The sequence below is a fragment of the Triticum aestivum genome, chromosome 2D (genome assembly GCF_018294505.1).
Source record: "Triticum aestivum cultivar Chinese Spring chromosome 2D, IWGSC CS RefSeq v2.1, whole genome shotgun sequence".
Taxonomy (NCBI): Eukaryota; Viridiplantae; Streptophyta; class Magnoliopsida; order Poales; family Poaceae; genus Triticum; species Triticum aestivum.
Genome location: NC_057799.1, coordinates 312,364,440 through 312,436,528, shown reverse-complemented (window position 1 = coordinate 312,436,528; position 72,089 = coordinate 312,364,440). Strand labels below are relative to the sequence as shown.

Below are 72,089 nucleotides of genomic sequence, written 5' to 3'. Positions count from 1 at the left end.
GCGATCTCGAGCTCCAAGTTGGCTGTTTCATCGAAGATCACCAGCTCGAGGATGCGACGGCCATGTTCCTCTACTGCGCCCAGGTGGACACCTAGGCAAAGGAAGCGGTCGAGCCTACCAACCAGCGCGTTGGCATCGAGCGGGCCGCGGACAAGGCGAACGGCGCGACGGGCGTCCGGTGCAAGTATGGCGCAGTCGGCCTCTGGTGCAAGTACGGCGCAGAGGGCCTCTGCCCACTCCTGGCGAGGAATGGGGGTACTGACGGGACGCGTAACCAGCTGTGACGCCATGTCGACAGCAGGCAAGCGCTGATGGATCTGCTCTTGCTGTGCGGTGCGCCGCGCCTCTTGCTCTGCGGCGCTCCAACAGTCTCGCCGTGCGGCGAGCCGCAGCCTATCGGCGCGGACGCGCCTAGCTTGCTCTGCGGCGTGGCATCGATCATGTTGTGCGGCGAGCTGCAGCCTGTCGGCGCTGGCATACCTATCTTGATCCGCGGTGCTCAAGCGCCATGAGACAAAGGTCTGCTCAACCCTGGCGATGACGCGCATCATGGCATCGTCCATCGCATTGCCGGGGAGCGCCTCGGCCTCGACCGGCCGTGGTGCCTGCTCGTTTTCCTCGTCGATGAGGTTGATGGCAGAGGCGACGCTTTGGTGGGTTGGCATGCTTGGAAAAGGTAGATGTGCTACAGGATGCGCTTGTCACCTCCGTGCGTCGCGCACTGCCTAGGTTTATGCGCACTATCGCTGGGTGGCGGCAAACAGGTGAGGAAATGGCGGGAAACGGTGGCGTGTCCATAAAACGCCATCAATTAATGGAAACTTAGCATAGAAGGAACATCGAGCTAGCACAAGTAGTAGATGATGATCAGATGAACACGGACCACAATAGGGAACCCGTCGGTGATGAATTCATCAATCGCAAACGGTTGAATACTAGCAAGCGTTTGGCCACAACACACACGGCTTATTCCATCACAAATAGGTCAGATGGATCAATTGAATGCCACGTATCGCACATTGTCAAAAAGTAATGCGGTAGACATTCTTTAACATGTGTTAAAAAATAAAAAACAAGGACCTCAAGGTTAAATTAACTCATGGGATGGGTCATATCAGTCATTTAATTTGCCAGATATGACCCATCCTATCAGTTAATTTAACATCAGCACAACTTCCCATCCAGTCACCCATCTGATGGCTGCTCCAGCCTAAGCACACTTAACTTGAGAGTTCTCTTACATGAGCTACTGGTGGAACAGCTAGTCCTTGTTGATATAGGATGCCTCTTCGCATCCTTATGGCGTATCCGGATGACCGCCTGTCCCCCAATGGCCAATAGATGTTGTGTAGACAGAGCATATCACATACGTCTTATTAGAAGCAATTGTCTGTGTTATTATCGGTCTTCACACACATTTCTGATTACATACCTGTTTGCCGCGTATCACACACATCTTGATATATCGAACCGTTTCTATTCTCTTGTCTCAACGCAAACTGTTCATCCGAGTGAATCGCATGACGTATATCGCACACACCTTGATCTGGCTGACTGTTTCTTTTGTGTTTCCTAATCACAAATAGTTCATCTGAGTGAACCGTATGCTGTATATCGCACACACCTTCATGTGGCTGCCTGTTTCTTTTGTTCCTCCTCATCGCAAGCAGTTAATTGAACTGAACCGTATGCCCTGCATCGCACATGGAACAAAAATCTGAACCATGTTTGATGCATCCTCCATCGCAAATGTTTTGCACCTTTTTGACGGTTTTTTACACCACCATTTGCGATTATTGCATCACACACAGTTTCGTCCAAGGGTCTCTGATCGTAGTGTCGCGTTAGCAGCATCCTGCAGTAGTGATAGCAGTTCATCATATAGCAGCAGCAGGGGTAGCTCATAGCACTTCATCATATAGCAGCAGCAGGAGCAGCTCATAGCAATTCATCATATAGCAGCAGCAGGAGCAGCTTATAGCAACTCATCATATAGCAGCAGCAGCTCATAGCAATTCATCATATAGCAGCAGCAGGTCATAGCAATTTATCATATAGCAGCAGCAGGAGCAGCTCATAGCAATGCATCATAGCATCAGCAGAAGCAGCTCATAGCAATTCATCGTATAGCGGATCAAAATGAAAATTTGGCAAAAAATCAGAGGAGATCCTCACCTTGTTGGATGAGCTCATCCTTCAACAGCACCTCAAGGCCACGGCCTGGGAGGAGGGCAGGGGCAATAAGGTGCCTTCTGCCGCAGTGTGGCATCGACCGTAGTTGGGCGACACCCGCCGGAGTAGTGCGTTGGATGGACCATAGTGGAGCAGCTGCTGGAGACCATGAGAATGAGGCGCAGTGCCAGTGGGAGGAGCAGCTGGGGAGATTTGGCCCTACCGGCCATGTAGCCTAGCTGGACAGAGCATCGTCGAGGACCAGGCCAGATGGGACCAGTGGCGACGGCTCGCTGGAGGAACCATAGCACTGCAGGCAGGGGATCGAGGTAGAAGGAAAGGGGAGAGGAGATGCAAGCGGGTAGGGCAATGAACTCTTGCGTTTTTGTTTTTACTTGAGGGTCAGGTGTGATGCGGGCATGAGCTGTGGCATTTTGAGTGTAATATAGGCAGACAACAAAGTCATTTCACTATTCCCCTTCCCTTCATTTTTAGTGAGATTCTACCCGAAACACCCCCTCCAAAGCGAAATAAGTTAAGCTCAAGCCCATAACTCAAAAATGACTTCTTTACATCTTTATGGCTGTTTTGACAATAAGCTCTGAAAAGGCGGAATAGAACTGGCCCGCAACCTGCAATTCAATTGTGCATGCAATGATGAATCACTCCTGCCTGCTATAGTGTACATTTAGGCATCATCATACATGGCATAACCTAATACATGTGCATTCCATTGTAGAATCTGGAATATGCAATGTTTATGTTAGTTCATACGTCGCACATGATGTTTAAATGCCCCTTAAATTTGGTCGGTCAAGTGATGGTCTTTAAGCCTCCTTCTTTGCTCCTTTTCTTGATATGTACGATTTGCTCACACATCTGTTCAATTGCTTGTTTATATCAGCCAGCCATACTAGGAGTGTTTGCTTTGATTACTTGTTGTTCTTTACCTAACACCTTAACAGAGCTTGTCAACAATTTAAACACTAAGGGTTGTTGTAGTGGGGGCTTGTCTAACTCATAGGTGACATAAAGATTTGGCTATATACTAAAGTAGGCTCTCCAAGAGTACCTGGAGATCCAGTTCGAAGGTACGCCCAGTTTTTACATAGTGCACACATAGTAAATGCTCATTTCATTGTGTGCAAGTGCGAGAGATGTGGCATGTTTCATTATGTGGTGTTGTTTTGTTATAATCTCATCCTTTTGTGTTGTTCACAGACTGGAAAGTATGCATATTTATCTTCCAAGGTGTCGGTGTACAAAAGTAGGGGTCCTTTTTATACCCCTTTACTTGCGCGCGGGCAGTCGCAGCCACACGCCCGCGGCCACGCTTGGCGGGGCAGAGGAAGCGAAGACACAAGACTACCAGAGCTACGCCAAGCCAAAGGCGCGAGGAGCAGAGGGACAAGGTGGTCTCTCCCCGGCAAGAGCCTTGCCGGGGGAACTTGCCCACCACCAGCAAGGCCGCCACCCTTGAGCCTAAGAGTTCCGACACCGTCGACAACATTGGAACCAAGGCTCGGGAGGCGCCTGCATGGTGGCATGCAGATCTTTTTGAAGACCAAGAACATACAAGACTAGATGAGAACCGGAAGACAGAAACCCCCGGCAAGATCCTTGCCGGGGACGCTCGCAAGGCACCTGGCAAGACCCTTGCCGGGGACATCTACGGGGCCGCAGCCAGGCCCAGACCTACCAAGGCTCCACCGCTGTTCCAACACAGCAGTCAACCCGCCAACAAGGCAGGCACCTGCGTGGCGACGTGCAGCTTCCAGGCCAACTCAGCAAGCACCTGCGTGGTGGCATGCAGATCTTCGTGAAGACTCTGCCACCATACCAACTTGGCAGCCAGCCAGCCAGCATGGCGCTGCTCGCCTAGTCATCTTGGACGCGCGTCAAAGCGAGGCGAGGCGGCGAATAACGGGACGAGCTTCCTTGCCGTTCCCGATAAAGTGAGAGGGCACGTCGGCAGCGCATTAAATGTGTTTGTCCTACGGTGCCAGGGGATAGACTTGTATACAGTACAAACTTTCCACCTCCTGTGTGCCACTGTGGCGACCCCTTTGGCTATAAAAGGAGGCCCGAGGCATGCTCGAGAAGGATTCGGAGTATTTGGACCCTGCACGCTTTTAGCTGGTCCAAGAACACCAGATAAACACAAACCAGCAGGAGTAGGGTATTACGCATCACTTGCAGCCCGAACCTGGATAAATTCCCCCGTGTTGATCTTCTAAACCCGCTCTTTCCACAGCCCCGCGCCCGCCAACCGTAGAAGGGATTCCCTATGATCCCATAGGTGTGACGTGGAGGTCGCTCGGTTAGAACGGAGCTGCTCAAGGGCATCAAGGATGCCCTCGAAGAACATAGTTAGCCTGGCGTTGGGGCTCACGTTCGGCTCCTGGGAGTACCTGACATTCGGCATCCCCATGGTAGCCAGCTTCGTGGTGATCCTGTCGGCGACGTCGACGAGGCGGCTGATCCAGAGGTTTACGCTCTTCGCGTACTCCTTGTGCTCGGCAGCGTCATCCCTCCGCAGCCGCTTCTCGTCCTCCAGGGCCTTGTTCAGGGTCTCCTCACGAGCCCCGGCCTCCGAAAGCTTCCCCTCCAAGCCGTCCAGCTTCAACTTCAAATCGTTGATGGAGTCGTTGGCCTCGGAGAGCAGCTTGGCCTTGTCGGATTTGGTGACCCGCGCATCCGCCAGAGTGCGGTTGGCCGCGTCCCTCTCCTCCGTCAGCGTCAAGACTCTGTTCTTCAGCTCCTCCCACTCCAGCTCCAGCTCCTTCACCTTGCCGGCATGGACTAGGGCCTGAGCATCGAGTGCCTCCTTGTGCCTCTGCTCCAGCTCCTGAGTCCGCTGCGCGACGATCTGCGCGATCTCTTCATCCTTGCCGCGGAGTGTGGCGGCGAGCGCCTCCTAACGGGAGGCAAGGTCCTCCTCCTGGGAGTTCAGCAGAGCCTGGTGCTGTTGCCGAGCGGCCTCGTCCTTGGCAGCCTGCTCCTTCACAACCTCTTGGGCCTTCTTGATGTCAGCCTACTTCAGGATGAGCTCCCGTTTGCGCTCAGTCAGCTCGTCCTGGGCAGTCTTCAGTTCTTCCCGAGCCTCGCGGAACCAGGCCTGCGTCTGAGCGACGCGCTCCTCAAGATCCGCCTCCGCCTTGTCCGCTGCCGCCATCCTGGATTTCGCCTTGTCTAGGCGGGCACGGTGGAGCGCCTGGAGCTTCTGGAAGTTGACGCTCATGGCCCGGAGAAGCTGCTCCTCTTGGGAACCGCCACCGCCAGCGCTCGGTTCATCAACAACCTGGAGCCCAGCGGTGGCGAGTGCCTCGTCGTCGAACACCTCCCCCTCAACTGGCGACCTGGTGCTTGCCGGCCCTGGGAGGTGGACGAACAGGTCGTCGCCCACCTTCAAGTACTTGCCCGGGACAGGGGTTGTAGGGGAGGAAGGTTGGTCATTAGCCATCTCCTCCCCGGCAGCCCCTTGCCGGCCTCCTCGGCAGCAGCCTTGCCGGCCTCTTCGTCAGCGGCATTGCTGGCCTCCTCAGCGGCGGTCTTGGCGGCCTCCTCGGGAGCAATCTTGTCGGCCTCGGCCTCGGCATCCTTAGAAACCTCCTCGATGATTGTATCAAGATCCTCCTGGTCTGCCGAGGGAGGGTCTGGATACCAAGAAGGAGAATGAGACGAGGCCAAAATCAAGGTTCAAAAAAAGAAGAAGAAAAGACAGGGACAGGAGGCAGGCCACGTACCTGTGCCAAGCTGGGAAGAAGTGGTTCCCTCCCCGCCAATGTTCATTGCCGGGATGGAGCCACTGCCACCCAAGTTCACCTCCTACTCCTCTGTGCGTGTGGGCTCGGTGCTTGGTGCCCTTGTCGGGGACGCCCCTCTGGGCGGTGTGGTCGACGGGGGCGGCTTGTTGGGGGTGGCCCTCAGCGGCTCCTCCTGCTGCCGCTCTCCTCCTGCGAACCCGGCATGGTCGGCACCAAGGGATCGTGCCCCAACACACACCGACGGGAAGTGAGTAGTGAACTCACACTGAGGGCTGAAGCGGGGGCTGCGTCGGAGGTTGTCGTCCGGGCTGATCACCCCAACTCCGGCGTGCGTGGAGTGCTCGCCGGGGGCTTGTCGCCCGTCGAGGCCCTGGCCCTCTTCGCCATCCTCTAGGCCAACGTCTCTGTGTCCCTGTGAGGATAACATCAAGTTAAAGGAGGATAGCACAGGCATGGGGTCAGGAGATGATGGAGGGCAAAGTGCTTACTCGTCCTCCGCCTCCTCTTCCACTAGCCTCCTCTTCTTCTTTGGGCTGAAGGACCCGAGGTCAAAATTAACCTCCAAGGTGCCATCCGAAGGAGTAGGAGAAGAGGATGGGGTCCAGCGCCGCTTGGAAGAGGAGGAAGCGGCCGTCGTTTTCTTCGCTACCGCGGCCTTCACCGCCTTCTTCGCTGCCGTAGCCTTCGTCGCCGCGGCCCCCGTCTGGCGCACGGACTGCTCATAGACCTGTTGCCGCTGCGCGGTCGTGCCGGGCCGGACCGGCTCGCTGGAGCTAGCCCGCCGCAGGACGCGTCTCTTCCCTATGGTCGAGGGGTCGTCAGCCCCGGCCTCTTCTTCGGCCGACTCCTCGACCACGTCTTCAACGAGGGGGGCCCCGGCGCCGACGCTGCTGGCCTCCCCAGCAGACTCCGCCCATCCAGCGAGCTCTTTCTCCTCCGCAGCCGTGTCGGCCTCGTCCTCAACGGTGCTGATGCTGCCAGCCTCCTTGGCGAGCGCCGCCTCCGCCGCCCTGGCGGCGATGTAGTCCAGCTCCTCCTTGGTGGTGTCGCGGATGAGCAGCGGCTCGTCGCAGACATAATTCTCCGACAAGTTGTCGAAGAACGTCTACACCACCTCCACTTCCGGCTCGACCCAGAGCGGATCGAGGCCGTGCGCGTTGAAGTCCGGCATCATGGCAATGATGGCGGTCTGGCAAGAGTTGTTGCTCAACGGGACCACTCCCGTCGGCAACCCAAATAGAGACGCCTTGACGGTCTTGCCGGCGTTCTCGGCTCTGCCGGTTCTCTCAGCCCTGCCGTCGTCACTCACCTTGAGCTGGAAGAGCCTCTGGTAAAAATGGGCATGCCCCAACACCGTGAAATTGTGCTTCAAGCCAGGGCGGAGCCTCATGATGCCAGTCGTGTTCCTGAAGTCCCAGGCCGGCCTCCCCTTGTTGTGCAGCGGGGCGATCCAGCGGCGGATGAAGTCCGCCCCAATCATCTCTAGAGTGAGCCCAGCCGAGGTGAGGCGATTGATCCCGGTGGTAGAGACCGAGAGCTTCTTGTCGTTGGCATTGAGCTCGCTCCAGTCCTTACGATGGAACGGCAGACTCCGGCGAACCCGGCAGAACTCCCGTGGATCCTCCTCCTCGATCCAGCACCACCGGCTCCGCCACTCCTCCCACCTCTCTTCTAGGCGCCCTCTGGGTACGTGCCCTTCTCCTGAGACCTCGGGATCCAGGTGATGCACCTGGAGATGGCACCCCCTGGCTGGATGCGAGGGTAGAAGTAGTGGCGGAAGAGCGCCGTGCTAGGGAGCACTCTGGCGAAGCCCTCGCAGAGATGGGCGAAGAAGGCCATGCACGCCACAACATTCGGCGTAAGATCCAGAAGATGGAAGTCGTAGGTGTGCATGATGTCGTTGAAGAAATAAAAGAAAGGGGGGCAGAGCCCGCAAGAGAAGTAGTCAACATAGAAGGGGTACCGATTTGGGCCATCGTTGGCAAAATCGGCAGGGACGATGCGCGTGGCAGGGTGCTACCTCTTGAGCATGTGTTGGTCTTCCCATGAAGAGGAAATGGTGATGCAGCAAAGTAGCGTATGTATTTCCCTCAGTTTTTGATAATCAAGGTATCAATCCAGTAGGAGACTACACGCAAATCGCCTAGTACCTGGACAAACAATCAAGAACCTTGCAACCAACACGATAAAGGGGTTGTCAATCCCTTCACGGCCACTTGCAAAAGTGAGATCTGATAAAGATAATAAGATAAATATTTTTGGTATTTTTGTTGTATAGATTGGAAAATAAAGATTGCAAAGTAAATAGTAAACTATAATTGTAGATTGGAAACTTATATGATGTAAAGTAGACCCGGGGGCCATAGGTTTCACTAGTAGCTTCTCTCAAGATAGCATATATTACGATGGGTGAACAAATTACTGCCGAGCAATTGATAGAAAAGCGCATAGTTATGATGATATCTAAGGCAATGATCATGAACATAGGCATCACGTCCATGTCAAGTAGACTGAAACGATTCTGCATCTACTACTACTACTCCACACATCGACCGCTATCCAACATGCATCTAGAGTATTAAGTTCATAAGAATGGAGTAATGCATTAGGCAAGATGACATGATGTAGAGGGATAAACTCAAACAATATGATATAAACCCCATCTTTTTATCCTCGATGGCAACAATACAATACGTGTCGTTTCCCTTTCTGTCACTGGTTTCGAGCACCGCAAGATTGAACCCAAAGCTAAGCACTTCTCCCATTGCAAGAAAGATCAATCTAGTATGCCAAACTAAACCGATAATTCGAAGAGACTTGCAAAGATATCAAAGCATGCATATAAGAATTCAGAGAAGAATCAAATATTATTCATAGATAATCAAGTTCATAAACCCACAATCCATCGGATCTCGGCAAACACACCGCAAAAAGTATTACACCGAATAGATCTCCAAGAAGATCGAGGAGAACTTTGTATTGAGATCCAAAGAGAGAGAAGAAGCCATCTAGCTAATAACTATGGACCCAAAGGTCTGCGGTAAACTACTCACACATCATCGGAGAGGCTATGGTGTTGATGTAGAAGCCCTCCGTGATCGAATCCCCCTCCGGCAGATCATCGGAAAAGGCCCCAAGATGGGATGTAGGCGTGCTGCGTACGAAGCACCGCCAACTCGCTCTTCAGCGCCTCCTTCTCCCCCCCATCCTTGGCCGCCCCTTGCCTTTGCCTGTATTGGGCGCCATAGTGACTGAGAGGGGATGGAGGATTAAGGGCAATGAGGGCGCGGCGGCGGCGAGCAAAGGCAAGAGCTTGAGGAAGAAGAAGGGAGTGACGGTTCCGAGATTGGGAAAGGCACAGGGGGTAAATGAGAAGCGCAGCTGCAGTTTTCCCGTTTTATGGGGAAGGCACGGGCCGCCTCTTTACCATTTACCATGATGTGACGCAAGCAGGCAGCAACCGCCCTACGCACGATCCCCGCGTCACACATTCAACGCGGGTCGTGGGGAAGCGCAACTGGCGAGGGAGTTACTGCGGTAAAACTTTGCCACGCGTACCCGCACACCATTCTGGGCCTGGCCCAATAACGCTCCGCGCTTATATGTGGCCTAGGCTCGGGGCCTCCTGTCGGTGTACAAAAGTAGGGGTCCTTTTTATACCCCTTTACTTGTGCGCGGGCAGTCGCAGCCACACGCCCGCGGCCACGCTTGGCGGGGCAGAGGAAGTGAAGACACAAGACTACCAGAGCAGCGCCAAGCCAAAGGAGCGAGGAGCAGAGGGGCAAGGTGGGCTCTCCCCGGCAAGAGCCTTGCTGGGGCAGCTTACGTAGCCCCGGCAAGAGCCTTGCCGGGGGAACTTGCCCAACACCAGCAAGGCCACCACCCTTGAGCCTAAGAGTTCCGACACCGTCGACAACATTGGAACCAAGGCTCGGGAGGTGCCTGCATGGTGGCATGCAGATCTTTGTGAAGACCAAGAACATACAAGACTAGATGAGAACCAGAAGACGGAAACCCATGGCAAGATCCTTGCCGGGGACGCTCACAAGGCCCCGGGCAAGACCCTTGCCGGGGACACCTTTGAGACCCCGGCAAGGCTCTTGCCGAGGCCCCGGCAAGACCCTTGCCGGGGACATCTGCGGGGCCGCAGCCAGGCCCACACCTGCCAAGGCTCCATCGCCGTTCCAACACAGCAGTCAACCCGCCAACAAGGCAGGCACCTGTGTGGCGACATGCAGCTTCCAGGCCAACTCAGCAAGCACCTGCGTGGTGGCATGCAGATCTTCGTGAAGACTCTGCCATCGCACCAACTCAACAGCCAGCCAGTCAGCATGGCGCTGCTGGCCTAGTCAGCTTGGACGCGCGTCAGAGCGAGGCGAGGCGGCGATGAACGGGACGAGCTTCCTTGCCGTCCCCGATAAAGTGAGAGGGCACGTCGGCAGCGCATTAAATGCGTTTGTCCTACGGTGCCAGGGGATAGACTTGTATACAGTACAAACTTTCCACCTCATGTGTGCCACTGTGGCGACCCCTTTGGCTATAAAAGGAGGCCCGAGGCATACTGGAGAAGGATTCTAACTTTTTGGACCCTGCATGCTTTGTAGCTAGTCCAAGAACACCAGATAAACATAAACAAGCCGGAGTAGGGTATTACGCATCACTTGCGGCCCGAACCTGGATAAATTCCCCCGTGTTGATCTTCTAAACCTGCTCTTTCCACAGCCCCGCGCCCGCCAAGCGTAGAAGGGATTCCCTGTGATCCCATAGGTGTCGTTTCCACCGACACAAGGAGATGAGTAACTATTCTGTGTCACCTTGCAGAGGGGGTGCAATGAAGATAAGATTGAGGATTTCCATGTAAAAGATGTGAGGAAGGAGCCTTGCAAAAGAAGGAGGAGCAGCGCTGAGCCTGTTCAACCAGTTGAGGTAAGTCACTGTATCCAACTCAACAGTTCAATTGGTTGTTTGTTTCAGGCATAGATAATTTGATCTTTTCAATTGCTTTATTTGTCCTCAATTAATTAGATGCCCAAACAATGATGCCTGATGTTGGGTACTTGTATAACTATTAGTTGACATAATTAAAGGCCTTACCATTTAATTACTATGGCGAAGTGTGCCTGAAGCTTTGAAGTCTATTAACCAACTATTACTACATGAGGCTCACAATCTAGTTTATACTAGGCTAATGATTGCATAGTTTTGCTTGCTCTAGTAGGTTTTTATGAATCCCTCTGTTGTTCATTATGCTCCCTAAGACTTTAATTGAGCTACAAAATGGCCAACTGCTTGCTTACTTATACGCAACGTGCTGTCTAAATTTGTAACTTGTCCGTGTTTTGGATTTGGCCCCAACATCTTGCTCCTCTGGTGAGCTAAGAGAGATTTCTGTATGCGGGCTGCACAGACTACCATTTTTATAATTTTTAAAATATCACCGGCTTATGCTTCATGACATGTAACATTATTGTTAGTCCTGTTTTTCCATGTAGAAAATAGTTTGTCTTCCTCGCTTCACTGTTGTAACTATATTTTTGCCCTAGTCATGTGTACTTACAGATACATTTTTCAGGATGAAGTGACATCAACATAAAGATTTGCGAGCAGTGCGGCATGGCCATTACCAAATGAATATTGATTGGAATTGGAATGTGCTGATGTTCTCGAGCATCAACAAGAGGTGGCAATACAAGTGTACATGATTCTCAACGTACAATCAACAAGTGGAGACTGGACTTGCAGGTATTAGATGCAGGAGTCAAAAAAAACGAGGCACTGAGGTAACCACGAAGGAATTGGAGATTTTGCAGACTGAAATTTGTGCTATCTGAATCCGGCCAATCCTATTTTCTAAAGAGATTATAGTTCAAATGGTAAGTTCTCTTGATGCGTGTCCATGATGTATGAGATTTATTGGTCCAGTGTATGTAATTTGCTGTTGCACTTTATTATCACTGGTGCCGAACTATAATGCCCAGTGGGTATATTCGGCTATAATTTATTTATTGTATAGTGTAGGATTATTCTACGTTTCTATGCCTTACTCTTTTTATTGTATAGTGTATGTTTTTAAGAGGCAATAGTATAGAGTAGGATAATTCATGAATATGCTATATCGTTGAAACGGGGGCCAACACGCCCAAACAATTCCTGGACGCCATACAAACGAACAAACATGTGTAGTCAAAGCGGGCCTTAATTGGGCTGGTCAAAATAATATTTAGTGGATCCCAAATGATGTGGCTCACCGTAACAACGGCTCTTAGCAGGCCGTTAACAGCCCAAAAGATCGATAGGGCCGTATTAATGGAAATGGCCCGCGGGCCTCTAGCAGGCCGAATAAATGTCAAATTTGTCTCGGCCCTTTTACTTTACGGGCTAGTAAGAGGCCGAAAGTGTTATGGGCCAGAGGAGGCCGAATTTGCAAACTAGGCTTTTAACAGGCCGAAAGTCACATCGGGCTGAAATTTTGCCCTACGGAACATGGGCCCCTAATGGACCCAAAGTCAAAGGCCCAACTATTGTGCGGGCCGTTAACAGGCCAAAAGACAAAATGGGCTAGGAATTGGCCCATTTACCAAATGGGCCGAGGACATGCCTAAAGTCACAACGGGCTAGAATTGGCCGAACTGCAGAATTGGCCGAGAAAAGGCTGAAAGACGTTCCGGGCCGTCAACGGGCTGGAACTGACGATGGGCTGCTAACAGGTTGAAAGAAGCTCGGGCCGTAATTGGGCCCAAAGACGTAGCGGGCCGTTAACGGACTGAAACTAACGATGGGCTGGAAATTGTCAAATTTAGAATGGTCCTTTGATGGGTCAATTCTCTGTAACTTGTATGGGCTGTGCTTGTGAATGGGCCTGACTCAAGTAGGCCGCTAATGGGCTGGCCCGCTTATTTTGATACGCCCGGCCTTTAACCTGAATGGGCCATTGTTGGGCCGAGACACATGTCGACGTATCATAGGCGCTTTCCGTCCATTCGCTGGATGAAAACTGTCCGAACACCGGGCCGACACGTGGATCTGCCAGCGAATGAGAATTTTACACATGGAAAATCCCCATTGGTCTGTCCTGTTAACGGGTAATCGGATCCAAACCGGAACCCGATAGCTTAACGGCGACCCGTTACGGTGGATGCCACGTGTCAGTTACCCTTGACGAAAGCACTTCTATGATGCGCGATTTATCGTCATGGAAGTGGACACTTCTGTGATGATAATTTTTGTAATGTGATGGAACACTTCTACGACAGCACAGGTATGACTATCTTGATTCTGTCATAAAATCGTCATGGATGTACATGCATGATAGAAAATGTGGCCTACTTTGACAAACATGTATCATCACGGAAGTGTATTTTTTTGTAGTGTAATGGACATGCCACTACGCATGAGGAAGTTTCAACATCTTCTACCTCTGTCCTGCACACCAATAGGAAGAGAAAAGAAAAGGGCCCATTGGTTGAAACAGGGGTAAGGAGAAGCTGTAGACTGCAACAAGTTAATAAAGGCTTTAAAAAGAAAACTTGTCTAGGCAAGGAATGTTTAGCCTGCCAAGCAACACCACCCCCTTTGACTGAAAAAGATGTTAAAAATCTTAGAACTACTTTTTGCAAGGTTAATGCTCAAGATACTACTGAAGACAAGTTGAACAACACGAGCAAGAAGCAGAGGGGCATCAATGCAGTCAAGGAAAAGCCCAAGGTCACTAAGCGACCAAGTAAGAGTCAGAACTAAAATATTTTTTATTCCCAACACTAGCTTTGGATGATTGTAATTCTGTCTGTATGTTGAAGCTATGTTGGAACTATATGTATCTGCTTTTGTCAAGACAAGCAATACCTGAGATGTGGACCCTTATGTATGATATGAAAGATTCTGGAACTTTTAGGTGGAATTTGTGGTTATTGTTGCTTTCATAGATGTTGTTTCAGTCGGTGTCCCAGTATGTCTTTCACTCTTTTGATCATGGATAGAACATGGAACATATTAAACTGGATCATTCGAGGTATAAATGATTCCAAAAATGGACTACTATAGCCAACAAAACTGAAGAATCTGCTTGCTCTATCATTTGTATCCAGGAAACTAAAAGAGAATTTTTTTGATAGATTGTATCTAAAGAATTTTTTTCCAAGGAGAATCTTTAAGTTTGAATATCTTCCATCTCATGGGGCTTCTGATGGGCTTTTAATAGCATGGAATGATCAAGTTTTTTTGGGTCAACTATTCCACTACAATGATTTCTCCATAACCATTCATTTCACTTCCACCCACTTAGGGGAACAATGGTTTCTCACCAATTTATATGGTCCTTCCTAGCTTCAAGCTAGGGGAATTTATTAATTGGATCCAGACTTTTCACATGGATGATGATGCAAACTGGATGGTTCTTGGTGATTTTAATTATGTGACATACCCACATAACATAAATAGACACAGAGGTAATGTGACTGGTACGCTTCTTTTCAATTAGGCCACTAGCAGACAATCACTAGTTGAAATTCCACTTAAAGGAAGAGATTTTACTTGGAGGAATATGAAAGAAGCACCTCTACTTGAGAAGCTTGATGGGTGCTTCACATATGAGGCTTGGACTCTCACTTACCCTGCTACCTTTTCCTATCCACTTGCCAAAACAACCTCTGATCATGTCTGTCGTGGTTTTTTCACAGCAGATATCCTCGAAAGAGGACTTAGTCGTGAGGCCATCACAGCTAGGTAGTAGCTCGAATGGGGTTGATCAGAATCGAGAGACACGAGTTTACCCAGGTTCGGCCCCTCATGGCGGAGGTAAAATCCTACTTCCTGCTTGATTGATTATTGCTTGAGCTATCGATTACAAGGATGTGACTCTGGCTAACCTAGTACTCGAGAGCTTGTAACTTAGTCATTTCTGTCCTAGGGGCTCCCCTTTATATAACAGGTGAGTCCCCGGTTTAGAATTGATTCTGGTTCATACTATGAATCGTGTCTTAGTCTATTTCCTACTTACCTTGGTACTCAAGTAAGGGAGATTCCTTACAACTTCCTCCTTGAGTCGGTACTTCAAATATTGGGCTGTAAGCCTGCCTTCACCTCAAGCCGCCTCCTGGGCCTTGGTTCTTATGACTCGCCACGACCCAGATACTCAGGTTGTCTATGAGCCGCCAGATGGCAGCGGGGTCATACCATGGGGTACATCCCCAACATGAGCCCCCAATTTAACTTTGATTTATCCATGTTAAACTTCGCCTTGAAAAAACAAAGAAGAAATATGAAGAGATCCAAAAATTAACTCCGTGTCATCTTCAGTGAACCAGAACTCCCTTACATCATTTCAACTCATTTCCTGGTCGGGTCACTGGATATTGCCGGCACATGATATATCCACACTTACCATCTCTTGCTCTTTTGCTTGATATCCTGACATCACCTTCCCGAATTGCCGGACTTTGTGTGTGACGTCACAAGGAATCTTGAATGAATCTGACAGGCCCAAAAATTGAGGCATATTTCCGTCCATTATTTAGTACGCCACGCCGGTTCTCGCACCTACCGTTCCACATTATTATCGCCTTATAAATACACACGAGGGGGCCGAGATTCATTTTTTACTCTTCTTCCCTATCGTCTTCTTCCTTCGTCCTCTTGTTTTCGCCGCACCCGAGCTCTCCGCCTCCAGCGACGCCTCTGAGGACGAGCACCTTCATTGTCGGATATTCGTCAAGAAATGCCCGGGCGACACCCGCAGTGCTCCGGTGCCCTGAAGTTCTTCTCTTCAGATTAGTAAGTTCCATACTGCTTCTCTCGTAGTTCATCAATAATTCGTCGGTGCTCATCACCATTTGTTTTTCGCGGATTTGAATCCAATCAAATGACTAGGGTAGCCCTTTTTAATTACTGTGGCGATGCTTTTATCCCATCTAGGGTCCTTCTTGCCATTTTAATGGACCCCCATTGGTAGTTTAAACTTTGCATCTGTTCCTCCTTTAGGTTTTCATTTTTGCCTCTCAGAGCATTTTCTTGATCCGCAGGCGCAGTCACTTTGTAAGATTTCTGTTTATAGTGAAAGCAGCGCATCGGGCCGCCCAACACTTGGTAGAATTTTAGAATTCTACTGCATAGCTAGTGCGGCTTATTGATATGCCGGCTCATAGATACCTCAGTATAGTTACCATGACTTACTTAAATCCAATAGTCATAAACCGGACAACCATAACTGGCTTACTGTATTCCAGCTTATTTGCTTCATGACTCGAATAACTTGTTTGTTTTCCACTCACGAACATAATACGACGACTCATTTGTGTAACCTTCATTTCTCAGTTGAACTTTTAGTGAAGTCTTGATAGCCCCTAAAACCAACTAGGCCGTTGACTGGGTTAAATCCCAGGTTTCAACCCTCATGTTGGATGACCTTGTGAGCCAAGGTCTTTTGCCGGCTCAAACAGAGATCGGCTGGAGCACGCCTGAAGAAGAAAATCCCCCAACCTCAACAGGGGCAGGTTGTCATATTTGCAGATCGTTTGCATAGGGGTTTCCGACCGCCCGGGTCAAAAAAATCCGAGATGTGTTCAACTTCTTTTATCTCAGGCCACAGGATCTCAACCCCAACTCAATCACAAATTTTATGCCAATTCCAAGTCTTCTGTGAAGTATACCTTCAGACAGAGCCAATTGTTAATCTCTTCGGGAGTTCTTCTATATCAACCATCAGACTGAGTACAAAGATGGACCCAGCATAGAGCTGATACGTCCATTTTGCATCATGTTTTTATGTTGATATTTACTGCATTATGGACTTATATTTCACTTTATAATACAATTCCTATGCCTTTCTCTCTGATTTTGCAAGTTTCACATAAAGAGGGAGATTGCTGGCACGTGGAATTCTGGACCGGAAAGGGCTACATCGGAGGCACTTTTTCTGAACATCTCCAATTGAGCTGAAAATCGGCAGAGAATTATTTTGGAATATATTAAAATTATTGGTGGAAGAAATACCAGTGGGGGACCCACCAGGCAGCCACCAGCCTGGGGGCGTGCCCCACCCCCCTGGGCGCACCCCACGAGCTTGTGGTGCCCCTGGCAGGCCTTCAGGGCCCACCTTCTCCTATATGATGCCATTTTCCCTAGAAAAATTTAGAAGGATGGTTTCTCAATGAAACACCGCCGTCTCGAGGCAGAACCTGGGCAGGAGCATTTTGGCTCTCCGGCGGAGAGATTCCGCCGACCAAACTTCCCTCGGGGAGGGCGAATTGAAGCCATCATCATCACCAACGATCCTCGCATCGTGGGAGGACCAATCTTCATCAACATCTTCACCAGCACCATCTCATCTCAAACCCTAGTTCATCTCTTGTATTCAATCTTTGTCTCAAAACCTCAGATTGGTACTTGTAGGTTGCTAGTAGTGTTGATTACATCTCGTAGTTGATGCTTGTTGGTTTATTTGGTGGAAGGTCATATTTTCAAATCCTTGATGCTATTCAATACCCCTCTGGTCTTGAGCATGAATATGTTTTGTGAGTAGTTACGTTTGTTCTTGAGGACATGGGAGAAATCTTGTCATAAGTAATCATGTGAATTTGCTATTCGTTTGATTTTTGATGATATGTATGTTGTTGTTTGCCTTAGTGGTTGTAATACCCGAATAATCATGCTATAGTAATTCCAACCTAATATGCCATGTCATCATGATTTTCATAACTATTAAACAACAAGAATTAATCCAACACTCAAATTCAAATCTTAAATACAAGCTCAGAAATTATCTCACCAAACACTAAAGAAAACTTGTTCATATTATTGCTAATAATCCACTGAGCAAAAGTCATGTTGAACCCAACTCCAAAAGTGCCCCTAGCTATTTTTTGAAATTACCCAATCGCACCTATTTAAACCATTTAAATTCAAATCAATAGTTAGGCATTCCAAAGTGCACTGAAAATTGGAGTGTTGTTTGGAAATAATGTCTTTGATTTTTGTGCAAATTTTTTTCACTAGCAAAAATCATTTAGTCACTCATCTAAATACAAAACAATAGCTAAACTATAAGCCAGAAAAAGAAAAAAGAAAAATACTAAAGAACAACTGTGCACTTCGGCCTGTTGGAACAGTACGAGGCCAAGCCCGCAACAGGCCTTCTCCATCCTCTGTATAGAGGAGGAGATAGGAGCACGCCATGGCGCACATCCGCGGCCACCACGGCTCGATGCTCGCCACCGAGGCGCACCAGGAGCATCTGGAGATGGATAAGAAGACCCCCGACCATGTACACAAACCCTAACGCTCATCTATCCCCTCGCTCGTCCTTTCCCTCTCGGTTTTGCTTGCTCCCGAGCCGCCGTTGCCACGCCATCATTGCCGCCGTGGCCACCAGCCTTCCTTCATCACGCCATGATGTCGAGGAGCTCCGCCATCATTGTCTCCTTCGCCCTCGCCTATCGGTTGGAGCTTGGACGGCCTGCTTCCTCGCCATCGCGCGGTCTTCTCTGCCACGGCCGCCGCCTTTCGTCGACGAGCACAACACGTCAGGCCACCCCTGCGCCTTCCAACCATGCCCACGAGCTCCACCATGAGCTCCTCTCCTGAATCCCCCTTTTCTTGAGTTCGATTTGCCAGTATAGTCATCACCCCGTGCTCACCGTAGCCACCACCCGTGGCCCTGCTCCACGCGTGCATGCTCACACCCTGACCGCGACTACGTCTGCACCGCGTTGCGCCCTCTTCTTCATGCGTGCGCCACGCGCCCGCCCGCACATGCGCTCACCGCGCCTGCTCGGGCCTGCGGCAGCTGCTGCTCCTTTGCTTGCTATCGCTGCTGCTGTTCCTGCTGCTTGTTGCATGCTGTTGCTCTTGCTGTTGCGTGTCGTGCTGCTGGTGCTTTAGCTGCTGCTTACTATTCCCTTCATTCCTAAATATTTTTCTTTTTAGATATTTCAAATGGACAACCACATACGAATGTATATAGACATATTTTAGAGTGTAGATTCACTCATCTTGCTTTAGAATGGAGTAACGCCTTAAGTAAGATGACATGATGTAGAGGGATAAACTCAAGCAATACGATGAAAACCACATCTGTTTACCCTTGATGGAAACAATACAATACGTGCCTCGCTACCCCTACTTTGTCACTGGGTTCGCAAGATTGAACCCAAAACTAAGCACCTCTCCCATTGCAAGAAGAACCAATCTAGTTGGCCAAACCAAATAGATAATTCGAAGAGAAATACAAAGATATCAAATCATGCATTTAAGAATTTAGAGAAGATTCAAATAATATTCATAGATAATCTGATCATAAATCCACAATTCATCAAGTCTCGACAAACACACCGCAAAAGAATATTACATCAGATAGATCTCAAAGAACATCGAGGAGAACATTGTATTGAAGATCAAAGAGAGAGAAGAAGCCATCTAGCCACTTGCTATGGACCCGTAGGTTTGTGGTAAACTACTCACGCTTCATCGGAAGGGTAATACAGTTGATGTAGTGAAAGTGCGTTATATCGACTAGAGGGGGTGAATAGGTGATTTTTATGAATTCTTCACTGAGGAATTTTAGGGTGAGGAAATTCCTAAGCGCAGAACTACTTGCAGCTGAATAAGTACTCAGATGCAAACATAACAGAACATAAGCATGGTCATCATGATGAAATGAAAACAAGCCCAGAGTACAGAAAGCGCAAACACAGGATAAACAGGATGAAGACAAACAGACTGAGGAAATTGAACTGAGGAAATTAAGAAAGTCTTCAGTCAAAGTCTTCGAACAGATATAAACAAGCACACAATACAGTAATGAGGAAATGGAAGAGTTGAGGAAATAGAACCAGTAGGCTTGGTGAAGACAGTGATTTGGTAGACCAGTTCCAACTGCTGTGACAGTTGTACGTCTGGTTGGAGCGGCTAGGTATTTAAACCTGAGGACACCCAGTCCCGGACACACAGTCCTCACCATATTCTCCTTGAGCTAAGGTCACACAGACCTCGCCCAATCACTCGTGGTAAGTCTTCAGGTGACTTCCAAACCTTCACAAACTCGATCACTCGGCGATCCACAATTTCCTCTTGGATGCTCAGACCATGACGCCTAACCGTCTGGAAGATGCACAGTCTTCAAAGGTAACAAGCATCGGATCCACGCAGGATCAATATCATCAGTGATGCTCAATCACTTTGGGTTTGTAGGTGTTTGGGTTTGGGTTTTCCTCACTTGATGATTTTCGCTCAAAGTCCTCGGAGGATGGGATGCTCTCAAATGACAAGTGTCAGTTTCTCTCGGAGCAACCAACTAGCTAGCAGTTGAAGGGGGCGGCTATTTATAGCCTAGGGAGCAACCCGACATGATAAGACATAAATGCCCTTCAATGATATGACCGTTAAGTGGGTATATATTTTGGGACAGCTGGCGCGTAGCACTGCAACGGTCGGAAATTTGAGGCTCAAATTCCTTAGGGCTATCATGTTCCTCACTTGTAGGCAATCCGCACTGGCAAATTCCTAACTCCTCAGTCAGAACAAATTCCTTAGAGACCAGAAGAACTTCATCTCTGTCACTGAAGAAATTGACTGAGCTGTATGAGATTTCCAATGGCTTCACTCGAAGGGATTGGTAGGTGTAGGATTTTGAGATGAGCATCACTTTGAAATTTTTCCTTAGTATTTCCTCGACCCCCTTTAACAGTACGGTGTTTTCTATGACTCAAGAAAGAGAAAATGAAACTACGAAAACAAAAGTCTTCATGCTTCATGTTCCTCGTATGAATACCAAGTCTTCATGGTCACACCAATTTCTTCACTTTCAAAGTCTTCAGAAAGTCTTCAGAAATCCGAAGTCTTCAGTCGAAGACATTCATTTTTAGGGGTCGAATTTCCCTGTAAATATCAAACTCCTCATAGACTTATAGACATGTGTACACTCACAAACGCATTAGTCCTTTAACCTATAAGTCTTCAATACACCAAAATCACTAAGGGGCACTAGATGCACTTACAATCTCCCCCTTTTTGGTAATTGATGACAATATAGGCTAAGTTTTCAACGGGGATAAAACATATGAAGTGTAAGTACTAATTATTGAGGAATTTGATTGCAAGATATAGAAGAACTCCCCCTGAAGATGTGCATAGTGAGGAATTTGCTTTTGAAGCAATGCACACTTGAAGAGTAGAATCATGGAGATCTCCCCCTATATCTTGTAATTCATACACGCATTTAACATATAATATGAAGAATTTGAAATGCATGATGAAATATGGTGATTGATGTAATTCAGCATGCGTGCATTAACATATATGAGGAATAAGCATGCAGAAGAACACAACAAAAGTATCTGACCACCATCGGGTTTAAGTTTACAACTCGATCCAGCAAAGTCTTCAAAAGAACGAGAGTTGTAACTTAGCAAAAAAAAACGCCCATATATAGACCCGCTTGAAGACTAACTCAAACTTCTCCCCCTTTGTCATCGAATGACCAAAAGGATCGAAAAATGAGGACTAACGCCCGTGAAGAATATCATGTTGATGGGGGAGCGCCAGCATTGATGGGGTCGGTTATTGAAGTAGGGCCTGCCGCAGTGTCGTCCAAATCTTCATGCTCATCCGTGTCGCGCGATGAAGTATATGAGCTGGCCACCAAGGAGGGAACTTTGACTTTCTTGAATTTCTTTGCTGGTGGCTAAGACCAGTCAAAGTCCTGCTTGAGACCCATTTGCTTCGGATCTTCTTCACCATACAGATGAGACAGAACAGCCCAGGTGCGACCGAAGACTTCATGGAGGTAGTAGTGGTTTTTCTTCACTGCATTGTGTGTAGCAGTCATGTTGTGAAGAATTGAACCAAACTGACGCTTAACCCATTTGTGGTTGTGATCGACCCTCTGGTCAAGACTGAGGAGAAGCTCATGATCAGTCATCACCCTCGGAGTTGTGCCTTGAGGATTTTGCTTTGAGGCATTGGCGGCAGAGTCATGGGTGGCAGAGTCATCATTAGTGGAGTAAGATGCAGCTTTGCGAAACTGACCATCCAATGGACGAATGCCTTCATCAATAACAGCAGTGCCTTGCCCTTTTCACCAGCTGAGGAAAATGTCCGTTTGAGGACTTCAATGGGGGAAAGTAGCTGCCATTGTTGAGTGTGTCAGCCTTGTAGTTGAGTGAAGACCTTGTTCTGAGGAATCTCATAATCCAGGGAGCATAAGGCTTCAACTCAAATGGAGATAATGCAACATTGGCCAAAGTCCTCATGAAGAAATCATGGTAGTTGATAGGAACGCCGTGAACGATGTTGAAAAGCAGATTCTTCATGATGCCAACGACCTCTTCTTCATTAGAGTCGTGTCCTTTGATTGGACTCAATGTCTTCGTCAGAATGTGATAGACAGTCCGAGGCACATACAGCAATTCCTTCACGAGGAATTTTGTCCTTGGGGCTTGACCGGGCTTCAGTGGCTTCATCAACACTTGCATGTAGTGATCTGTAAGCTCAGGTTCATGGTATATACAACGAGCAACTTCAAGGGGAGGACTGACAGGCAGGGCATGAAGCAATTCAGAGGCCGGTGCTTTGAAATGAGTATTCTCTGTCATCCAATCCAACACCCACGAGTTCACATCTGTAGCATCTCCTATGATGTGTAGCGTTGCATAGAATTGAAGAATTAGCTCTTCATTCCAATCACAAATGTCTGTGCAGAAGTTGAGCAGTCTAGCATCATGAAGAACGCTGAGGACTGGGGCGAAGCACGGAAGAGATTCCATATCCACATGAGGAATATGCTCATGGTCGAAGACTTTGTCCTTGTTGAAAAGCAGCAAAGAATAGAAGTTGGCTTAGCTGGCAGTACAGAAGCGCTTCCTTCTAAGACGAGCAGAGTCATATGGGTTGTACTCCTGAAGAACACATGCTCATGAAAGAAGTCATCAGCCTTGAACTTTTGCTTCTTGGAGAAAGGATCCTTTGGCTTGGGCTGAGCAGCGTCAGTCAGTTGCATCACAACCTCAAGAATCGCAGTCTCAGGAACCACAGGCTGAGGAATTACAGTTTCTTCTTTAGTCACCACCTGGTTCTTCAATTCTTCAGCAGCTTGTTCATCAGCACAAGTGGCTGGAGTTTCTTCATGAATGGATGGAGTGGTGCGAGGTTCTTCAGAGCCCATTTGAACTTCAGTATGCACTGGGGACTGAGGAATTTGTTGCAGAGGAGTGAACAAAGGAGAATTGGGGTGCTGACTTTCCCAAAAGTCATCGTTCAACACTCGTGTTGTGCTCCCAATGTCCACATCCTCATCTTCTTCACTTAATTCTTGAACGCCTGCCTCTTCAGCTGTGAACTAAGGCATGTGCGATGAGACAACTAGGGTTGAAGGGATTGTATCCACTTCAATTTCATCATCCAATTGCTCTGAAGAAGCAGCAGAAGGAACAACTTCATCGGATCCGCTTGGGATCTCATAGTCTTCACCAAAAGGAACAAGTTCCTTTGATGGCATGCATGAGACTGGAACAGCATCAATAGGATTATCAAAAGAGATTGTCAATTTCTTCATCTTCTTCGGAGCTGAAGATTCTGAAGAAGTTGATGCTTTCGTTTTCTTCACTGCTGCACGCTCCGCAGCCTTGGTATCCTTAGCTTCTAATGTAGAAGGGAGAATTAGACTTGGTGTAGGCGTAGGAGGAGCAGAGGAAATTGGTTAATTTTCTCAGGGACAACTGATGCAGTTGCCCTAGCATGATCAGTTTCTTCAGGCACAGCGGTTGAAGCTTCAGATGGCCTGACTGTTTCTTTAGGCGCAACACTAGTGGTTGCCCTGGCAGTTTCATCAGCGGCTGGAATGCTGTCATCAGCCCTGGTACTCGCAGTTTCATCAGCAGCCTGATTTTCATCAGCAGTGCTGGCATGTTCTTCTATAGGCTAAGCAGATGCCTCAGCCTGAGGAATTTCTTGTTGCGTTGGGGCTGCAACATTTGAGGTAAATCCCTTGGTCAAGTTGACGAATCTGACTTTGGCTCCAAGCTAGTCAGCATAGTAGCGATCAAAATCATCACTCAGATTCTTGATTTCAGATTGAACAGCCACTAGTTCATCAGTAGTCATCTTGACAATATTCTTCTTCAGAAAGCGCTCCTTCTTGTACTGCGGTTTCTTCAACTGCCTGGCCTTCTCGAATTTCCTTTTTTCTTCGCCTATGAAGGCGGTAAGCACGTGACTTTGACCAGGTGTAAGATTGAAGTCGGGCATAGGAGTGTTGGGGTCCTTGTGACAGAGATCAATGAAGTCGAGGATCAATTTGGATCCAAAAGCAGAGGTGCATTTGTGCCTTTGGCTCTAGCGGCCCTTTGCTGTCTATCTCTGATGATTTCAGCAAGTTCCTCATCATCAGCTTTGTCATCATCAGACGGTACTTGAAAGGCGACCTGCTTCTTGTGAGGACTTGGTCTAGTGCCTCGTCCAGCAGTGGCTTGGTCTTCAGCAGAGTGGGGCCAGTTGAGGAATTTGGAGGAGCTGAACAACTTGCAGAGGCTCCTGAGGCAATAGAGATGCCTTTTGTCCTTTGCCACGAGGTGAGGTGCACAGGTGCTGAGGATTTTGAAGGAGGAGATGAGGACTTTGCAACTTGAGGAGATGGAGCATCTTGAGGAATTGGTCGTGAGGGCTTTGCTGAGCTGGGCTGTGAGGTCATTGCAGACGAGCTTGGCTATGAGGACATTAGTGCAGAAGCCTTGGGCTTATGTGCAGGCTTCTTTTGCATAGCCTTCTTAGGCTTGCTAGCAGAGGCCTCAACAACAGCAGCAGCAGAATCTTCATTGAATTTCTTCACTGCTTCTTTAGCCACTTTGGCCAGCTTGGCTTGACGCTTGGCCCATTCCTTGGGAAATTCCTCACCTCTTCTAATGCTTGAGGGATCAGCAACTTGGCCTGGTGCCAAGGGAGGTCTTGGGCATGGAGGGTGTACAGCAAATTTCTTCCTGTACTTAGGAGTTACATATCTGTAATCCCTCCATTCCCTGGCCCACCTCCTCTCAATCTTCTGAATGCGCACTTTGTGCTCATTCTTTGTTTCCTCAGGGGGTGTGCAGTACCCTGCATAGATGTCATCGGGATCTCAAACGCAGTGTTGACTTCATGTTTCTTTCCTCCCTTCTGAGGTTTCTTGAGCTCAGCCATTTTCTTCAGCTGAGGATTCTGAACTATTGAGTTCTCAGATGAGGTGTGCAACTTTTCTTCGAGGAACGCTACAAATGAGTTAAGTTGATGAGAACCTAGTGATTCAGCAACGGACATGTGTACCTGTGAACAGAATATAGTTGCGAAGAATTTTGGGGAGGTCATATGCGTTCTCAGAAGTTTTTGCAAAAGAACAAGTTTGAGGAATTTGACCAGATGAGTCTTCAGGAATTTCACTAAGCGTTCTTTGACTTAGGTTCCAGAGTTGTACAGATTGAAAACCCACACAATTGAGGAATCTTGAAGAAAAATGTTGCTTAGGGAAACAGATCAAGAACAGATGTTATGTGAGGTGTTTAGTGTGTGAAGATTTGAAGAATAAATACCTTTTGAAGATTTTGTAGAAATCATCAGAATCAACAAGGGCAGTAAAAGTAACTTTTAATTACCCTTGACGAAGAACACGACGAACTGTGAAGTGTAGATTTAGAAGTTCCTCAGTTCAGATCTTCCACGCCCTAACTTGACAGAGGAAGACAGCTACGGCAGCGGCGGAGTGAAGAAATCCGTGGCCGGCGCGAGTACGACGGCGACGAGGTCGAGGCAGCGAAGCTCTTCCTCACCGGCGATGATGGAAGTAGCAGCGGCGCTAGGTTTTGAGAGCTCGAGCGAGGGAGTGTGGTCGAGCGGAGTAAAAACGAAGTGAGGAGGGGAGGGGTATTTATAGCCGAGGTGAAAAACCGCTCGTCCGAGAAAATTGGACGAACGTGCCCCTGACCCTTCTCATTCGCACGACATGTGTCACCCACGTACTGAGAGGTGGCGATCGTGTGAGATCGTGGGTGAATAGATAAATCCATCATGGAATGTGGAACGGTTTGAGTGGCCAAAGTCGAAAATTCAGATAAGATAATTTTAATGTTTCGCTCGCAAATTCTTCAGCTGACAAGGACATAGTGAAGATTTTGAACGAGTGTCAAATAGAACGCATATGAAGAATTTGTGAATAGACTGGGTTGAGTTTAGCATAGAGGGGGAAGGGTCCGGTCACATTCACTTAGCAGAAAAGGCAACATGAAGAATTAGGAATAAGTGAATGCTGTGGAGGACTTAAAATCATATATATATATAGCCAATGAAGAACAACAACGGAAAGAGTGAAGACATCGAAAGTTGAAGAAATTGAGCAACTGAGGAATTTCGAAAATGAAAAAAAAACTCAAATTGAAGATTTTCAACTTTTGGTGGTGGCGTGACCCACCGTATAAGAATGATGATTTCAGACACCGCATACAATTGTCGTAGGGCTCTGAGAATCAAATTCTTCGTTAATTTCTTCACACTTAGAGTGTTAGTCTTCATTGATTGAAGAAAAACGTTTCTTCGTGTGTTGCACATCTAATTCATCAATTTTGCGTAAGTGTTAGGATGTGTGTCCTTTTCAAAGGACATTCAAAGATTCTAGGATATTTAGCTCACACCACAACTTGCTAAATCTCTTCTCATCCAAGGGCTTTGTGAAGATATCGGCTAGCTGTTCTTCAGTCTTCACATGCTCAATAGAGATGTCGCCCTTCAACACATGATCACAAAGAAAATGATGACGAATCTGAATGTGCTTTATCTTCGAGTGCTGAACTGGGTTATGAGCAATCTTGATGGCACTCTCATTGTCACAGTAGAGAGGCACATTCTTCATGTTGACGCCGTAGTCCTTGAAGATTTGCTTCATCCATAGCAATTGATCACAGCAAGAACTAGCAGCAATGTACTCAGCTTCAGCAGTAGACAGTGATACGCAGTTCTGTTTCTTCGAGGACCAACAGACCAAGGATCGTCCGAGGAAATGGCATGTGCCTGATGTTGACTTGCAGTCCACACGATCACGAGCATAGTCAGAGTCTGAATATCCAATGATATGAAGAGCCGAGCCCTTGGGATACCATAATCCAAGTGTTGGTGTGTGAGCTAGATATCGAAGAATATGCTTCACAGCCTTATGGTGTGATTCCTTCGGTGTAGCTTGAAATCGGGCACACATGCAAACAAGCATAATATCTGGCCTAGATGCACATAAATACAATAAAGAGCCAATCATGGAGCGGTATACCTTTTGATCAAAGTCAATACCATTTTCATCAGTGCATAGATGGCCATTTGTGGGCATAGGGATTTTGACGCCTTTGCAGTCTTGCATACAGAATTTCTTCAATACATCCTTGAGGTATTTCTCCTGAGATATGAATATGCCATTGCGTTGTTGACGAATTTAGAGACCTAAGGAGAATTTCAGTTCTCCCATCATAGACATTTGATATTCTTCACTCATCATATAGGCAAATTCATCACTATAACGTTGGTCAGTACAGCCAAAGATAATATCATCAACATATATTTGGCACACGAATAATTCATCATCATAGGTTTTGGTAAAAAGAGTTGGGTCAAGTGAACCGGGTTTGAAGCCTTTCTTCATGAGGAATTCCTTCAAAGTATCATACCACGCCCGAGGGGCCTGCTTGAGGCCATAGAGGGCCTTATTGAGTTTGAAGACTTTGTCAGCTTGCTTTGGATCTTCAAAACCTGGAGGTTGAGCAACATATACTTCTTCCTCAAGCTTACCATTGAGGAATGCACTTTTCACATCGATTTGATATAAGATGATATTATGATGGTTAGCATAAGCAAGTAATATGCGAATAGCCTCAAGTCTAGCAACAGGTGCAAAAGTTTCATCGAAATCAATTCCTTCAACCTGTGTGTAGCCTTGAGCTACAAGCCGTGCCTTATTCCTCACCACAAGGCCATTTTCATCTTGCTTGTTGCGGTAGATCCACTTTGTGCCAATGATATTGTGCTTGCGAGGATCTGGATGTTTGACCAGTTCCCAAACGTTGTTGAGCACGAATTGATGTAGTTCCTCTTGCATAGCTTGAATCCACTCAGGCTCCAGAAATGCTTCATCTACCTTAGTGGGCTCTGTGATAGAGACAAAAGCAAAGTGCCCACAAAAGTTAGATAAATGTGAAGCTTTTGAGCGTGTGAGAGGACCTGGTGCGTTGATGTCGCTGATGATTTTCTCAATCTGCACTTCATTTGCAACGCGAGGATGAGCGGGTTGTCGTCGAGGAATTGGATCAGCATTTTCTTCAGCACCATTTTCCTGAGGTGCATCAGCATGATGTTCTTCAAGTTCTGGAATGACTTCTTCAGGAGATTCTTCGGTAGGAATGACATCCTCAGTAGCTTTTAACTTGATGGTTCCTCAAGTGATTTTTCATCTAGCACAGGAGGTAGGTGCTCTCTTTGCGAGCCATTAGTTTCATCGAACCGCACATCTACAGTTTCAACAACTTTGTGGTGAACGTTGTTGAAGACTCTGTAGGTGTGCGAGTCCTTTCCGTAACCAAGCATAAAACCTTCATGTGCTTTCGGTGCAAATTTAGAATTGTGATGAGGATCTCTAATCCAACATTTAGCACCGAAGACTTTGAAATAACTCACATTGGGTTTCTTGTCAGTGAGGAGTTCATATGCAGTCTTCTTGAAGAATTTGTGAAGATATACCCTGTTGATGATGTGGCATGCAGTATCAATTGCCTCAATCCAGAAATGACGAGGCGTCTTGTATTCATCAAGCATAGTGCGAGCCATCTCAACAAGAGTCCTGTTCTTGCGCTCCACGACACCATTCTGCTGAGGAGTATAAGGAGCAGATAACTCATGAGTAATACCAACTTCATCAAGATAGTCATCAAGACCAGTATTCTTGAACTCAGTTCCATTGTCACTTCTGATGTGCTTTATCTTCACACCAAAGTTGGTTGAAGCCCTCGAGGAAAATCGTTTGAAGACTTCCTGCACTTCACGTTTGTAAGTGAAAATATGCACCCATGTGTAACGAGAGTAATCATCAACAATAACAAAGCCATATAGAGATGCTTCATTAGTGAATGCACAATAATGGTTAGGACCAAAGAGATCCATGTGAAGCAATTCAAATGGTCGAGTGGTAGTCATGATAGTCTTCGCTGGATGCTTGGCCTTGGTCATCTTTCCTGCTTCACAGGCTCCGCACAAGTGATCCTTGAGGAATTTGACATTCTAAATACCAATTACATGCTTCTTCTTCGTGAGCGTGTGCAAGTTCCTCATGCCAGCATGACCAAGTCGTCGATGCCATAGCCAGCCTTCTGAAGCTTTTGCAAGTAGACATATAGCTGGTTGTGGTCCTGTAGAGAAATCAACAATATACAGATCTCCTCTCCTAAAGCCTTCGAGGACTTTGGAATGGTCAGCTTCCATGATCACAACACAACAATACTTGCCAAAGACAACAGCCATATCAAGATCACAAAGCATTGAGACTGACATGAGGTTGAATCCTAAGGACTCGACAAGCATGACTTTGTCCATGTGTCGATCCTTTGAGATTGCAACCTTACCTAGACCCAATACCTTGCTTTTTCCTTTGTCAGTGTAGGTGATATGCTTCAGATGTGATGGAGATAAGGGAGTGTCCACCAATAGATTCTTGTCACCAGTCATGTGATTGTACATCCACTATCGAGGACCCACTCTATGGCTTTGGGTTGATCATCCTGCAGATGAATTAGTGCAGCTTACGAACTCATATACTTCATCAGTGAAGAATATGACATCAGATTCATCAGATCAATTTCATCAAGCAATGGAACAGATAAAATAGAATGAGAACGTGAGAAATGAAAATTCATTTCTTCATGATTAGCTTGCGTCCTTTCAAGCATATTCAGGTCTCCAGCAAATTCTTCAGACGTATTATGTTCGTCTGGACACCTGTCCCTGCATAAGAAATTAGTTCCTTTTCTTCACCACCCACATCTGAAGGGGTGGCAAAGAGTTCATCATTCTGCGAGCTCCATAAGAGAACAGTGGCATAGAAGCCAGTCCACTTCGTTCCACATAAGAGGAGTTAGGGTAAGCATATGAATAAGGAGAGAAATTCTTCGAGGACTTATGAACATAATGGTTAGAGGAATAAGGCTCATATTCATAGCCCTTAGTTCTTCCCTGCGAAAGAGAAGCGTTAGCACGATGATGTTCATATGAGGACTTTGATCCTTTTGAGGAATTTGATCCACGTGAGGAATTCGGTCCATATGAGGACTTGGATCCATACGAAGAATTTGGTCCATATGAAGAATTTGATCTCGGGTTCCTATTCTTCACAGGTGGTGTCATGATGACATTCACCTGAAGATATTCAAGGCACCTTTTGGGAACCCAGATTTTCTTCATAGGAGAACCGTTCCTGCAGTTAGTGCCAACATATCTAGCAAATACTTCACCATTCTGATTTTTAAACAACTTATAGTTTGAGTCAAATGACTCATCAGTAGAATGAGGAGATTCACATGTAAAGCCAGATAAAGTAGATGGATCTACTGGAGGTCCCTTTGCAGCAACCCATGAGGCTTTGGGGTACTGCTCAGGCTTCCAGTATGTTCCATCAGCGTTGAGTTTCCTCTCAAAGGCAATACCCTCTTTCCTAGGGTTCCTGTTGAGGATCTGCTTTTTATGCACATCACAAAGAGCCTGATGCCCTTTGAGGCTTTTGTACATGCCTATCATATACAATTCCTTCAGCCCTGCATCGTCAGTGATACTAGCAATATCCTTAGATGAGGATATAGTGATAGCAGAGAGAAGTGAAGAATATGTAGCATTAGAAGTATTTGAACATTCAGGTGAAGAATTAGCAGATTCACGTTCAATGCACTTCAAACATGGAGGAATGAATTCTTCCAGAGCAGCGCTGATTTGTTGAGCAAGTAATGAATCACGCTCCTTCTGAAGATCTTCATCTTAGCTTCTTAAGATCTAACTTTCTTTGAAGAAATTCATAAGAAATCTTCTCATGATCAGATAAGAGAGTGTTATGATGACTTTGAAGATTGTCAAACTTGGACTGAAGTCTCTGAAGATTTTCAGTCAAAGTTTTAGTGTGATCCATTTCTTCACCCAACATATCATCACTTTTGTCTAGAATGTTTTGAACCTTTTCCAAAGCCTTTTGTTGTTTCACAGCAATCTTAGCAAGTTTAGAGTAGCTAGGCTTGAGGTTTTCATCAGATTCATCCTCACTTGATTCAGAGGAGGGATATTTGAGTACCTTGGCACCCTTTGCCATGAAGCAATAGGTGGGAGCGTAGTCATCATTGCCTTCGACAGCCTTGTTGGTGAAGCCATTTTCTTCAGAGTTGAAGATGGACTTGCTGATGAACGCAGTAGCGAGGGCTAGGCTCGCCACACCAGATTCTGACTCCTCAGATGCCTCCTCTTCCTCATGTTCCTCAGATTCAGCTTCAGAGTCCATTTCCTTGCCAATGAATGCCTGAGCCTTCTTAGAGCTGCTCTTCTTGTGAGAAGAGGACTTCGAGGATTTTGATGATGAAGACTTTGAAGATTTCTTCTTCTTCTTTGAGTCATCAGAACTGTAATCCTTGTATTTCTTCTTCTTTAATTCCTTTTCCCACTGAGGACAGTCTTGAATGTAGTGACCAGGTTTCTTGCACTTGTGGCACAGTCTCTTCTTGTAGTCACGGGATGAGGAATCATCACTTCTTGAGGATTTTCCAAAGCGACCACGCCTTGAGAACTTCTAGAATTTCTTCACAAGCATTGCTAGCTCCTGGCTCAGTTCTTCAGGATCACCAAGGCTGCTACCAGAATCTTCACCTTCAGATTCAAACACTGCCTTGGCCTTCAGGGCGCGTGATCTACCATAGCTCGGACCATAGAGATCTCTCTTCTCAGCAAGCTGGAACTAGGACTGGACCAAAAGCTCGTAGTTCGCGAGCTTAATGAGCACTCGATAGTTTGGCTCGTTAAGCTCGGAGCTCGCTTCTTAATGAACAGAGCCAATCATTGATTTCAACTCGTTAAGCTTAACGAGCTTAACGAACGAGCTAACGAGTTTCACGACTAGCTCATTAAGCTCGTTAGTAACAACATGACACATATTTTCATCTTACGTGACATACTTTTTGTAGCACCTCAGCCCATCAATTCAATCTAATCGACATATGAGGCAACAAACTAGTGCATTTCTTTTTGTATTTACCATATTTCATCTTGAATACCACGTCTACACATTCATCATGTATATCATAACACATTATAATCTGTTAACGAGCGCTTGCGAGCCCTCACGAGCTTAACGAGCTTCAAACGAGCCAAGCCGAGCAGGGTTTTCTGCTCGTTAATCTTAACGAGCTTAACGAGCCGAGCCTTAACGAGCACGAGCTTAACGAGTACGAGCTTAACGAGCCGAGCTGCTCGCTAGTCCACCCCTAGCTGGAACTCATGAGTGTTTAGCCTTTCGAGGATATCAGCGGGATCAAGTGACTTGTAGTCTCCATGTTCTTGTATCATCAGTGCCAGAGTATCAAATGAGGAATCAAGCGATCTCAGCAATTTCTTCACCACCTCATGGTCGGTGATGTCAGTGGCACCAAGTGCTTGAAGCTCATTTGAGATGTCAGTGAGGCAATCGAAGGTTTGCTTAACATTTTCATTGTCGAGTCTTTTGAAGCGGTTTAAGAGATTGCGAAGAACGTTAACTCGAGAGTCACGCTGTGTCGAGACTCCTTTATTTACTTTGGACAGCCTATCCCAGATAAGCTTAGCAGTTTCCAAAGCACTCACTCTGCCATACTGCCCTTTGCTCAGATGGCCACATATGATGTTCTTCGCTTGAGAATCGAGTTGCTTGAATCTCTTAACATCAGCAGCACTCACAGAAGGTGTGACAGAGGGAACACCATTTTCCACAACATACCGGAGATCGTTATCAATTGCCTCAAGATGCATACGCATCTTATTCTTCCAGTAGGGGTAGTCCGTCCCATCGAAGGTAGGACACCCAGCAGAGACCTTGATCATACCTGCAGTTGACATAACTAAAACTCTAGGCGGTTAAACCAAAATCACACAGAACAAGGGAGTACCTTGCTCAGATACCAATTGAAAGTGCGTTATATCGACTAGAGGGGGGTGAATAGGCGATTTTTATGAATTCTTCACCGAGGAATTTCAGGGTGAGGAAATTCCTAAGCGAAGAACTACTTGCAGCAGAATAAGTACTCAGATGCAAACATAACAGAACATAAGCATGGTCATCATGATGAAATGAAAACAAGCCCAGAGTACAGAAAGCGTAAACACAGGATAAACAGGATGAAGACAAACATACTGAAGAAATTGAACTGAGGAAATTGATAAAGTCTTCAGTCAAAGTCTTCGAACAGATATAAACAAGCACACAACACAGTAATGAGGAAATGGGAGAGTTGAGGAAATAGAACCAGTAGGCTTGGTGAAGAGAGTGATTTGGTAGACCAGTTCCAACTGCTGTGACAGTTGTACGTCTGGTTGGAGCGGCTAGGTATTTAAACCTGAGGACACCCAGTCCTGGACACACAGTCCTCACCGTATTCTCCTTGAGCTAAGGTCACACAGACCTCGCCCACTCACTCGTGGTAAGTCTTCAGGTGACTTCCAAACCTTGACAAACTCGGTCACTCGGCGATCCACAATTTCCTCTTGGATCTCAGACCATGACGCCTAACCGTCTGGAAGATGCACAGTCTTCAAAGGTAACAAGCATCGGATCCACGCAGGATCAATCTCTTCAGTGATGCTCAATCACTTTGGGTTTGTAGGTGTTTGGGTTTGGGTTTTCCTCACTTGATGATTTTCGCTCAAAGTCCTCAGAGGATAGGATGCTCTCAAATGACAAGTGTCAGCTTCTCTCGGAGCAGCCAACCAGCTAGTGGTTGAAGGGGGCGGCTATTTATAGCCTAGGGAGCAGCCCGACATGATAAGACATAAATGCCCTTCAATGATATGATAGTTAGGTGGGTAGATATTTTGGGACAGCTAGCGCGTAGCACTGCAACGGTCGGAAATTTGAGGCTCAAATTCCTCAGGGCTATCATGTTCCTCACTTGTAGGCAATCCGCACTGGCGAATTCCTAACTCCTCAGTGAGAACAATTCCTCAGAGACCAGAAGAACTTCGTCTCTGTCACTGAAGAAATTGACTGAGCTGTATGAGATTTCCAATGGCTTCACTCAAAGGGATTGGTAGGTGTAGGATTTTGAGATGAGCATCACTTCGAAATTTTTCCTTAGTATTTCCTCGACCCCCTTTAACAGTACGGTGTTTCCTATGACTCAAGAAAGAGAAAATGAAACTACGAAAACAAAAGTCTTCACGCTTCATGTTCCTCGTATGAATACCAAGTCTTCATGGTCACACCAATTTCTTCACTTTCAAAGTCTTCAGAAAGTCTTCAGAAATCCAAAGTCTTCAGTCGAAGACATTCATTTTTAGGGGCCGACTTTCCCTATAAATATCAAACTCCTCATAGACTTATAGACCTGTGTACACTCACAAACGCATCAGTCCCTTAACCTATAAGTCTTCAATACACCAAAATCACTAAGGGGCACTAGATGCACTTACATGTAGAAGCCCTCCGTGATCGAATCCCTCTCTGGCAGGGTGCCAGAAAAAGGCCCCAAGATGGGATCTCACGGGTGCAGAAGGTTGCGGTGGCGGAAAAGTATTTTGGTGGACGCTTCTGGTCGTTTGGGAATATTTATGAATTTGTAGGCCAAAGATTAGGGTTGGAGGAGCTCCGAGGGGCCCACAAGCCCTCAGGGCGTCCCCCTAGGGCGCACCCCTAAGGCTTGTGGTCGCGTCGGGACTCCTCTAACTGCATCTTCAAGCCCTACGGGTGTCTTCTGATCCAAGAAAAATCATCACGAAAGTTTTATTCCGTTTGGACTCTGTTTGGTATTCATTTTCTGTAAAACTCAAAAACAAGGAAAAAAACAGAAACTGGCACTGGGCTCTAGGTTAATAAGTTAGTCCCAAAAATAATATAAATAGCATATTAATGCATATAAAACATCTAAAAGAGATAATATAATATCATGGAACAATAAAAAATTATAGATACATTGGAGACGTATCAAGCATCCCCAAGCTTAATTCCTGCTCGTCCTCAAGTAGGTAAATGATAAAAATAGAATTTTTGATGTGGAATGCTACCTAACATATTTATCCATGTAATTTTCTTTATTGTGGCATGAATATTCAGATCCATAAGATTCAAAACAAAAGTTTAATATTGACATAAAAACAATAATACTTCAAGCATGATAATAAGGCAATCGTGTCTTCTCAAAATAACATGGAGAAAGAAAGTTATCCATACAAAATCATATAGTCTGGCTATGCTCCATCTTCATCACACAAAGTATTAAATTATGCACAACCCTGATGAGAAGCCAAGCAATTGTTTCATACTTTTGATATTCTCAACTTTTACGCAATACACTGTTCAATAGTGGAATAACATTCTGCACACTGACATGACATAAGTTTGCTTTGTTTAATCGACCTAGTCTAATTGTTCATCAGCCTTGTGCTCCTCCTAGGCTTTGCTTGTAGTGGTTTTTGTTTGACATGTACCTCTTCCTCTTCATCTTCCTCTTCCTCTTCGTCTTCATCTTCCTCTTCCTCTTTGTCTTCACCTTCCTCTTCCTCTTCGTCTTCCTCTTCTTCGATGATGTCTTCATCTTCGTCTTCCTCATCCTCCTCTTCATCTTCCACCACTTTCTTGTTGCTGGCTCTAGGTTTTGCTTTCTCTTTCTTTTCTGGCTTTTGGCTTGTCTTTTCAGCATCTGCGCGCTTCGTACATGTTCGTGCATTGTGTGGAGCATATTCCTTGCATATGCTGCAAAGCCTGCTGCTAGCTTTGTCTGGGTGTGGTCCCTTGTTTTGTTTTAGAACTTTGGGCTGCTGTTTTTGAACTTTGGGTTGCTTGACCTCCTCGGCATCGTTCCTTCTAAGAGTGTTGGATAAGTGAGTTTGTTGTGTCTTATAACCTTTTTGCACACACTACATTGCCTGTGTCCAAGTGGCACTCCATTCCCATCCAGCACGACGACTCTATCTGCAGATGGTGCCTTTATTTGAGCTCTCTGGTCTCTTTTCTTTGCTGTAGAAAGTTTCTTCCTTCCCTTTGTTTCAGAGTATACCGACAGTTTTATCGTCTCTTTCTGCTGCTGCTGCATTAATTTGTCAGCATCATGCTTGCATCGGTCGGCTTGAGCAGTGGTCTGGAGCATTTCAGCTTCATAATAATGAAGGTCATCTTCAATTTCAGCATCCTCTTCATCCATCCTTTCGTCAGCATCCGCTTGATTTGCTGAATGTATTGCATCAAGTTCTTCCACGAGCCTCTTGAGAACATAGAAGGCTCTGTCATATTGCTGGTCACATCTCATTGCTTTCTTGTTGACCATCAAATTTAGCTACAACAGGATGTCTTGCTTGGATAGTCTTGAGCTGACATCCGATGCAGTTGTGTTATAGTCCCTTGTATCAAATGTTGGTTGTGATTTTGCAGTCTTTGTGTACCGTTTAAGGATATACTTGTCTCGAAATTTGCCAGCCTTCAGGAAGTCCAGTATGTTCATTATGTGAAGGCAGAACAGACCTGCATTTTGTGATGAATGCGGAATACATAGTTTGTGAGCTAGCAATGAGTTTCATATATTGATATGATACTACTAGTTTAGCTATTTAATGAGTTTTTTTTCACTCACGTGTGTGTGTCCAAAGCTTGCATTCACACTCATATATTTCATTCTCTAGGTCAGCTACAACCTGGAATTCATGCTTTGACCAGGCAAATCTTTCTTCATCATCATGGCCAGCCTTGTTGTGGTAGTACACAAGGTACTTAGTGGGCTCTGTTATAGGCTTTGCACGAAATAGTGTGGCTTTTCTCATCCTAGTCCTCATCTCGCTGTACACGGCTCTTGTGTACTTGATAGCCATGTCTTCCTCGTAGCCGTAAGTTGTTTTTGTCACACGATTGCTCTACACATGTCAAAAAATAAGATATTAGTCCAGCAGAGTCATGGGTTTCAATTTTTAAATACCAAGTGCACATGTTCAAGGAAGTCACAATATGGGGGTGTTTTCTTGTCTTAATACCACGCTAGCCATTGTTTGCTCGTTCCCCTTCTGCATTCGAGTTTGTATGTAAGCATTTACCTGCCTAGCAAACTTGTGTAGGTTCTGGGTCCCCTTGACAAACCCTCGCTTGAGCACGTGATTCATGCTCTCGCTTCGTTGTGTAGAAGTCATTCTAGCACAGAAAATGTTCTTGTAATATGCTGATATCCACAGTTTCCTACCACTCTACAACTTCATCATCATCTGGTCGTTCTGCATGTTGTACTTTTGCACGAGTGCAGCCCAGGCAGCTTCAAACTCCGTTGGCATTAGCGGCCAGTTTAAGATAGCTATGAACTCCTCTTTCAATGTTCTACACTTTTTGTACAGCAACGCGAGGTATTCCTTGAACTTCTTCAGGATGTGCCAACGGCATAACTTGTGGGCGGTATTTGGGAATGATTGTGGTATTGCTTTTGCCATTGACGGGCACTGGTGTGCATGAATTAAAAAAATGAAACTTGGTTCTTGCGTTGATGGTGAACTTATGTGATACAAGTACTTGAACTTCACAGGCATCAGTAGGACTACCTAGTAATGTCACACTATTTTTTTTTACAGAAGTGTTGTTGAACTTCTGTGGTACCAGTGATTGAACTTCACATACATAACCATATTTTTCTGAACATGTTACATATATTTTTTCTTACATCAGTGTCCTTGAACTTCTATGATTCCTGTATTTGAACTTCACATCCAGAACTATATTTTTCTAAACATGTGACATATAATTTTGCTTCTTGTACTGTTTGTTGGACTTCTGTGCTAATAGTGGTTGAACTGCTTGGTTTACATTATTTTCAGTTAAAACCAGTATACCCAATATAGACCCAGAGACTGAAAAGATGATGAAACTTGTGGAGTTTTTTTAACTTACCTGTTAGAATGCAAGTTGGGTGTTTGTTGTTCATGGACCGTACAAATTTATCGAACAACCACTTGAATGACTTTGCATCTTCGTCTTTGATCAGGGCAACAACATATATCGTTGACTGCAAATGATGGTTTGTTCCAACAAACACTCCCAGAGGCATATGAAATATGTTAGTTGTAAGTTGTGTCGAATGTTACGCAATCGCCAAAGTCTTGATATGCTCCTCGGCAACTTGCATTGGACCAAAAAAGGTTTTTAATTGATTTGTCGCTGTCTACTTGTATGTCATAGAAAAACTCATCATTGATTGCCTTCATGTCTTTAAAGAAAGATACAAGTTTCAATACATCATCCATATCATCTTTCCTTGCATTCATGGTTTTCCTGCAAATTATATGCAAACATGCATTTGTTATTTTTGTTAACAAAGGGTGGTGACTTAGGATGTTATGTACATTGCAGTATGCGCATTTTTGAATACTTACTGGTTTAATAGGTCTCGTCCGGTCATGCTTAGGAAGTAGCTTCCATCTTCATTTTCAGATAGCATGGACATGATTATTGTATGTTTGACAGCATGGTACTGCACGAGCTTTACGTACTCCAAAATAGTGGGGTCATAATTCTTGTGTGAGTGCAAGAATACCGGCATGTCAACAGTTTGCATGAGGTGGTGATTATGATTGTACTCAATGTCCACTACCACACATGTGTTATCCTCCTACACCTTCACCCTCATTCTTGCATTGAAGCTTGTCCTCTGCAATATTTTGTTTTGCTTCTTGTTAGCCTCTGAAACAGAAGTTGTGTGTTTCCCTTGGAACACGCAAACAAAATACTTGTGATTGATCATTCCCTCCCGTCTTCCTGATTCCAAAACCAGCGTGTCTGGTGTATCTATTGTAAAATTCCCTTGCTTACTCTACATTCTGGAATCGCATCTTTAGTCTTGGTATTAGATAATCCGGGAGATCCGGCATCTACAGAAAAATAAAAATTAATCCAAACGGCACGTTAAAATGCAGTTTATAAACTTGTTATCCCGGAGGGAGCAGAAAACTTGCAGATCATACAAGATGCATATATAAATACTTAAATTTTTTTCACTTACGTGCGTGTATTATCGCAACTCCCCCAGAGTCTGCTGCTGCCCCTCTGGGATGGGGCATGGAGGAGTTATCATAGCAGGATGCAGGAGTGGATCACGAGGAGGAAGGAGGGCTTAAGATGGCCTCTCTCTTGTTTGTGTCCTTTTTGCTTGTGGTGGTTGTGGAGGTATTGCGATCCTGGTTTTAGTTTGCTCTTTTGTTGTGTGAAGGAATCCATCTACCTTATGTCCCGTACAATCCTGTGTTGTAGTAGCAGTAGCAGCATCCAACGGCGGTAGTGTGCAGAGAACTCTCCTCCATGTGTGTGTTCCTGTTGGATTAGTCTTGGGATCCGGTTTAGTTGCTGCCCTTTGGCATTGATGAGCCACACCAGGATAACCTCCAGAGTTACACGCAGGACTTGAGCTAACACCCTCCTCCATTGGTGTGCTTGGAAGTCTACTGGTGGATACAAGGAACCTGCGGGGGATTTTCGACGTCACCCAATTAGGTGGAGGCGCAAAGTGGTGCGGATAGGGCTGTGACCCAGCATCTTGGAAGTCTGCATGTGTTCCGGGTGTCATCCGATTTTCGTGTGGAGCAGATTGGGAATTTTGTTGTTGCGTTTGAGGTGTGACCCATTGAGGGGGTGGCGCAACGTGTACAGGCTTAGGATTGTGTACTTGTTGCTGGGAACTTCTAAGCTTCTTTCTGCGTCTCTCATCTTGCTCGCATAAAAATAAAGAATGTGTTAGCACACAAGTTACATCTGCCTATGCTGGTGTAACTAAACTGAGCATTATTCACAGCCTGAACTTCTCATATAAAAGTGTTGTTCATGTACATATTTTTCCCTAGGACAGGTATCACACACTGAACTGAGCTGAGCATCTGCCCATACTTGTGTACCTGAACTGAGCACTCTTCACAGAATGAACCTCACATTCTGAATTCTACACTATTTGATTTTTCTGTACCTGAACTGAGCACTCTCCACAGACTGAACTTCTTGTTTGCAAAGGGGAAATATTGTCTATAGTTAAAAACCCGACCTTCATGAGTTTGAATGGTTGAACCACTAGTGCATACCAACCTGACCTTCAAGTGATCACATGTTTGTTTTATTTTCCTTCTATTTTTTGCACACAACTAGATACATACCAACCTGAACTCTAGCACACTTAATAGTTGAACTTCACATGGTTTTTTACATATGAATGCAGGCAGATTTTTTTAATGTTTACAGCCTGGACTGAGGCTCACACACTACCAGAACTTCACATGGCTGAAAGAAAATAACAGACAGTAGGTAGTTCAACCATACCTTGGATAGAAGTTCGGCCAACCTTTTTCCAGCAGTAGATAGGCCACCTTGAGAGAAATTTGTTGGAGAGTTGGGAGAGGAATCCCATGCTAATCCATGTCTTGCAGAGGTCGCGAAGTTCATTTGCACGAAGCAAGAAGATCAGGTAAGGCAAGATTGAAGGAGGAGACAAGAAGAGGGAGGAAGTTCATCTACCTGTGGTGCCGCGTTTGTTGCTAGATTTGAAGGTGCCGCCGCTGAGATGCTCCCTCGGCCGCACCCTTCGCCGTACCTTGTGCCTTGGCCGTCATCAGCACTGCTAAGACGTCGGGATGTGACGATGGAAGGAGGAGGAGGCTTCCGGAAGTCCATGGCGATTCGTCGCAGAAAGTTCGGCGGCTCCATCGCCTCCTGGCGACGCGGGCTCCGTAGCGCTGGCGTCCGCTGTCGCTCGCTCGCCCGCGCCAGCGGTCGGACAGGAGGAGGCGACGGAGGGGGAGGAGCTCGATCCGGTCGGCTAGGAGCTGGAGACGGAGGGAAGGTGCTGGATCCAGCGGAGTTCCGCGACGAATCACGGCGGAGGCCGGTGATCGAGGGGAGGAGTGGCGAGGAGGGGGGCTGGGGGAGGATCGGCGAGGAGGGGGGCTGGGGCGGCTCGATCAGGATCGGGGACCAGATGGATCCTATCAGGGGTGGCCAGCAGTTCGGGAAGTTCGGGAGGGAGCAGTCGGGCCCTTATAGGGCTGGATGTGATCCAAATAACTACTCTAATCCCGGGATTAGAATAGTGATAACTATATATATGGAACGATGCATGTAATATACCGTTGAGAAGTTGTGGTTTAGGCAACTTCGCCGTGTTCAATACTTTTCGAGATTCATTATAGTCTAAGAGAAGTTTCAAAAATTGTGCAGCCCACGACGAATGCTAGCGAGCGTTTTTTCGCGTTTTCTTCTACACCGCTCGTCCGAACAAAGCAAATGATATACCGTTGGAAAGGTATCGTCGAGACGCATCTTATTCATGTGTATTATTTTATCTAATTCGTTACAGTTTAAGAGCAGTTTCAAATTTACTAAATCGCAGAATTGTGTTTTTCAATTTTTTTGAATTTTTTGTACTGTTTTCGCTCCAGTTTTCCAACCATTTCTCGAAACGAGGCGTGTGATACGCCATTGGAAATCTACGGACGAGACGCAACTTTTATGTGTGCAAATGTTTTTTAGATTCCTTACGGTTTTAAGTTGATTTTCAAAATCATGCGACTGGCGACGAGTGGCAGCGGCCGGTTTTAACAAAAATTTTACAAAGCGCTAATCGGAATGATTCAGATTATACATCGTTGGAAAGATATCGATGAGGCGCAACCTTTTCATGTAGAAGACGCTCTCTAATTCCTTACATTTTAAGAGCAATTTTGAATTTACCGAAATGCGGACATTGTTTTTCATGACATCGAAATCGACGAGTGAACCGCATCGGACAGAAAACTGCACTGCTTTATATTTAAAACCGCACTGCATCAGACCGGCAAGCGAACTGCATATTTTTTAGATTGTATTGTTGTTTATATGGAGTGTACTAAAAAGTTCTTCGTAGTGGACTTTTTGTAAGACCAAAGTGCCTTGAATTTGCATGTTTTATTGAATGCATTTTGTTTTAAATGAATTGTACTAAAAAGTTCTTTTGTAGTGGACTTTTTGTGAGACCAAAGTGCACTGGATTTACATATTTTCTTAAGTGCATCTTGTTCTAAATTGACTGTACTAAAGAGTCCTTCGCAGTGGATTTTTTTTAGACCAAAGTGCACCGCATTTGCATGTTTGTTAAATGTATTTCTAAATGGAGTGTCCTGAAGAGTCCTTCGTAATGCACCGCAATTGCATGTTTCTAAAAATGTATTTTATTTTAAATGGAGTGCACTGAAAAGTCCTTTGTAGTGGACTTTTTGTAAGACCAAAGTGCACTGCATTTGTGTGTTTTTTAAATGCATTTTTTGTTTCTAAATGGAGTGTGCTGAAGAGTCCTTCGTAGTGAACCTTTCTCTAGAGCAAAGTGCACCGCATGATCAAAAAGAATGAACCCCAACACCAAGCTTTCATTTTTTAGCCATTGCTTTTAGAAAAGAATGAACCACCGCGTTTCTCAAAACAACAAACTGAACTTCAAGTGAACAATGATGTTCTTTCTCTTTCTTACTAAGTGCACTGCAAATTATTTCCAGAAAAATAATACGTATAAAAATTGTTGAACTACATACCGAAGCACCCCCAAACGAACTGCACAACCACGACTTCAGCAAAAAATTCCACTTCATAATGAGCACCGCCTCGGATCCCAGGGCAAACTGCACGTGCGCAGAAACCAGACCGCACCCCCCCTCATATTTTCTATCTTGGTTCTTCATGATAGCTGACCGGCGAGGTCGTGGAGATGGGATACAGCCATACAGGGGAGCAGGAACACTGCTCGGGACGAAGGGAGCAATGTCGTGCCGCCGAAAGAACTACACGCACGCTCTTCTCGAACTGCACATGCATGAGCAGCTGAGAATAGCAGCTTTGATGCCCCCTGTCACTACGAACGCAGAGGAGAAGGTGGGTTGATGGCGCCCACGCCACGTACTACACATCGAGCTCAGAACCAAGCCACGACACACAGCAAAATCCGAAGCACAAAAATTCATCAAACTACTAAAAAACTTTGTGAGAACTGAAAAGGAAAACGCAGTAAACTGTTGTTGCCGCTGCAGCGCCTGTGCTCCTGTCGTCGCGCTGGGATAGCTGCGCATGCACGCGATGTGGGCTGCGGCGGACCACCTAGAGCAAAGCGCGATGCGAACTACAGTTGGAGAGGGGAGGGGCCATGGTCACTTTTTTCACCTGGCTCAGCAGCCTGCTTGGAGAGGGGAGGGGCGTCTCCTAGGTTGTCGACTGGGGAGGGGAGGGAGGGGCATCCGCCGGCGGTTAGCAGGAAAAGGTGTGAGGACAGCCGAATCCACAAAGGGTGGTGCAGCGAGATGAAGCCAGCAGTGAGATGCAAGCTGATCGGCGGCGGATTCCGGCGTGGGGAGCGTGGATCCGACCATAGCGGCGCACTACCGAAGGCAAGTAGCTCGTCGATGAGGTAGAAGAAAAACAAAGAGGAGGTGGTGGTGAAGAGGGAGGACGGGCACAGAGATGAGGCGGGGGGGATCTCACCGGTGCGGCCTCCATGTATTCATCCCACATGGGCCAGCGGCCACCGTGACCACCGGCAGTCGCCCCGTCTTTTTGCCGGATCCGCTGGGCAGCGGGGGGCATGGACGCGTCGGGGAGGAAGTAGTGGCGGGCTTGGGCGAGACTAGGGCGCTGGCGGCGGCGCGGGCACATGGCCAGCGGTGTCGCAGGGAGGGGCTGACGCGGGTGTGGGAGGTAGGTGATGGCGTGTCCCAGATCCGGCGGCAGGAGTGACCGCGCGGCGACGCAGTAGGAGGTCGCCGGGATGGGGGCGAGGCATAGCATGGGAGAAATGGTGGAGCCGCCGCCTGCTCCAGACGCTGTGGGTGGCAGAGAGGAGGCGCGCCATTCGAGGAAGTCGCCGCACCGGCCACACGGAGGCGCTGGTCCCGGGAGAAGAGTGTTGCGCCGGGGGGAGGAAGCTGGGTGGGGACGGCACCATTGGGCGGGTGGAGGGTTGCAGGGGGGCTGGGGTAGTATAGTGGTGGTCGAGGGGGTTGCCGAAGTGGGATCGAGGGAAGAAGGTGGAAGGGGATATGCGGAGAAGAAGGTGGACAGGGATTGGTGTGACGCGGGGGAAGAAGGTGAGGTTGGTCGGGTGGTTGTTACTGTTAGCAGAATAAGTTTAGGTAGTTTAGGTGTTAGCAGAATAAGGGTCTTAAGGGATGTTAGTAGAATAGACCCATCCTATATATACTAACACTATCTTCTTCTGCTAACACCCGAGTGCTGCCCCGTAGCCGCGAAGTAAACTGCAACAAAAAGCCTGCCCCCTAGGCTCATCCCATACCCACACCCACCTCCTGCACGAAACCCACTTGCCCCCTCCCCCGATCCAAACCACCACCTACCCTCCATCTTCTACAGCGCCGCCGCCGGAGCACAACCACAGGTCGCCGCCGCACGGCCCAGCCTAGTCAACCTTCCACCGGTGCCGCAGCCGGATCCCCACCCCAGGCCGCCGCCGCGCTGCCCTGCCCTGCATCAATCTTCTGCCACGGCGCCCTCAACCCCTCCCTACCCCGCCCGCCCTCTACCTATGCCGCCGCCTTGGCCCGGCCACCTTCTGCCTACACCGCCGCCCGCCAACTCCCGCATCCGTTCGTGAGATCCGGCGGCCCGCACCCATTCCTCTGCCTACCGGTCTCCCACGCCGCACACCACGACCCACGGCGACGCCAGATTCGTGCGCCACACTCCCACGGCGATGCCGCCACAGCCAGCCGCCGGTGAGACCAACAACGTCTGCCCACACCTCTCCCTTCTTCCACTGCTCCCTCCTCTCCTGCTCTTTCCTCAACCCCCGTAGCGGATCACGGCACGCGCCCTCTGGTCATCTCTGACGCACTACACCTCCCAAATTGCAGGATCCAGCAACTGGATCCGCACCACCAGCATGCGTGCTGTAGCCAGGTGGCAGGCGAGCTGCCTCCTCCCCGGCGTGGCCAGGCTCCATGGTCGGGGCCCCTATTTCGTGCAGGTTCTTCGGTCCACCCTTGTCTCTCCGGCCTACTCCCCTGGCAAAGCTCGCAGCATGGCTCCCGTGAAGTTCGACAGGCGTTCCCATGCGTTTCAATTCTTCAACTACCTCTCTCTTGCAGGTCATGTCATTGGTGATCGCTCTGGGGCTACAAAACGAAAGGGGCTCGTCGGCAGTTTGGTAGCGCTCGCCGTGCAGCTCCGCGACGACAATTTTGCAGTGTTGCTGCAATCCTCGGGCTACGCTCTGCAGTCCGCCCGCATGGGGCACGCGAGGAAAATTGGAAAGGGTGATACATCTCCAACGTATCTATAATTTATGAAGTATTCATGCCATGTTTACAACAATTTTATATGGTTTTGGTGCGATTTGCATGGAACTAACCCGGACTGACGCTGTTTTCAGCAGAACTACCGTGGTGTTGTTTTTTGTGCAGAAATGAAAGTTCTGCAAATGAGCTAAAACTTTTTGATGATTTTTTGGGAACAAAAGAGACCCCCGAAGGCTTGTGGGAGGGCCAGAAGAGCCACGAGGAGGGCACAACCCACCAGGGCGCGCCTGGTGGGCCTGGCTTACCCTGGTGGGTTGTGCTCACCTTGAGGCCCATCTTAGCGTGAAACCAACGCCAAAAAATCCTAAAAATAGAGAAACCATCAGGGGTTAACCTAGATAAGAAGTTCCAACGTCGCAAGGCTCTGTAGCCGCCGAAAACCAATCTAGACACTTTTCGGCACCCTGCCGGAAGGGAAATCATCTCTGGTGGCCATCTTCATCATCCCGGCGGCCACCACGATGAGGAGGGAGTAGCCCACCCTCGAGGCTGAGGGTTTGTACCAGTAGCTATGTGTTTAATCTCTCTCTCTCTTTCTCTCTCTCTCTCTCTCTCTCTCTCTCTCTCTCTCTCGTGTTCTTGAGATCCCACGATCTTGATGTATCGCGGGCTTTGTTAATATAGTCGGATCATATGGTGTTTTCCCTTCTCTATCTTGTTGTGATGAATTGAGTTTTTCCCTTTGAGATTTCGTTGTTACAGGATTGAATACTTTTATGGATTTGAGAACACTTGATATATGTCTTGCAATTGAATACTCGTGGTGACAATGGGGTATCATATTGATTCACTTGATATATTTTTTGGCACTCAACTCGCGGATTCCCGAGGTGACATTGGGTAATCTATGCATAGGGGTTGATGCATGTTCTTGTCTTTGTTTCTCCGGTAGAAATCTTGGGGCACTCTTTGAAGTTCTTTGTGTTGGATTGAGTATTATGAATATGAATTTGCTTTGGTGTTACTTTAGTACGAACTCTAGGATAGATTGAACGGAAAGAATAGCTTTGTGTCATTTTAGTATGAACTCTTGAATAGATTGAACAAAAAGAATAACTTTGAGGTGGTTTCGTACCCTACAAATAATTTATTCTTATGTTCTTCGCTAGATAGTAACTTTGGAGTGATTCTTCATCGCACTTTGACGGGTGGTTATATGATCCAATTATATTAGCATTGTTGAGAGGTTGCACTAGTCAAAGTACGTACCCTAGGCCTCATTTTCAAGCATTGGAATACCGTTTTTGTGCCCGTTTACTATTTGCTACCTTGCTGTTTTTATTTATTCAGATTATAAAAATGTATTTCTACCATCAATATTACACTTTTATCACCATCTCTTCGCCGAACTAGTGCACCTATACAATTTTCCATTGTATTGGGTCTGTTGGGGACACAAGAGATTTCTTGTATTTGGTTGCGGGGTTGTTTGAGAGAGACCATATTCATCCTACACCTCCCACGGATTAATAAACCTTAGGTCATCCACTTGAGGGAAAATTGCTACTGTCCTACAAAACTCTGCGCTTGGAGGCCCAACACCAGTCTACAAGAATAAAGTTGCGTAGTAGACATCAGGGGGTCATTGTAGTTCGCCTCATCTAGTGCGTGTCGTGGTGCGCCCCTTGCGGTTCAGAGTTCACTGATTTTGTGTTTTCTGAAGAGAAAATAAAGTGCAAATGAAGTCCGCTATGGTTTGCTATTGACGTTCATTTTACTTATTTTTTGCATGAAAAGATGAAGTGATGCAGTTCTATTGGATGCCCCATTACTCAATTTTGTTGTTGAAAACTGCACTTCATCAGTACATTGTAAAATCTGCAGTTCATTACTGCTATGGTGTGGTTTGCCTTGGCGGAGACTACAGTTTTGTTCTTAGTGCAAGTAGCCCGTAGAATTTTATGCGGTTCGGCTGGTGGAGAGTGCAAATTCTGTATGTGTGTAGCGATGTATAACAATCAGGTAGATGTGCATCTTTTAAAGCTCACTTTGTTCTCTCACGTGGTTTGCTACAAAACTCATGTGTTGTCGGCTTGGTAAACACAAAATAAAAACATCTCAAAAAAGAAGCTCGCTTCTATATTTGATGTAGTTCGCTCGCTTAGTCCTTGCGGTCCACTTTCTCGGTCTATGCACATAAAAAAAAAGTATGAAAAACGATAATAAAAACTCATGTGGTTCACTTTGGGTAGTGTTGTGGTTCACTTTCAGTAGCGTTGTGGTGCACTTACTCTCAATGTAAAGTGCAGAAAAAATGTTAGGGAGACGACAAAAAACAAGTAATGCAGTTTACTTCTCGGTAGTGATGCGGTTCACTTATGCCCGATGTGAAGTGCGGTCCACTTCATCGTCTTCGAGAATTTACGTCTAACAATAGAAACCAGGAAGTTCGGTAGCCCGTCTGATGAAGTGCGGTTTTTAGCTTGAAGCAGTTCGGTTTTCTGTCTGTTGCAGTACATACGACGATTTTGGATCGCGAAAAAACAGAGTGTCCGCATTTCGTTAAAATCAAAATTGCTCTTAAACTGTAAGGAATTAGAGAGAGCGTTCTACATGAAAAAGTTGCGCCTCATCAATATCTTTCAAACGGCCTATAATTTGAATCACTCCAACGAGCAGTTTGAAATAAATTACAAAAAAACGGCCGCTGCCACTCGTTGTCTGCGGCACGATTTTCAAAATCAATAAGGAATCTTCAAAACATTTGGACATATGAAAGTTGCGACTTGTCTGTAGCTTTCCAACGTCGTATCACACGCCTCGTTTCGACAAACGGTTAAAAAAGCTGGAGCGAAAACAGTACCGAAAATTGAAGTTTTTTTCAAAAAACGAAATTCCGTGATTTAGTAAATTTGAAATTGCTCTTAAACCGTAATGAATTAAAGAAAATGATATATATGAAAAAGATGCGCTTAGACGATATCTTTCCAACAGTATATCATTTGCTTCATTTCGACGAGAGATTTAGGAAAACCGTAAAAAAAGCGCTCGCTGCCACTCGTCGTGCGTCGCACCGTTTTCAAAACTGCTCTTAAACCGCGAGGAATTTCGAAAAGTCTTCAACATGGCGAAGTTGCACCTAATACATAGCTTTTCAATCATATATTACACGCCTTGTTCTGATAAACGGTTAAAAAATTAGAGCAAACAAGATACCCAAAAAAACACTGCGTGCAGTTTTCTCCTACACGAAGTTCACTAGTTTTTCTATTGCAGTACCCTTGCTAAAGAAAGTGCAGTGCCCTCGCATGGAGCATGCAGTGCAGAAGTGTTATTAGAATAGTTATTCTGTTAATATTATATATATAGACACACACTTATAAGGACATGGTTGCATAACCAAATTAAACATCCAATTACATACGTGGCTACTATACACATGACATTTGCACACACCAAAGTAAACTATTACATGCATAACTACATAGGTGGCTACTACACACAAGACATTTTCACACACCAAAGTAAACTATATATTACATGCATAATTAACTAGGATAAACGATCATCTGATCATCATCTACTTCTTGTGACGCTTGCCGCTACTGCTCTACTTGTGGCTCGATACGGCCTCGTCGAATTTGGGAACGAGGCACTTCCTCATGTCAATCATCCGCCTGTGCATCTCGTAGCATGTGTACACACTCTTGGCCGCGAACCTGAGGTGAGGTTCATCCAATTGCCGCATCCAGCCCCGTGTCAGGACACGACACTTGTTCTGTTGGCATCCTGTTTCATCTTTTCGTAGTAGGGGTCAATGATGGCCGAGGCAAGTTCAACCAGGGAGTCCGTCATGCTGCCCCAGACCCTGTAGTGGTAACGGATTTCGACAAGGTTCTTGCAGGACAAGCCTGTAAACATGAGCGCTTTTACATCGTTGGAGGTTTCCACCATAGCGAACTTGTAGTCGGTGCTGCAGACAAACCTGGCAAAATGGTCGCAAGGCTTTGTGGCCATGCAATAGTGGTAGATGTGGACATGGTGGCGCACGCACAATTGGGCGATGGCAACCTTCTGATCTTTGCTGCGATGACCGTCGGTGCATTGGTGATCAATGCCGACCACCTTGTACTTGTCTCGAGACAGCAACTGCTCCATGGTGTTGATGTAGTCCTCCACCACGACCGGGTCGATGGTGTACACCACCAAGAGATCCGTCTCCCTCGTGTGGGTCTCCACTTTATGCTCGGCAAACTCCGTTGGAGTGCCGCTAGATATCCTCTCTGTATGTGTCGTCATGGGAGTGCTTGTTGTGTTGTGGGGCGAGATCGAAAGTTTGAAGAGACTAAAGTTATAATGGTCGCGAGAGTTAATGGGGAAGCCGGACGGCCTGGAATATCCGCACGCCCGGATGGCAGTTCTAATTTGAAGCGCGTAACTCCATCGTGGCGCACATAACTGCATCGTGGCGACGCGCGCGGTGCAACCACATGCATATGGGGCTCCCAACATGATCATGCGCATGCCCCAACCGCTGGCAGAGCGCGCGCGCAGGGACGCGAGCAGAGCGCCCCATGGTCGCCTCAACGGCGAGCAACCATATATATGCATATAGCACTTGAACACGCAAGGAAAAGTTTTTCGCAAGCCGAGCGCATGGAGGTACGCGAGCAGAGCGCGCCGTGGCGCCTAACAGCGAGCAGAGGCCAGCACCGTGATACGTGCCAAATAAGACGAACTGTGCGAGCGATGGCGGAGACATCAAGCATGAATCAGGTTAGAGTTGCGTGTGCGATACGTGGCATACAGTTGATCCATCTAACTGTTTGTGATGGAATAAGCCATGTGTGTTGTGGGAAAACGCTTGCTGGTATACAACCGTTTGTGATTGATAAATTCGTCACCGACAGGTTCCCTAGTGTGGTCCGTGTGCAATGATATGCCCTGTCTGCACAACATCTATGCTCTATGTACAAAAGAACATATATATACTTATAATAGGACATAATTGCAAAACCAAATTAAATAACCAATTACGTTATATAACAAATACCATTAATATTGCAAGGTTCAAATTCCAGCATTACAAGGCCCAAATTCAAAGATTACAAGGTTCAAACACTACTGCAGGATGCTGCTAACGCAACACTACGATGAGAGACCCTTTGACGAAACTGTGTGCGATGCTTTAACCGCAAACGGTGATGTCAAATAAACGTAAAAAAAGATGCAAACCATTTGCGATGAAGGATACATTGAACATGGTTCAGATTTTAGTTGTGTGTGCGATGAGGGGCATATGGTTCAGTTCAATGAACTGTTTGCGATGAGGTGGAACAAAAAAACGGAAAGCCAGATAAAGGCGTGTGCGATATACGACATACAATTCACTCGGATAAACTGTTTGTGATGAGGCGGAACAACAGAAACGGGTAGCCAGATGAAGGTGTGTGCGATATACGACATACAGTTCACTCAGATTAACTGTTTGCGCTGAGCCAAGAGAATAGAAATGGTTCATCTTAAGAAAATGTGTGTGATAGGCGGCAAACAGGTCTATAATCGAAAATGTGTGGAAAGACCGATAACAACACAAACGATTCATGTTAACAAGCCGTGTGTGTTGTGAGCAAACGATTGATGGTATACAATTGTCAGTGATTAATGAAATCATCGCCGACGGGTGTTCGCACATGAACACGTCACCGTGTACCTCCGACGTCGAGGGTGATGCACCGCAGCTCACGTCGAAGGACACCCGTCCGGAAGCGCGGTACGCAGGCAATCCGGCGGGCGCTTTTGAAGACCCGAAACCCCACACGCCCGGGAGGGACCACGTCAGGGCGCGCGGCGGCTATGGGCTGGCCTAGGTCGACCTGATCGCCCCTAGGGCCTCGAGGTTCGCCGCCCTGCAACAAGAAGAACAGACGAAGAACGAGGAAGAAGAAGAACTAGGGTTAAGGAGAAAAGATAAAAGATAAAAAGTGGTAGATGATTTGATCGATTGTGTGTTGTTCAATCGGCCGTCACCCCTTAGGTATATAAGAGGCGGCTGGACTTCCCGTGCAAGGAAAAGGGTTGGATTCACGTCCAAAACCCTAGTCAAATTCGGATTGGTTTTGTCCGAACTTTCCAAAACTGTTCGGTTTAAACTGGCTGCACCTTGCGGGTCTTTTTTGTGGTGGTAAACAATCTCGGATGGAAACGAGTCCAAAAGCAGTCTGGACCGTTTCGACGAGACGAACAACTTTCATATTGAACGTTTTTTTATCAGATGTCATCTTGAGGATAAAATCGGTCACACAAAACAGGCTATTTTCTCGCGCTACCCATCAGACATGTGTCTGGTGGGGCGCGCCACATCTCGCCTCGTGACAAGGCTGCACTTCGATTGCTCTAACTTTTGCATACGAACTCGGATTTGGACGATTTTTATATCCAAATCGATCGTTTCGACGAGAAGAAGACAACCCGCGTAGATCATTTTTCCAGTTGAGGTCGTCTTGGGGGCTTAATCGGCCAAACTGTATTCTGAATATAAGATCTTAGTACTTTGAGCATAGTTTCGGCCTTCGAGATGAAATCGGACGGCGATGACCCAAACTTCAAAGATGTTCATATCAACAATACGGAACTCTTTCACGTAGATCACTTCTCCATTTGAGGCCATCTTAAATAAGTTCTTGACCGTGCCAAAATCTGGTGTCAACACATGCCCCCCTGTTTTTCGGCAAAGCTTGTGTGCCGAAAAATAACTTGCACATAGCTTGCTCTAAGGACGATGTCAACACTCCATCGTCCATTTTGCATATGCTTAGGACGATATGTTTATAGCGGCCATTGCTTGTTTGAACCTCTTGATGCAATTTGGGTGAAAACTTCTCAATTTATATAACAATCCGATGATAAGGTTCCATAGATATGTATCTCAAAGCCATCCTCCGAACCATATTATTCATCCTTTCGCTAGGATTTTGCAGATAATCAAGAATGAACTTCCTCCAATCCTTGCTTTGCCTGCATAAAAGTTTCATTAGTGGCCGAGGTGGTGAACTCCAATTCGGCCTTACCTATGTTGGCAAGAATAAGCATCGGCTATTGATAGATGTGCAACACACCATGACGGACATGGTAGCCGGATGCTTGCTATGCCAACTCTCTTCAATTGTCATGTCTAAATATATGAACAATTTTAATGCAACCCAAGGTAAATTTTGCATCTAGACATATTCCAAGATAAACTATAAGTGATTCGTCAAAACATTGATAACCCTTGGATATTTGTTGCACTACTCATAATGAATCACCGAAAGCCTCAATATGTATAGCACCTATAGCAAGTAAAAGAGTCAATTCGAATAACAATTCATATTCGGCTTTGATCATTTGTGCACAAATTTTTTAAGCGGCATGAGGCTTCATAGAATAGCACCATAAGGAGATATACAAACAACACCAACACCTTGGCCATTGTTATGAATTCAACTATCAAAACATAATCTCCATAGTACTAGAGAGACAAGGCTAATATTAATATTATGCATGTCATGAATCCGATGTTCAGTAATAAAATCAGCTATGATTTGACCTCTTATAGATCTCAAATATGCATAAGCCAAATCATATCCAAACAAAGTATAAGCCCACTAGCCAATTCTGCAGCTATGAATTGGTCTATGCAGCATATATTCAATGACATCGGTCATGATGTCTCAACTCCATTCAATCATAATATAGGCATACATATAAATTTCCATGAGCACGTACCTTGTCTCGCTCTCCAATTGAACTAAGGACGATGTTAGAATACTACACCGACCATGCATTGATATACTCTTAGGACGATAGATAAATATCGGCCATTACCATGTAAACTTCATTCAAAGCACATATAGCCGAAATAAACAAATGAAACGACAAATCAAGTATTTCGGCCCTTTGAATCAGCAACAAACTTGTAGCTAATCAACTGTATAGTGACTTGGTAATACCCTTTCATGATGTCAGAAATTATATTGCATCCATGGATTAAAATAAGCCCATTGAGGGTTACCAATCATACCTGATGACAAATTCCATGGCATAGGCGTTAATGGCATAGTTGAATGGATAGTGTGTAGACCAAAGATGTTGAAACCTTCGGCTTGGTCCTTCATAGTTTTCACTCTTTTCCTTCTTCACCTTTGCCACACTTCTTGTAATGGAAGCTTGCACATAATTCTTATTTTGAGCACTTCCTTTGGGAACCCATGCCATGTTCCTTTCTTCAAGTTCTTGTGCACTAAATTTTTGCAATTTCTTCTTTTGCCAATACGATAAACCAAGTGGGCATCTTGGTTGTGATTCTGTTTTGACCAATGGCAATTCCTTTTTGGCCTTATGCACTCTTAACTTCTTTTCTTCAGATTTGGCACTTTGACTCTCAATAATTGGTTGCTTTGTCTCATTGCCTTTAGTAGCCAATGTCAACACTTTAATTGGCTCTTTTTCATTTGAGATCAAATCTGAAGTTGCACTCTTACGACCATCTCTTTTAACACGGTAAACTTGCTTGACCACCTCTTTCTTCTTCCTTGAGCTCTGGATCGGTTCCTTATGATTGAAACGGTCTTTAACATATGATTGTTCAAATGTTGATCTTCTCGGAGCTACATAATATTGGTGAGATGCTCTAAAATAAGATGGAGAATGTGCCCTTGTATCATACCTGTCCCATGCTGGATATGGATCTATATGAGCATAGGGAGGCATCCACGGCATTGGCATTGGTGGCCCAAAATAAGGATACGAATATGTTGCATTAAAATTCTCACTTTGCCAATACCGATCCTCATATTTGCGCCTTGGGGGTGATCTTGCTTTCTTTGCATGATTGGGCCGATAAGCATTCTTCTCTTCACTCTTCTTTTGATATTTATCCAATAGTTCAGCGAAGGTGATTTTTGATCTCTTACACTTGCGCTTATTTCGGCCTTTGTTTTCTTTTGGTTTGCCTTCATTGATCATTGGATTTCCTTGCTACCCCCCGGTCCTTGGCGTCTTCATTGTAGCTTCAATGGAATTCTCGCCCTCAAGATTATGTTCATTGTGCTCTTCAACAACTTGATAACTTGAAAGCTTGATCCCATCACCTGTAGTTTTTACCTTCTCTTTAAATGGATCGGCTTGAAGCAGCCGATGCAAAAACCTTTTGCCATCAGGACCAATTGGAATAGACTCGTCATCTGTTGGTGTCTCAACAAATTTTAATCGTCTTTTATCAATGGCCGATTTAACTATTTGACGAAACATGTTGCAATCCTCAAAACTATGCTTGAACGAATCATGCAACTTAAAGTACATTCGTCCTTGGATAGATGGCTTGACATGGTAATCAAGAATTCTAATGTAATTATTTTTCAATAACAAATCAAAGATTTGGTCACACATGTTTGAATCGAAGGTATACCTTTTGTTTTCTAGCTGATCTTGTTGTGAGAAAGGCTTTGGAGTTAAGCAAACGAATGTTCAGATTTGGCACCTTCCCATTCGGCTATGAATTCTCTTTCGCATTCTTTTCCCGATGCCTTTAAATAAGAAACTATACTAGCATCGGTTTTCTCAAAGGATTTTAACCTTGGCTTTAAATTTCTGAAATCAAACTAGTTAGAACATACATGTCTTAATTGAGACCATGCGTAAGCCAAGTATGAAGCAAGCAAAGCTACCCAATTAGATATAAACTTTAAATAAAGCAATGGGAAAAGCTTTGGCTGCAGTAATAAGTCACTATCGGTCTCTTTGAATGGTACAATATATTGACCGATATGCTTAGTAACAATTTTATTGCTAACAAGTAAATTGCCCTTCTTCATTGGTCTTTGAAAATTATTTATGAGAATTTTTCTAATAGATGCATCAACAATAAAGTTGTGACCAAATGTGAAAATAGGTAAATTACTTGCTAGACATACCTCTTCAAATACATTGGGAGAGCATGATGATTGCATGGCATGAATAATATCGTGCTTTGCTTTTGGATGGCTTCCCAACGCCTTGTCATCATCTTTCTCTTGATTTTGTGCATCATTAGTTTGAAGAACTTTTTCAATCGAACTTCGTTCGGCTACTTGTTCTTGTCCTTGAAGCTCGTCAATTTCTATGGCACGAAACTCATAGGGCAGGAAGTAGGTTCCATTAATTTCAGAAAAATCAAACATGGTTGTTTTGCTATGCTTTCCATGCCCTTTCTCAATAATGCTTGCCTCTTTGGATTTGATGGACTCAGAATATATACTACTTGATTTGGCTTTTCCAATAACCGAATTTTCTTTGTTATCTGAATCAATAACTTTATTTTTTTTAATTTGCAAGGCTTCTCGCTCTTGTGTAATTTTAGCCCACATCTCAGCTTGGCAAGCTTTAAACTTTTTCATCTCAATTTCCATCCACTCCTCATGAGATTGCCCCCCAATACTTTCAGACTTTTCCGGCAATGAGGTGCCGAAACTTTGCAATTGTTTAGGGGGTGCACTGGATGGTACAACACTGGGCGACTGCATCATTTGCACAACTCTAGCTTTTACTGCAGCAAAATCATGAGGCTTACCACCTTCTATTAGTTCCTTTCGAATGGAGTTGCACAAATCCCAAGAGAATGTAAGCTTGTTCTCAACTACCCAGTCTGGATATGGTTGCCCCCCGATGCTCTTAGACTCTTTCGGCAATGAGATGTTGCCGAAATTCTGCAATTGTGTAGGGGGAACATGATATGCTACAGTAGTAGGTGAACACACATGTGATCCTATAGAATTTTCACTTATTCGGCTATTAGCAAGAAGGTGCGAAGCCAAATTATGAATACCTACAGTTGCATATGGTGCCAAAAAATTAGAAGCATGAGGTGTAGCATATGATTGTTGATGGCAATTGGCTGAATAACTAATAGTAGCATGGCCAATTCCCCTATCCACCGGCATGTTCAGATTAACATGTTGCAAATTAGTTGCCGATGGATAAAAAGGTGAAACACTTTGTTGCATGCTATTGAAAGTTCCTACATGAGGTGTTTCAACTTGATTAACCGAACTCATCATGTTGTTCATCGGCATATTAATTTCTGGGGTTGCCGATGCATGGGAGTTGGAATACATATGTTGCGTGTTGCTAAAATTATATGAAGTTGAAGCATGAAGATTATTCTGAATCGGCTGTTGCGCATAACTAGATGCTTGACTGATAAAACTAGGGCTAGCCGACACATTATACTGATTAAACGATCTAGCAACAACATATGCATTATTTGCATCTACATAAGTGAATTGGGTATCCATATTACCTTTGTAGATTGCAAACCTTGGATGACGATCTCTTCGTAGCAAGAACGGGCCGGAGACCATTCAAAGCTTTGTCCCTAGCGGAGTCGCCAAAAAGTGTGTTCACACACGAACACGTCACCGTGTACCTCCGACGCCGAGGGTGATGCACCGCAGCTCACGTCGAAGGAGACTCGTCCGGAAGCGCGGTACGCAGGCAATCCGGCGGGCGCTTTTGAAGACCCGAAACCCCACACGCCCGGAAGGGACCCCGTCAGGGCGCGCGGCGGCTATGGGCTGCCCTAGGTCGACCTGATCGCCCCTAGGGCCTCGATGTTCGCCGCCCTGCAACAAGAAGAACATACGAAGAACAAGGAAGAAGAAGAACTAGGGTTAAGGAGAAAAGATAAAAGATAAAAAGTGGTAGATGATTTGATCTATTGTGTGTTGTTCAATCGGCCGTCACCCCTTAGGTATATAAGAGGCGGCTGGACTTCCCGTGCAAGGAAAAGGCTTGGATTCACGTCCAAAACCCTAGTCAAATTCGTATTGGTTTTGTCCGAACTTTCCAAAAATGTTCGGTTTAAACTGGCTGCACCTTGCGGGTCTTTTCTGTGGTGGTAAACGATCTCGGCTGGAAACGAGCCCAAAAGCAGTCTTGACCATTTCGACGAGACGAACAACTTTCATCCTGAACGTTTTTTGATCAGAGGTCATCATGAGGGTCAAATCGGTCGCGCAAAACAGGCTATTCCCTCGCGCTACCCATCAAACATGTGTGTGGCGGGGCGCGCCACATCTCGCCTCGTGACAGGGCTGCACTCCGATTGCTCTAACTTCTTCATATGAACTCGGATTTGGACGACTTTTATATCAAAATCGATCGTTTCGACGAGACGAAGACAACCCGTGTAGATCATTTTTCGATTTGAGGTCGTCTTCAGGGCTTAATCGGCCAAACTGTATTCTGAATATAAGATCTTCATATCAACAATACGGAACTCTTTCACGTAGATCACTTCTCCATTTGAGGCCATATTAAATAAGTTCTTGACCATGCCAAAATCTGATGTCAACAACGGGCTCCATTGTTTAGTCCGTGTGCGATGTGATTTGCTCTGTCTGCACAACATCTAAGCTCTTTCTATAGAACATCAACATATATACTTAAAGACAACATTGCAAAATCAAATTAAGCATACAGTTACACAAGTGACTACACACATAACATTTCCACACACCAAAGTAAGCAATTACATGCATACTAAACTAGGAGAAACGAGCATCTAATCATCTACTTCTTGTTGCGATGACGCTTGCCATTGCTCTGCTTCCGGTTGGATCGCTGGCCGTTTTGGGGAAGGAGGTACTTCCTCATGTCAATGATCCGCCTATACAACTCGTAGCTCGTGTACGCCTCCTTGGCCGCATACACGACGTGAGCTTTGTCAAGTTTCTCCATCCAGGCTGAGTGCCAGGCACGCTTGTCCTTGCTGCAGGAATCCTTCATGTCTCTGTAGTAGGGATCGATGATGGCCTCGGTGAGGTGAACCAGTGAGTCCTTCTCATGCTCGTTTCTGCCCCAGATATTGTATTGGCCTTGGATATCGATAAGATTCTGGCAGGCCATGCCCGAATTCTTGAGCACCTTTACATCGTTGGTGATGTCCACTGTAGCGAACATGTAGTGGGGGCTATTGATAAACCTGGCAAAACGCTTGCAAGGCCTTGTTGCCAGGCAGTAGTGGTAGACGAGAACGTGATCGTGCATGCACATTGATGACCCACAAGTATAGGGGATCTATCGTAGTCCTTTCGATAAGTAAGAGTGTCGAACCCAACGAGGAGGAGAAGGAAATGATAAGCGGTTTTCAGTAAGGTATTCTCTGCAAGCACTGAAATTATCGGTAACAGATAGTTTTGTGATAAGGTAATTTGTAACGGGTAACAAGTAATGAAAGTAAATAAGGTGCAGCAAGATGGCCCAATCCTTTTTGTAGCAAAGGACAAGCCTGGACAAACTCTTATATAGAGAAAAGCACTCCCGAGGACACATGGTAATTATCGTCAAGCTAGTTTTCATCACGCTCATATGATTCGCGTTCGTTACTTTGATAATTTGGTATGTGGGTGGACCGGTGCGTGGGTACTGCCCTTTCTTGGACAAGCATCCCACTTATGATTAACCCCTATTGCAAGCATCCGCAACTACAAAAGAAGTATTAAGGTAAACCTAACCATAGCATGAAACATATGGATCCAAATCAGCCCCTTACGAAGCAACTCATAAACTAGGGTTTAAGCTTCTGTCACTGTAGCAACCCATCATCTACTTATTACTTCCCAATGCCTTCCTCTAGGCCCAAATAATGGTGAAGTGTCATGTAGTCGACGTTCACATAACACCACTAGAGGAGAGACAACATACATCTCATCAAAATATCGAACGAATACCAAATTCACATGACTACTTATAGCAAGACTTCTCCCATGTCCTCAGGAACAAACGTAACTACTCACAAATCATATTCATGTTCATAATCAGAGGGGTATTAATATGCATAAAGGATCTGAACATATGATCTTCCACCAAATAAACCAACTAGCATCAACTACAAGGAGTAATCAACACTACTAGCAACCCACAGGTACCAATCTAAGGCTTTGGGACAAAGATTGGATACAAGAGATGAACTAGGGTTTAAGAGGAGATGGTGCTGGTGAAGATGTTGATGGAGATTGACCCCCTCCCGATGAGAGGATTGTTGGTGATGACGATGGCGATGATTTCCCCCTCCCGGAGGGAAGTTTCCCCGGCAGAACAGCTCTGCCGGAGCCCTAGATTGGTTCCGCCAAGGTTCCGCCTCGTGGCGGCGGAGTTTCTTCCCGAAAGCTTGCTTATGATTTTTTCCAGGGTAAAAGACTTCATATAGTAGAAGATGGGCACCGGAGGCCTGCCAGGGGGCCCACAAGGCAGGGGGCGCGCCCAGGGGGTAGGGCGCGCCCCCACCCTCGTGGCTAGGGTGTGGGCCCCCTCTGGTGGATTCTTTCGCCAGTATTTTTTTATTAATTCCAAAACGTGCCTCCGTGAAGTTTCAGGACTTTTGGAGCTGTGCAGAATAGGTCTGTAATATTTGCTCCTTTTCCAGCCCGGAATCCAGCTGCCGGCATTCTCCCTCTTCATGTAAACCTTGTAAAATAAGAGAGAATAGGCATAAGTATTGTGACATAATGTGTAATAACAGCCCATAATGCAATAAATATCGATATAAAAGCATGATGGAAAATGGACGTATCAATTCCCCCAAGCTTAGACCTCGCTTGTCCTCAAGCGGAAGCCGATATAGAAAAATATCTCCACATGTTTAGAGATAGAGGTGTCGATAAAATAAAATACGGACATGAAGGCATCATGATCATTCTTATAACAACATCATGTATAAATATTGTCATATGATTTATTATGCTCAAGTAATAATCTATTCACAATGTCAAGTATGAATCCGAAACTTCATTAAGAACTAACAAACTATGATCTCGGTCATTGAAGCAATTGCAATTTATCATAACATCGGAAAGAGTCAATATAAGAGCTTTTCAGCAAGTCCACATACTCAACTATCATTTAGTCTTTCAGAATTGCTAACACTCACGCAATACTTATGGGTATGGAGTTTTAATTGGACACAGAGAAAGATAGGGGCTTATAGTGTTTCCTCCCAACCTTTTACCTCAAGGGTAATGTCAACAATAATAAATCATGCTAACTTACATCCAATTGGATATATATATCAGGATCTTTCCAACACAAGGTGCTTGCCAAAGGATAAAATGTAAAAAGGAAAGGTGAAGATCACCTTGACTCTTGTATAAGGTAAAAGACAAAAGTAAAAGATAGGCCCTTCGTAGAGGGAAGCAGAGGTTGCCATGTGCTTTTATGGTTGGATGCACGAAATCTTAATGCAAAAGAACGTCACTTTATATTGCCACTTGTGATATGGACCTTTATTATGCAGTCCGTCGCTTTTATTGCTTCCATATCACAAGATCGTATAAAGTTTATTTTCTCCACACTAATAAATCATACATATTTAGAGAGCAATTTTTATTGCATGCAACATGACAACTTACTTGAAGGATCTTACTCAATCCATAGGTAGATATGGTGGACACTCATGGCAAAACCGGTTTAAGGGTATTCGGAAGCACAAGTAGTATCTCTACTTGGTGCAAAGAATTTGGCTAGCATGAGGGGGAAAGGCAAGCTCAACATGTTGGATGATCCATGACAATATACTTTATTTCAGATATAAGAAAACATAACCCATTACGTTGTCTTCCTTGTCCAACATCAACTCTTTAGGATGTCATATTTTAATGAGTGCTCACAATCATAAAAGATGTCCAAGATAGTATATTTATATGTGAAAACCTCTCTTTCTTTATTACTTCCTACTAATTGCAACGATGACCAAAACTATGTTTGTCAACTCTCAAAAACTTTTATTCATCATACTATTTATATGTGAAGTCATTACTCTCCATAAGATCAATATGATCTCTTTTATTTCTTTTTATTCTTTCTCTTTTCTTTTATTTCCTCACGATCATAGCAAGATAATCAAGCCCTTGACTCAACACTAATCTTTCTTATATATAGCTCACGGACTCGATTACATAGAAGGATCATAAAGCAAAACTCAAAACTAGATCATACTAAATTTTTTATTCTACTAGATCAAGATATTACTAAAAGGATCGAACTAATAAAAACGGTAAATATAGGAGTGTGATGGTGATACGATACCGGGGCACCTCCCCCAAGCTTGGAAGTTGCCAAGGGGAGTGCCCATACCCGTGTGATTATATCTCTTTTGCCGGTGAAGGAGATGGGGTTGTTGATGATGTAGGCTTGTCGTCCCTCTTCCAGGGCATAGGCTCGCCATCATAGAAGGATGATCGAGTCTCCGGGATCCTTAAATCTGCAGCCAAACTCATCCTCTTGAATCTATATTCATACTCACAGTTTTGGTTTTGCAGGTCATAGATCTGGGCTTGGAGGTGCTCGATTTTCTCATGAAGCTTGAAGATGGCCTCCCCAATGTCCTTGGCGTCCAGCTTGTGGTTGTTGGTGAACTTCGTGATCATTATGTGATTGGAGTCGAGTCCATGCTCCACCATCTCCTGACACTTGAAAACTTGTTGCTGCATTACCTCGAGCCTTGTCTCCACGCTTCCGGTCCTCCTTGGTCCCTCAACATCGCGGATGTGCAGCAACCCCTCACGCATCTCAATGGTTTGAGGATGTTGCAACACTTTCGCGAGGTAGGGGTTGATGACCTTCTCGAAGAACTTGTCCTTGGGGGCACTTGGAGACGTCATGGTGATCTAGATCTGTCAGAAAAACAGCTCGAAACAAAAACAGAGGATATTTGCGTGGTACGGTGGTCAAAACCTTCGGGAGATTATATATTGAATTTTTACGGACTAAAAGAAGTATAGTGCAAGGAAACGGAGTCTAGAGAGCACACGAGGTGCCCACGAGGCAGGGGGCGCGCCCTCCACCCTCGTGGAAGCCTCGTGTCCTTCCCGGACTACTTCTTATTTTCCTATTTTCTTAAATATTCCAAAACGGAGAAAAATTACCATTAGAACTGTTTTGGAGTTGGTTTACTTACCGTACCACATACCTATTCCTTTTCGGTGTCTAAAGCATTCTGGAAAGTGTCCCTTATGTATTCCTCCAGGGTTACGATTTCAATAACATTAGTTTCAACATTTATAGGATTACCTAAGATATAATGTTTGATTGTTTGACCGTTCACCACCTTTGGATTTGTGCCTTCGAAGTTGTTGATGTTTATGGCACCGGAATGATAGACCTCCTCAATAACGTAAGGAACTTCCCATTTGGAGAGAAGTTGAATAGAAACACATAATCACCTACATAAAACTCATGCTTTTGTATCCATTTGTCATGCCATCTTTTAAATTTTTCTTTAAATAGTTTGGCATTCTCATAGGCTTGAGTTCTCCATTCATCAAGGGAGCTAATGTCAAATATCCTCTTCTCACCGGCAAGTTTGAAATCATAATTGAGCTCTTTAATGGCCCAATATGCCTTATGTTCTAGTTTGAGAGGTAAGTGGCATGCTTTTCCATAAACCATTTTATACGGAGACATACCCATAGGATTTTTATATGCAGTTCTATACGCCCATAATGCATCATCAAGTTTCTTGGACCAGTTCTTTCTGGATCTATTAACACTCCTCTGCAAAATTAATTTGAGCTCTCTATTACTCAATTCTACTTGACCACTAGACTGCGGGTGATACAGGGATGCAATTCTATGATTAACATCATACTTAGCAAGCATTTTACGAAAAGCACCATGAATAAAATGTGAACCACCATCAGTCATTAAATATCTAGGGACTCCAAACCTCGGAAAAATAACTTCTTTAAGCATCTTAATAGAGGTGTTATGATCAACACTACTAGTTGGAATAGCTTCTACCCACTTAGTAACGTAATCAATATAACCTAAAATATGTGTATACCCATTAGAGGAAGGAAACGGTCCCATATAATCAAAGCCCCAAACATCAAATGGTTCAATAACAAGTGAATAATTCATAGGCATTTCTTGACGTCTACTAATATTACCAATTCTTTGACATTCATCACAAGATAAGACAAACTTACGGGCATCTTTGAAGAGAGTAGACCAATAAAAACCGGATTGCAATACCTTATGTGCAGTTCTATCTCCAGCGTGGTGTCCTCCATAAGCTTCGGAGTGACACTTGCGTAGGATCTGTTCCTATTCATGCTCAGGTATACAATGTCTAATGACACCATCTACTCCTTCTTTATAAAGGTGTGGGTCATCCCAGAAGTAATGTCTTAAATCATAGAAAACCTTTTTCTTTTGCTGGTATGTGAAACTAGGTGGTATAAATTTGGCAACAATGTAATTAGCATAATCAGCATACCATGGAGCAGTACGAGAAGCATTTATGACAGTTAATTGTTCATCAGGAAAGCTATCATCAATAGGTAGTGAGTCATCAAGAACATTCTCTAACCTAGACAAGTTGTCTGCAACGGGGTTCTCAGCTCCTTTTCTATCAATAATATGTAAATCAAATTCTTGTAGTAGGAGAACCCATCTAATAAGTCTAGGTTTAGCATCTTTCTTTTCCATAAGATATTTAATAGCAGCATGATCAGTGTGAACAGTTACTTTAGAATCAACAATATAAGGTCTGAAGTTATCACAAGCAAATACAACTGCTAAAAATTCTTTTTCAGTAGTAGCATAATTTCTCTGGGCATTGTCTAGAGTTTTACTAGCATATTGTATAACATTTAATTTCTTATCAAATCTTTGTCCTAGAACAACACCTACATAATAATCACTAGCATCAGACATAATTTCAAAGGGTAAATTCCAATCAGGTGGCTGAACAATAGGTGCAGAAATCAAAGCTTTCTTAAGTATTTCAAATGCTTCTACACAATCATCATCAAAGACAAAAGGAACATCTTTTTGTAAGAGATTAGTCAGAGGTCTGGAGATTTTAGAGAAGTCCTTAATGAACCTCCAATAAAAACCGGCATGACCAAGGAAACTTCTTATACCTTTAATGTCCTTGGGACACAACATTTTTTCAATAGCAGCAACTTTAGCTTTCTCAACTTCAATACCTCTTTCAGAAATTTTATGCCCCAAGACAATACCTTCATTAACCACAAAGTGGTACTTCTCCCAATTCAAGACAAGGTTAGTTTCTTCACATCTCTGCAAAACTCGATCAAGGTTGCTCAAGCAATCATCAAAAGAAGTTCCATACACGGAGAAATCATCCATGAAAAGCTCAACAATCTTTTCACAACAATCAGAGAATATAGCCATGATGCATCTTTGAAAGGTAGCAGGTGCATTACATAAACCAAAAGGCATACGTCTATAAGCAAAGGTACCGAAAGAGCAAGTAAAAGTGGTCTTTTCTTGATCCTCTTTTGACACAGGTATTTGAGAGAAACCGGAATAACCATCTAGAAAGCAAAAATGTGTATGTTTGGATAATCTTTCTAGCATTTGATCAATAAAAGGTAAAGGGTAATGATCCTTTTTAGTAGCTTTATTTAATTTGCGGAAATCAATTACCATTCTATAACCTGTAATAATTCTTTGTGGGATCAATTCATCTTTATCATTAGGAACAACAGTAATACCTCCCTTCTTAGGGACACAATGGACATGACTTACCCACTGTCTATCAGCAACGGGATAAATTATACCTGCCTCCAGAAGCTTTAGTATTTCTTTCCTTACCACTTCTTTCATCTTAGGATTTAACCGTCGTTGGTGATCAACAACTGGTTTAGCGTCTTTCTCCAATTTTATTTTGTGTTGGCATAGAGTGGGACTAATGCCCTTAAGATCATCAAGAGTATATCCAATAGCAGCACGGTGCTTCTTCAGAGTTTTCAATAATTTCTTTTCTTCATGCTCTGAAAGGTTAGCACTAATAATAACAGGACATATCTTTTTGTCATCAAGATAAGCATATTTAAGAGTATCAGGTAATGGTTTAAGCTCAAATAGGGGATCCCCCTTGGGTGGAGGAGGATCCCCTAGGATTTCAACAGGCAAGTTGTGTTTCAAAATAGGTCCCTGTTTAAAGAATACTTCATCTATTTCCCTTCTTTCATCCATAAACATATCATTTTCATGGTCTAGCAAATATTGTTCTAAAGGATCATTAGGAGGCACGGCAATAGAAGCAAGACCAATAATTTCATCATTACTAGGCAATTCTTTATCATGGGGTTGTCTACGAAATTTAGCAAAATTAAACTCATGAGACATATCCCCCAAACCAATAGTAACAACATCCTTTTTGTAGTCTATCCTAGCATTAACAGTATTCAATAAGGGTCTACCAAAAAAGATGGGACAAAAGCTATCTTGTGGGGAACCAAGAACAAGAAAATCAGCAGGATATTTAATTTTCCCACACAAGACTTCAACATCTCTAACAATCCCAACTGGTGAAATAGTGTCTCTATTGGCAAGCTTAATTGTAACATCAATTTCCTCTAACTCAGCAGGTGCAATATCATGCATAATTTCTTTGTATAAAGAGTGAGGTATTGCACTTGCACTAGCACCCATATCACATAAGCCATGATAACAATGATCTCCTATCTTAACAGAAATAACAGGCGTGCCTACAACATGTCTATGTTTATTTTTAGCATCAGGTCTAGCAATTCTAGCAGCTTCATTGCAGAAGTAAATAACATGCCCATCAATATTATCGGCCAAGAGATCTTTAACCATAGCAACAATAGGTTCAACTTTATTTTGCTCAGGGGGTTTGGGTGTCTTAATGTTACTTTTATTGACCACGGTTGAAGCTTTAGCATGATCCTTTATTCTAACAGGGAAAGGTGCTTTCTCAATATAAGCAGTAGGAACGACAGGATCATTATAAGTGATAGTCTTGTCTTCAACTTTAATGGGTGCAGCTAATTTTACTTCAGTGGGACCACTTCTCCTTTGGGAGCTCAACATGAGTAGCAAATGATTCACAAAAAGAAGCTACTATCTCAGAGCCAAGTCCATATTTAGTGCTAAATTCATGAAAAACATCGGTATCTATAAAAGATTTAACACAATCAAACTTAGGTGTTATACCTGACTTCTTACCTTCGTTGAGATCCCAATCTTCAGAGTTGCGTTTAATTCTTTCCAATAAATCCCATTTGAATTCAATAGTCTTCATCATAAAAGAGCCAGTACAAGAAGTATCGAGCATGGAGCGATTACTGAGAGAAAGCCGGGCATAAATTTTTTGAATAATCATTTCTCTTGAGAGCTCATGATTGGGGCATGAATATAACATCGAATTAAGCCTCCCCAAGCTTGAGCGATGCTTTCTCCTTCGCGAGGCCAAAAATTATATATATAATTACGATCACGATGAACAAGATGCATAGGATAAAACTTCTGATGAAATTCAAATTTCAATCGGTTGTAGTTCCATGATCCCATATCATCACATAGCCTAAACCATGTCAATGACTCTCCCTTAAAAGATAAAGGGAAGACCTTCTTCTTGATAACATCCTCGGGCATACCTGCAAGCTTAAATAATCCACAAACTTCATCCACATAGATTAGGTGCAAATCGAGATGTAACGTTCCATCTCCTGTAAAAGGATTAGCTAGCAGTTTCTCTATCACACCCGAAGGAATTTCAAAGTGAACATTTTCAATTGGTTCAGTAGGTTGAGGAGCAACTCTTTTCTCTATTGGTCGGGGTGAAGATACCCCGAACAAGCCCCTCAGAGGATTACTTTCCATAGTAACAAGTGACAGTAAATTTCAGCACACTATATAAATTTTTCCTTACCAAATTCCACCTACCAAAGGCGCTTCACTCCCCGGCAACGGCACCAGAAAAGAGTCTTGATGACCCAAAAGTATCGGGGATCTATCGTAGTCCTTTCGATAAGTAAGAGCGTTGAACCCAACGAGGAGCAGAAGGAAATGATAAGCGGTTTTGAGTAAGGTATTCTCTGCAAGCACTGAAATTATCGGTAACAGATAGTTTTGTGATATGGTAATTTGTAACGGGTAACAAGTAATGAAAGTAAATAAGGTGCAGAAAGATGGCCCAATCCTTTTTGTAGCAAAGGACAAGCCTGGACAAACTCTTATATAGAGAAAAGCGCTCCCGAGGACACATGGGAAATATCGTTAAGCTAGTTTTCATCACGCTCATATGATTCACGTTCGTTACTTTGATAATTTGGTATGTGGGTGGACCGGTGCTTGGGTACTGCCCTTTCTTGGAAAAGCATCCCACTTATGATTAACCCCTATTACAAGCATCCGCAACTACAAAAGAAGTATTAAGGTAAACCTAACTATAGCATGAAACATATGGGTCCAAATCAGCCCCTTACGAAGCAACTCATAGACTAGCAGGGTTCAAGCTTCTGTCACTCTAGCAACCCATCATCTACTTATTACTTCCCAATGCCTTCCTATAGGCCCAAATAATGGTGAAGTGTCATGTAGTCGACGTTCACATAACACCACTAGAGGAGAGACAACATACATCTCATCAAAATATCGAATGAATACCAAATTCACATGACTACTTATAGCAAGACTTCTCCCATGTCCTCAGGAACAAACGTAACTACTCATGAATCTTATTCATGTTCATAATCAGAGGGGTATTAATATGCATAAAGGATCTGAACATATGATCTTCCACCAAATAAACCAACTAGCATCAACTACAAGGAGTAATCAACACTACTAGCAACCCACAGGTACCAATCTGAGGCTTTGGGACAAAGATTGGATACAAGAGATGAACTAGGGTTTGAGAGGAGATGGTGCTGCTGAAGATGTTGATGGAGATTGACCCCCTCCCGATGAGAGGATCGTTGGTGATGACAATGGCGATGATTTCCCCCCTCCAGGAGGAAAGTTTCCCCGGCAGAACAGCTCTGCCGGAGCCCTAGATTGGTTCCGCCAAGGTTCTGCCTCGTGGCAGTGGAGTTTCTTCCCGAAAGCTTGCTTATGATTTTTTCCAGGGTAAAAGACTTCATATAGAAGAAGATGGGCACCGGAGGCTTGCTAGGGGGCCCACGAGGCAGGGGCATGCCCAGGGGGTAGGGTGCGCCCCCACCCTCGTGGCTAGGGTGTGGGCCCCCTCTGGTGTATTCTTTCGCGAGTATTTTTTATTAATTCCAAAACGTGCCTCCGTGAAGTTTCAGGACTTTTGGAGCTGTGAAGAATAGGTCTGTAATATTTGCTCCTTTTACCAGCCCAGAATTCCAGATGCCGGCATTCTCCCTCTTCATGTAAACCTTGTAAAATATGAGAGAATAGGCATAAGTATTGTGACATAACGTGTAATAACAGCCCATAATGCAATAAATATCGATATAAAAGCATGATGCAAAATGGACGTATCACACATCTGGGCGACGGCGACCTTGGGACGAGACCCAGCACGAGCGCTGGTGTACTCGAGGTCGAACCCGACCACCTTGTACTTCTCCTCAGCAAGCAACAACTCCATGATGTGGATGGAGTGCTCCACCCACTACTGCAGGATGCTGCTAACGCGGCACTACAATCAGAGACCCTTCGAGGAAACTGTGTGCGATGCAATAATCACAAACGGTGGTGTAAAATAGCCGTCAAAAAGGTGCAAAACATTTGCGATGGCGGGCACATCAAACATGCTTCAGATTTTAGTTGTGTGTGCGATGCTGGGCATACGGTTGATCCATATGAATTATTTGCGATTAGACAGAACAACAGAAATGGGCAACCATATCAATATGTGTGTGATATACAGCATACAGTTCGCTCCAATGAACTGTTTGCGATGATCGAGGTGAACACAAACGATTTGGCGTAACAAGACATGTGTGATACCCGACAAACAGGTCGGTAATCAGAATTGTGTGCGATCATTATAGACAGCCCATACGGTCTTTTTTTGTGAATTGTGTGCTCGTTAGGGCACATAGTTTAACAAACCAACCTGTGGGCGATAATGTAGAAGATCTCTGTCGAATACGTATTACTAACCGTCTGCGATGATATTGACAGGATAAATAGAGATAACAAATTAATATGAGCAAACGGAAACAGGGATATGTACAGTCTATTTAATTTAGTCCTTCTTCTTGTTGTTGTTGTTGGATGGCCCCACGATATCGTCTTGGCGAGGACGCTTCTTGCCGCTGACGGTTCGCTTTTCTTCGCCGCCGCCGTCGTCATCGTCGTTGTTGTCGTCGTCCTCCTCCTCCTTGTTCGACCATTCCTCCTCATCAGCATCGCCGTCCTCTTCTCTGTACTCCGACGGCTCCTCATCCATCTGGTTGTCGTCTGACAACTCCGGAGGCGGCATACCTTCCATGATCCGGATATAATCGAGGTCTGGGCTCGACGCTAGACTCATGGAAGACGAGCGGGATGATTCCGATGTTGACCTATCATCGGGCGCCAGAATACTAGCCGAACTGTCGTCCTCGCTGTCGCTCGACATGGCTGCAGGGTGTGGGCCAGTGTGTCGTGCGGCCTGCCGGGGAGGATGAAGATGGTGGACACTTAAGTGGGGTATGTAGAGAAGAGGAAATGCCAATTAAAGTGGGGGTTAACGTACTATCTAACCGTTGATATAATCAACCGCAATTATTTGTACCTAGTCGCTCCAAATTCCCGGGGTTGCGCAGGACTCCTATTGGCTGGTTTATTTTTTCAGGACAAAAAGAAGGAACGAGTTTTGGGATTATGCACCGGTACTGGTACAAACGGAGTACGACAGTTGGCAAGCAATACATTGAGCTCTTCTTATTGATAAAGCCAGTAATAATCAAACTACAAAGGAAAAAAAAAGACAAAGGAAAATATTTGCACAAATCTTCGCGTAACATCAATGGCATAGCACCTAGATGTGCATTACTTAGAGCACATCTAGATGTGCTTTAGCAATACTGTCAAACAAAACCCCTAATCATCATTGCAAACAGCGCATAGAACATGGCTAATGCGACAACCACAACTACACATGCTAGTTCCTTCTTGTATCATGCTTTCATCTATTGCCTGTGATTGATTCTTTCTTGCTTTATCGTACTGATTGTACATTCCAGATCAGCCAGTTTCTTCTTCAGCTTTACATTATCTTCTGCGAGCTTGGTGATAACACTCCGAGCCCTGCCATGCCATTCTTCATCCAGCCAGTTAACAAAGGCACAAGCCTCATATCCCTGCCAATGTTAAATAGTATTCAGGATGAGCGGTGGCATTAATTGAAGTAAAATGATGAACTTAGCACTAACCTCTAAGGGGCAACTGAGAAACCGCCTGCCAACGTCGAATCCCTCTGTGCAAACACGTCGAGCGGGGGTGTGCCCGTGCACACAACTCAGCTTTTGGTATTTCTCGGTGGCGCAAAACTCGGAGTCGAACTCGTGTTGCGGGAGTCTGGAGTCATGCTCCGAATCCGGTGGCAGATCACTTTCCTTGGGGGGGGGGTCATTCAGGACAGATTCAGCAAGGAGCTATACTTTGGACATGCTAAAAAAGACCGGGATAGATTGGAACCTGACAGGACGATTCAAATCCGTAGTACACCTGCCTTCTGATGACCTTAGGCAAGTGCTCGGCGGCGACCGCCGTCGTGGCGGCGATACGAGCAGGAGCAGCCGCACCGAAACCATCAGCACCACTCGTCCGCATTCCCCCAATGTCAGCGCCACGCGATGGAATTTGGAGGCTATGTAGTGATTTGGGGGAAATGGGGAAACTGTGGGGATAAGCTAATGGCCGGGAACTACTTATGGCACTATATGTTGTATACGGCACACTGTTTATACATGTCGTTTGTGTTAGGTATTATAACGTCACACATGGTTTCCGCACCAAACCGTGTGAGAAGACAATGTAGGTTAGAGATGGTTGCCGTTACACAACCGTATGTGATGTACTACCCTGTCCATATAATTGAGTTACAGTGATACTGTGTAAACAGCTGCTCTGCGGATATCCATAAAAAAACAGACGCTTTGCATATAGAGATGGCGGCAGCGGCCTAGGCAGCGGCTACGGGAGAAGAGGTCAATCCTTGGTCAGTGGGCGGTGGCGGTGTCATAGGAGGTCAATCCCCGGTCTGCGGCTGGAGATAGGAGGAGCTCAACCATCGAGGTCGGCGGTGGCATGATTCGAGCACATCCATCGCGGTCGATGGCGGGATAGTGGAGGTCGAACTTCAGGCGGCAGCCGCACTAAGCTTTGCTCCTCGACCCTGCTATCTCGGCATGCCGCCGCATCGCACTTCTCTGTCTGCTGGGTGGAGGTCACCGCGCAGCTAATTAATTAAGGTATTCTTTTCGTGAGTGGCTTAATTAAGGTATTTAATTCCTAAGGGTAGTGTTGTACTAGTACTATGCGTGTAAATTGACTGGGCATTAATTTTTGTCATTGCACGTCTGGATAATAATATGGAGCGCCCTCAGTAATTATGAAATTAAAACCTTGTGATATATGCATGCATCTTTGGACAATAGTTAATCCGTGTATTAATGTTGTTGTTTTGTTTTTAATTACCATTCGTGTGGTGCAGATGGAATGATCTCGATGGATGGAGGATCGGAAAACCACAGATTTTATCAGTGGCGTGACAGAGTTCATGAATTTGCCTGAAAGTACAAAGAGAAGAATTGGTGATGTGATTACATCCTGTGTCCATGTGCTGATTGTGCCAATACGGAGTCACATGTAGTTGCAGATGTCCAGTGGCACTTAGTCTCTCGGGGATTCATGGATGGA

At 45.2% G+C, this 72,089-nt stretch overlaps 1 protein-coding gene across 1 annotated transcript; it reads left to right on the top strand.

Annotated features, from left to right (window-relative positions):
* The first annotated feature begins 44,159 nt into the window (after positions 1-44,159).
* LOC123052898 (uncharacterized) lies at positions 44,160-46,048 on the top strand. The gene is made up of 2 exons (XM_044476259.1): positions 44,160-44,891; positions 45,030-46,048. The coding sequence occupies exons 1-2, from the start codon at positions 44,870-44,872 to the stop codon at positions 45,455-45,457; spliced, it is 450 nt and encodes a 149-aa protein (XP_044332194.1). The 5' UTR covers positions 44,160-44,869; the 3' UTR covers positions 45,458-46,048.
* Positions 46,049-72,089: the final 26,041 nt, after the last annotated feature.

Excerpts from the sequence above, each read along its gene's own strand:
- LOC123052898 (XM_044476259.1), top strand. The coding sequence starts at position 44,870 with ATGCCGCCACAGCCAGCCGCCG. Across the intron at positions 44,892-45,029 it reads GCCGCCACAGCCAGCCGCCG|GATCCAGCAACTGGATCCGC; the intron begins GTGAGACCAACA and ends CCCAAATTGCAG.